This window comes from Ascidiella aspersa, chromosome 2, assembly GCF_963924565.1.
Source record: "Ascidiella aspersa chromosome 2, kaAscAspe10.2, whole genome shotgun sequence".
Taxonomy (NCBI): domain Eukaryota; kingdom Metazoa; phylum Chordata; class Ascidiacea; order Phlebobranchia; family Ascidiidae; genus Ascidiella; species Ascidiella aspersa.
The window spans coordinates 35,323,087-35,377,176 of NC_139448.1; the positions used below are offsets into that span (position 1 = coordinate 35,323,087).

The 54,090-nt window shown below is 36.9% G+C and overlaps 3 protein-coding genes and 1 long non-coding RNA gene across 4 annotated transcripts; all 4 read right to left on the reverse strand.

Annotated features, from left to right (window-relative positions):
• Positions 1-38,786: 38,786 nt before the first annotated feature.
• LOC146165510 (uncharacterized) lies at positions 38,787-42,296 on the reverse strand. Its single transcript, XM_083380943.1, has 3 exons — positions 42,216-42,296; positions 41,760-42,003; positions 38,787-39,514 (listed from the first exon to the last, which is right to left on the reverse strand). Exons 1-3 carry the CDS (start codon positions 42,294-42,296, stop codon positions 39,123-39,125), a joined length of 717 nt encoding a protein of 238 aa, XP_083237069.1. The 3' UTR covers positions 38,787-39,122.
• A 438-nt stretch (positions 42,297-42,734) lies between these two features.
• Positions 42,735-44,742, reverse strand: LOC146165511 (uncharacterized). Its single transcript, XR_014494616.1, has 3 exons — positions 44,598-44,742; positions 44,013-44,130; positions 42,735-42,836 (listed from the first exon to the last, which is right to left on the reverse strand). It is a non-coding gene; the product is annotated as an uncharacterized LOC146165511 (long non-coding RNA).
• Positions 44,743-44,874: 132 nt separating this feature from the next.
• On the reverse strand, positions 44,875-46,076 carry LOC146165512 (contactin-1-like). The gene is made up of 4 exons (XM_083380944.1): positions 45,937-46,076; positions 45,753-45,849; positions 45,171-45,452; positions 44,875-44,987 (listed from the first exon to the last, which is right to left on the reverse strand). Exons 1-4 carry the CDS (start codon positions 45,952-45,954, stop codon positions 44,875-44,877), a joined length of 510 nt encoding a protein of 169 aa, XP_083237070.1. The 5' UTR covers positions 45,955-46,076.
• Positions 46,077-48,224: 2,148 nt separating this feature from the next.
• Positions 48,225-52,496, reverse strand: LOC146165513 (contactin-2-like). The gene is made up of 8 exons (XM_083380945.1): positions 52,427-52,496; positions 51,755-51,898; positions 50,664-50,798; positions 49,974-50,069; positions 49,494-49,590; positions 49,012-49,190; positions 48,370-48,651; positions 48,225-48,289 (listed from the first exon to the last, which is right to left on the reverse strand). The coding sequence occupies exons 1-8, from the start codon at positions 52,494-52,496 to the stop codon at positions 48,225-48,227; spliced, it is 1,068 nt and encodes a 355-aa protein (XP_083237071.1).
• Positions 52,497-54,090: the final 1,594 nt, after the last annotated feature.

Consider the following 54,090-nt stretch of genomic DNA (forward strand, 5'->3'; position numbering starts at 1 on the left):
ACTCCTTCCAGGCCAGCAAAGTTACGTCCACCGGCATGATTTAACTGCGCGAGTGTTTCACTTGTCTGGTCACTAAGTGTCAAGTATTTGGGCTAGTAGAGTGTCATATGTATACTATAGAATGGCAAAAACGAGGTTTGCCGCATGCGGACATACTTTTATGGCTGACAAATGCCATCTGCGCTAATCCAGTTGATTCCATCATATCAGCGGAACTTTCGGATCCTGGCGTTGACAAGTATCTTTTCAACTGCGTTAAAACTCAAATGGTTCACGGCCCCTGTGGCAGGGTTAGTTTAACTATAACTAACATGACCCCTAACGCAACACAACAGTCACGTTTGGTCGAGTTCAATACACCTAATTATTATAAACCTAAAACCCATGTGGGATACAGTAGCTGGCCAATTCAAACTCAAGCAACGCCTAAAGTTCAATAAACTTTTCAATTAACTCCTAATCCATTTCAAACAACTTTAGGTTCCCCGGTTCATGCAAGGCCTTACCTTAAACCGAACGCTTTCATTTAACAATAACAGCCTCAAATAAACAAAATTGGACATGCTATTTTAAATCGTTCAACAGAAACACCTTACATTTCACTCAAAAAGGCTCCCCTAAAGCAATACCAAGACAATGACATTTGTCGGCTTGACAAACTTTTATAGGAAACTCTACTCGGAAGCTGCCGACCTTCCGAATTAATGAATAAAAGAAAACAATTATGGTGGCGAAACTAATTCAACAACCAGAAAAGGTCTTGCGCACGCCAGGACCCTACAGTCGACGTAAGAAGCGATACCCTTCAGTGCCGCCACCTTTTGATCGGCCGGGAGATAATGTTCAAATAATAGATTAAAGAATGGTCTCGTTTGACGTTGTCTCCCTGTTCACCAATGTCTCTGCTAACCTGGCAGTACAAGTAGCTAAATAACGTCTTAACAAAGGCGCCGTGAATACATTCAGATCGGACCACCTTTTACAGCACAAAATTAAAACTTTGTAGTAACCATAAGGACGAAGCCAACGAAATTAAACATGTTAAGGCCATGAGATTAAACAATAACCGCGAACGGTTGTTCAAACCGCAAAAAACAAAACTAACCATTTAAGAGCTAAACCAGAACCTAAAGGTCTGGCCATTATTCCTTACATTCTAGGTCTGGGAGAAAAACTAAAACGTATTTTGAAGGGCCACAACATTTCTACAGCTTTCAAACCGGCCAGAAAAACAGGAAACATTTTACCTTCGACTAAAGATCCAGTTAAACCAGAAAAACGTCTTGAAGATTCCCTGTGGAGGTTGTTTAGCAACATACATAGGGGAAACTAAACGTTCATTTTACACAAGGAAACTTAAACGTACTTGTGATGTCCGCCACGAAAGGGCATCCCGGTCAGCTCTGGCAGAGCTTGCGGTTGAACTTCGGCACGCCATTGATGGGGATAATTCTAAAATTGTAGACTGGGAACCGCACTATTACAAAAGACGGTTCATTGAATCATTCCGGATTGACAAATCTCCTAACACCATGAATAAAAAGGATTCATGGTATCCGGCAATCTACTCGTCGTTGTAGCTATAACGCAATAGCTGATAAACGCTCGTTGTCCGACGACGCAGTCGTGCACCGGATGACACATGCGCGCCACAGGTTATCGCATATTTCAGCGACGTCTACAATTATTATTTTAATCTACGTTTTTTCAATTTTTTACTTCTCAGTATATAAGATGGCTAAAGGATGTTAAAAAATCTCTTTTCATACCTCGATAGAGACTTTTTATGATTTGCTACCATAGTGGAACGCGCTTTAGCGGCCAATGATTTAAATAGCGGTTTTAACAAACGATAGAAGAGTTGCTAGACGTGGTACAAATGAAAAATGAAGGTATAAGGGAATTTGTATGTTGTTTACGGACTTTACTCCTGGAGAAATGTACTACAATTGTTCACCACAGTAGCGACCAGTCAATATTAATCAGACAGGAAACGACTGAAGAACAACTGGGAGGCAAATAACATGCCATTAAGTAACGCAACTAAGTTTACAAATAATCAATAGTAGTACTAGCAAAATTAAATGACAACTTTGCAGTTGTTGTGCAACAAGATACTTTAAGCAACTAGATATTTATACTTATTACTTGTGGTAAGACAAAAAAATCTTAATAAACGAGTTTCGATTTCTAGTTCCAAGTTGGGACCTTTGGTGAGGTAGGAACACTGCTCAAATCGCTAGTCAAGCACAGTAATAATTTCAGGAAAACTGATGAGAAGCAAGTCACTGCTTCAAAGGCGTTGAAAGAACTGTCAGCGATTTCGCGATGTCTTTCAAAATGGAGCGACATAAGTGAGGCAAATATTGACCAAATAGGTGCTTCATGGTTCCTAGTTGCAATCCACATAAAGTTTGCTAAAGCAGTATTGGAAAACTTAACAATTATTGCTGACCTTTCTAAAGACAACCCAAACCTCAAAAGTTTAAACAACAAAAGGAGATCTCTTCATATTCAGAAGAGACAATTGCAGGGATTTAATCGAAAGGTTCTAGAAAACGGTCTTAGCGAAAGATTTCTACACAAAGAAAACGAAGTAAATTGCAAGAAAGCAGCCAAGGGTTTATTTTCCACTAACAAACCGAAAATTCTAAAAAGAAACATTAGATAATCCAGGGTTTATTACATTCATTGTGTTGTGCTGTTCATAAAAAAACGATTAATATAAGAGTGCTTTTTTTATAGAATGCAGCAATTGTAAAGAATGGTTTCCAAAGGAATGAGTTAAGATACTGGTTCCTCAAGGAGCAATCGATTACAACGATGAATTATTGTTTTGGAAACTAAGTTAAAAAACAAAAGTTGTAAAAATCAATAACTAAAAGAACCAAATTTAAGAATGGTTTCGTATGTTAAGAAACACTCCCTAACCCGAATCGCGCATTTCAAAACCGTGGGATGCATTTTGGTTTATGCAACGCTTTTCAAATTAGGCCAATATAAGAAGTTTGAAATATACTATAGTTATCTAACAGGAAACAACCGAAGAACAAATGGGAGGGAAATAACATGCCATTAAGAAACGCAAGTAAGTTTACAGATCAAATAATCAATAGTAGTACTAGCAAAATTAAATGACAACTTTGCAGCTGTTGTGCAACAAGATGGTTTAAGCAACTAGATATTTATACTTACGTAATAGACCGGTTTCGGTGAGAACAGCATCCCAACAAGTCTATTGAATTGTTAGTAGGAAGAGAAGCCAAAAACATTCACATCGAAAGTGAACTAATTGTAAAATACAATGTAAGATATTCTACATGACAATTGACAACTTTTGTGATAAAATTAAGTACTTGTGTAACACACAAAAATCTTAACAGCATCAAGTAGGCGGTCATTACGGCGAATCTAGTGTTTGCCTCTAAATTGTGCTTCTTGGCAATATTCGGTTGTTTCTTATCACACTTCTAAACCAAGCAACAACATCTGAATGCTACACTTTAGGTATCAAGTAAATATAAATAAGTTTGCACTAGTTAAGTGAAAGGTAAGTGTAAGTGAAGGTCACAGGGAAGCATAAGCTTGAAGTACGGAACGCCACCAATAAGGTACAAGCTGAAACAAGCGTTGCCGATGAACGACAAATCACCACCCTGAATACTGGAAAACGCAATTGTCGGTGCATATGGATTTGACAATAACTGGTTCTGCCTAGTTTATATGGTGAAAATGTACTACTTTTGTTAATCTGTTGCTTCATCTCCGGGTTAAAAAAACCCGCAGCATTTGGGTTTAATAGAATGTAACAATTGTAAAGAATGGTGTTAAAAGGAATGTGTTCAAACACACAAGTTCCTCAAGGAGCAATCGAAAACAACGAAGAATTATGGTTTTAACTAAAAATTTAACAAATTAAGAATTCGCTAATCGCTTAAATAAACCGTAGCATTTGTGTTTCTTTTTTGCGCATGGGGAGAAGGTTCCAAAGGCTGCTTTTGAGTCTGCTGTGGCATTCTTTGTTGATATTTTGACGTGTGTGTGCGTGTGACTGCATGTGCGAACAATGAAATAAGAAAAAAATATAGCTGCGAATAAAGCTGCTTTACTTTGCGAATAAAGCTGCTTTACTTTTGTGGGCAGACAGTGATTCAAGCAGTTTATTTGATGATACTTCAGTTCAAGAACTTTCAGATGAAGAAGCTAGTCCCTTACAGGTAGAAGTACCTAACGCAAGCGAAGGTCAATAGTGACGATAAGTCGATAACATAGAATTCAAACAAGTAAGCTTTTAAGTAAGCAGTATTTAAATTAAATGTGTTTTATAGACTGATCAACCTGAAATGCTGCTTAGGCCTATTGTTTCATTCAATGCGTCCGCCACATTTAACTATCTTCTCTTTTACAGAATATTACGTTAGAAACTCAATTGATTTTGTTGAAATTACTAGTTTTCATATACAAGACAAAAAAGCATCGTCTCGTTTTGAATTTTACAACGCTTCTTATCACCCACCACAGGCTGGTCTTCCAAGGTATTTAGATAAGTAACACAATTAGAACGCTACTTAAATTTCAGATCGGACCACCCTCTTCAGCACAACAAACACTCGGTTGTGAACATCCTGCTATACCAAGCGAAATTTAACAAAAGAAAGGGACATTCTATCGAATCCTGATCCTAAATTAGGGCATCCCATCCCTGTTTTACCAGGATTGTTAAGTGAGCCATAAGATGATAGAAAAATGATTAAATTTCTGTCAAAATGAGAGATCAAAAGCAACACTGTCAAAAGCGTCTTATTTTATGTACTTTAAACGAAGCTTACCAATATTTAGTAAAACGTCCAGAATTGAAAGTTTATGATATTCACCACGTTGCAGTTGCTCTGCTATTAGAAACCGCAGCATTTGAAAAATGATATTGAAGATTATTTGGACAAAAACTTGATAATAATCCATTATATAAATCATGGCAATCAACTGAAGAACATTGAAAACAATTCTCCCCCTGGCCACAATACACCCCTCTTGTTGATTGTTACAGACTAGAAGTTTAGATGGTCTAATGCATTTTAACAGCATTAAGTAAATAGTTTAATTTTGAACCTTCATGCGGTGCTAGCTGGATGACTTTGTTAAAATTAAAGGCAAACAAACTGGAAAAGAAAGAAGTTAACCGTGAAGTTCGATCGCTTAAGCACTATTTTGCGTAACAGGCTCCTGGAGAGTGTATCAGTTGTTGAATGTGGGAAGACTAGTGGCTGTGTGTAGGGCGAGAAAGTTGTTGCAGTAGAAGTAGTACTTTGGGTGTTGAAATTAGTGAGGACGATTGTTGTGGCACTAGAAGTAGTACTTACTGGTGCTTCGGGTGTTGAAATTAGTGAGGACGATTGTTGTGGCACTAGAACTGGTGCTTCGGGTGTTGAAATTAGTGAGGACGATTGTTGTGGCACTAGGAAGTAGTACTTCGGGTGTTGAAATTAGTGAGGACGATTGTTGTGGCACTAGGAAGTAGTACTTCGGGTGTTGAAATTAGTGAGGACGATTGTTGTGGCACTAGGAAGTAGTACTTCGGGTGTTGAAATTAGTGAGGACGATTGTTGTGGCACTAGGAAGTAGTACTTCGGGTGTTGAAATTAGTGAGGACGATTGTTGTGGCACTAGGAAATGGTGCTTCGGGTGTTGAAATTAGTGAGGACGATTGTTGTGGAAGTAGAAGTAGTACTTCGGGTGTTGAAATTAGTGAGGACGAGAAAGTTGTGGCACTAGAAGTAGTACTTCGGGTGTTGAAATTAGTGAGGACGAGAAAGTTGTGGCACTAGAACTGGTGCTTCGGGTGTTGAAATTAGTGAGGACGATTGTTGTGGAGTAGTACTTCGGGTGTTGAAATTAGTGAGGACGATTGTTGTGGCACTAGAACTGGTGCTTCGGGTGTTGAAATTAGTGAGGACGATTGTTGTGGCACTAGGAAGTAGTACTTCGGGTGTTGAAATTAGTGAGGACGATTGTTGTGGCACTAGGAAATGGTGCTTCGGGTGTTGAAATTAGTGAGGACGATTGTTGTGGAAGTAAAGTAGTACTTCGGGTGTTGAAATTAGTGAGGACGAGAAAGTTGTGGCACTAGAACTGGTGCTTCGGGTGTTGAAATTAGTGAGGACGATTGTTGTGGAAGTAGAAGTAGTACTTCGGGTGTTGAAATTAGTGAGGACGAGAAAGTTGTGGCACTAGAACTGGTGCTTCGGGTGTTGAAATTAGTGAGGACGATTGTTGTGGAAGTAGAAGTAGTACTTCGGGTGTTGAAATTAGTGAGGACGATTGTTGTGGCACTAGAACTGGTTGCTTCGGGTGTTGAAATTAGTGAGGACGATTGTTGTGGAAGTAGCACTTCGGGTGTTGAAATTAGTGAGGACGATTGTTGTGGCACTAGAACTGGTGCTTCGGGTGTTGAAAGAAGTGAGGACAAGTGTTGTGCAAAGTACATGTTTTGTAAGAGATTAATTTCGCCGTTTGCTCTAGGAATATATTGAACAGGCGATGGAAGTTGGTGCCTCATTGTTCTTCATGGGAATCCACAAAAAAAATGCTAAAGCTGTACTTTGAAACTTGCCTACTACTTTTGCTGACCTATTGAAAGAAAACCCAAAACTCGAAAAGTTTAAACAAGAAAAGGACATCTCTTTATATCAAGAAGCTGGCCACAAAGACTTCAGCTACAGAATTACAGGGGTACAGGCCCAAGGTTCCACGAGACTATCTTTGAATCTTGAAATACAACGTTAAAGAAACTTACTTTAGGATGCGGGCATAGCTAATGAAAAATCAAAACAAAAACCAAAACACCGTAGCATTTTGGTAACCGTGGAGTAGCGGAAACTTTTTTTAAAGGTTTACACCAGTTTGGTTGACCTTGTTCGTGAATACAAGGACGGTTTTAGAGTTGGCATAAAACAGTAGAAGAACGACTCTATAGAACCCTACGAAGCAGTAGAAAAATGGGGAAAGCGATCCCAGATACGAGTATTGGGAAACACATGCAGGCAACTTCAAGCCAGCTGCGTAGCTGGAAAAAATTGGAGGGTTCTAAATAGGCTATGTTCAAAAAAGTTCCTGTAAAACGTCTAAAAATTGTTTAGTTACATCTAACATTTTATATCTTTTTAGAGGCAAGAGATTTACGACAATTTAACAAAGGTAAAGGCTTCAGAAGTTAAGCGGGTGTGAAGGGGAGGGGGGTGTTTCTTTTTCGCTAGTCGCACATACACTTATGGTCGCAATGCACAGGTAAGATCTGTAAATGTTTATTCCTGGTGTAGACAGTAAAAAACTTTCAAATCCCGCTTAAACACTCGGTTGTGAACACCCTAGCAATATGGATAAAGCATGAAGTCTTATTTTATGTCATACCAGGCAAGAGATCAAACATGGATTGCTGGAGCTAAAAGGCCATCCATGCCTTCCGTGTGTCGATGTGGATGTTCTGGCTTTTGGAACAAACGACGTTCTAAATAACCTCAGCCAAATGAAGACCGACCCCGAAAGTCTTGCAACAACAATCAACCTCCTAATTGGTCATCTTATTGACAAAACCCAAAATATATACTCCATTGCCAAGGTAACAGCACATGGTACAGAACAAAAATATGAGTCCATAGTTTATTTTGAACCTTCATGCGGTGCTACCTGGGAGACTTACTTAACTGTGGAGGTCAATCGCTTAAGCACTATTTTGCGCAACATGCTCATGTATAAAGGTGAGTGTATCAGTTGTTGAATGTGGAGTGGCTGTGTGTAGGGCGAGAAAGTTGTGGCAGTAGAAGTAGTGCTTCGGGTGCAGAGCACACGTTGTATGACAGTAATTCGCCGTTTATTAAACCTATAGTGACACGTGTTGCCGTATGATAAATACGATACCGCCGTTGTTTAAGACACTTTTGGTTTATAAATAAGCTGCGTTCACAGCTTACACTGCCAAATGTCACACGTCGATTTTTAAATTATGACAACTTTACAGTTGTTGTGTAACAAGATGGTTTCCTAGGATATGGCTAAAAATAGCAATAAAGTATTATAAAAACAAGGAAAACCCAGTTTTGTTTTGCTCACTGCAACAATAAGGATCATTTTAAATTAGAAACGTTATATGCGAAGGTTCTGTTTATTTTGTTAACCAGGTGGTCTGCTGTGGCATTCCCTACATTGATACCGCAAATGCAGTCCTCTACGAGCTATTAACGCGGCCATTTTAGCTGCCTCAGCCAGAAACGGAGCGAAATATTTTCACTTTAAGTCCCAAAAGTGTCATGTCTCTGGTATGATGAAATTTACCTCTCCGATGATTGCACACCTTGAGGAGCGCTTAAAGCCTTTTGCTTCCACGTGATAATACTTGGGCTAAGATGCAACGAAACGTCACAACAGCGTCTCAGTACTGGAATTATGCTGTATTCAATTATAATCCTGTGCATGACTACACTTCAGAGAGTGTTGTTTCGGCTGGAACGATGTCAAAGCAATGTGGCATATGTTGGGCTAAAAAGTGGAAAGATGAAACGGCTTCATTGTGTTGGAACAGTGGAAAAGTAAGTCTACCATTACTAGCTGATCCGCCAGAGCCTCTTTTTTACGGCGACAATGAGGAATACATGCATGGACAGACACAGGACGTTATGACATATGTTCGTCGTTCGGATCTTTTCATAACGTTTACTTGCAATCCCAAGAAATTCAGCAGGAACTCTTTCCAGGCCAGCAAAGTTACGTCCACCGGCATGATTTAACTGCGCGAGTGTTTCACTTAACTCATGTTGATGTGTCTGGTCACTAAGTGTCAAGTATTTGGGCTAGTAGAGTGTCATATGTATACTATAGAATGGCAAAAACGCGGACATACTTTTATGGCTGACAAATGCCATCTATGCTAATCCAGTTGATTCCATCATATCAGCGGAACTTTCGGATCCTGGCGTTGACAAGCATCTTTTCAACTGCGTTAAAACTCAAATGGTTCACGGCCCCTGTGGCAGGGTTAGTTTAACTATAACTAACATGAGCCCAACGCAACACAACAGTCACGTTTGGTCGAGTTCAATACACCTAATTATTATAAACCTAAAACCCATGTAGGATACAGTAGCTGGCCAATTCAAACTCAAGCAACGCCTAAAGTTCAATAAACTTTTCAATCAACTCCTAATCCATTTCAAACAACTTTAGGTTCCCCGGCTCATGCAAGGCCTTACCTTAAACCGAACGCTTTCATTTAACAATAACAGCCTCAAATAAACAAAATTGGACATGCTATTTTAAATCGTTCAACAGAAACGCATTACATTTCACTCAAAAAGGCTCCCCTATAGCAATACCAAGACAATGACATTCGTCGGCTTGACAAACTTTTACAGGAAACTCTACTCGGAAGCTGCTGACCTTCCGAATTAATGAATAAAAGAAAACAATTATGGTGGCGAAACTAATTCAACAACCAGAAAAGGTCTTGCGCACGCCATGACCCTACAGTCGACGTAAGGAGCGATACACGCATGTTATCCTTCAGTGCCGCTACCTTTTTATCGGCCGGGAGAATGTTCAAATAATAGATTAAAGCATGGTATCGTTTGACGTTGTCTCCCTGTTCACCAATGTCCCTGCTAACCTGGCAGTACAAGTAGCTAAATAACGTCTTAACAAAGGCGCCGTGAATACATTCAGATCAGACCACCTGTTACAGCTCAAACGCTCGGTTTGTAGTGACCATAAGGACGAAGCCAAGGAAATTAAACATGTTAAGGCCATGAGATTAAACAATAACCCCGAACGGTTGTTCAAACCGCAAAACAAAACTAACCATTTAAGAGCTAAACCAGAACCTAAAGGTCTGGCCATTATTCCTTACATTCCAGGTCTGGGAGAAAAACTAAAACTTATTTTGAAGGGAAATTATTATTTTAATCTACGTTTTTCAATTTTTTACTTCTCAGTATATAAGATGGCTAAAGGATGATAAAAAATTTCTTTACATGCCTCGATAGAGACTTTTTACGATTTGTTACCATAGTGGAACGCGCTTTAGCGGCCAATGATTTAAATAGCGGTTTTAACAAACGAGAAAGAGCAAAATTAAATGACAACTTTGCAGTTGTTGTGCAACAAGATCCTTTAAGCAACTAGATATTTATACTTATTACTACAATACACAATGCAACACCAGATGCCACTCTGCAAAACTATGGGAACTTTTACGATAATTGTGTTAAGAAAAAAAAATCTTAATATAATCGAGTTTCGATTTTTATTTGAATAAGATACTGATGAGAAAAGGAGTCTTATTTACGATTCTCACATAGACAACTACATTTATAATTGTCGCAATACACAAGTTACTACAAACAGCTATTTGAAACAGCAATGGGGTCAAATCGTTTCGATAACTGTGGCGAACTTGGTAATCGAGGAAATTGGGCAAATCGCCGTTTATTTAGTTCCAAGTTGGGACTCTTGGTGAGGTAGGAACACTGCTCAAATCGCTAGTCAAGCACAGTAATAATTTCAGGAAAACTGTTGAGAAGCAAGTCACTGCTTCAAAGGCGTTGAAAGAACTGTCAGCGATTTCGCGATGTCTTTCAAAATGGAGCGACATAAGTGAGGCATATATTGACCAAATAGGTGCTTCATGGTTCCTAATTGCAATCCACATAAAGTTTGCTAAAGCAGTATTGGAAAACTTGACAATAACAATTATTGCTGACCTTTTTGAAGACAACCCGAACCTCAAAAGTTTAAACAACAAAAGGAGATCTCTTCATATTGAGAAGAAACAATTACAGGGATTTAATGGAAAGGTTCTAGAAGGTCTTTGCGAGAAATTTCTACACAAAGAAAACGAAGTAAATTGCAAGAAAGCAGCCAAGGGTTTATTTTCCACTAACAAACCGAAAATTCTAAAAAGAAACATTAGCTAATCAAGGGTTTATTACATTCCTTGTGTTGTGCTGTTCGTTTTCGAAAAAAAAAAAAACGTTTAATATAAGAGTGCTTTTTTTATAGAATGCAGCAATTGTAAAGAATGGTTTCCAAAGGAATGAGTTCAGATACTGGTTCCTCAAGGAGCAATCGATTACAACGATGAATTATGGTTTTGGAAACTATGTTAAAAAACAAAAGTTATAAAAATCAATAACTAAAAGAACAAAATTTAAGAATGGTTTCGTATATTAAGAAACACTCCGTACCCCGAATCGCGCATTTCAAAACCGTGGGATGCATTTTGGTTTATGCAACGCTTTTCAAATTAGGCCAATATAAAGTTTCTGTTTAAGTAAAATAATGTTTGAAATATACTATAGTTATCTAACAGGAAACAACCGAAGAACAAATGGGAGGGAAATAACATGCCATTAAGTAACGCAAGTAAGTTTACAGATCAAATAATCAATAGTAGTACTAGCAAAATTAAATGACAACTTTGCAGCTGTTGTGCAACAAGATGGTTTAAGCAACTAGATATTTATACTTACGTAATAGACCGGTTTCGGTGAGAACAGCATCCCAACAAGTCTATTTAATTGTTAGTTGGAAGAGAAGCCAAAAACATTCACATCGAAAGTGAACTAATTGTAAAATACAATGTAAGATATTCTACATGACAATTGACAACTTTTGTGATAAAATTAAGTACTTGTGTAACACACAAAAATCTTAACAGCATCAAGTAGGCGGTCATTACGGCGAATCTAGTGTTTGCCTCTAAATTGTGCTTCTCGGCAATATTCGGTGTTTCTTATCACACTTCACTTTTTGGTAAACATCATTTCTGGCTGTGCAGTAATAAGGGAGAGACAACTACATTTATATTCGTCCAATACACAGAATTGTTTTCAGTAAAACACTTGCAATATATTGGAAGCGACCCTACTCCCAAAGGATAAGCCACCTTCAAAAAAATAAACCAAGCAACAACATCTGAATGCTACACTTTTAGGTATCAAGTAAATATAAATAAGTTTGCACTAGTTAAATGAAAGGTAAGTGAAGGTCACTGGGACTGCTGCATTCATCCGCACGGCCGTCCCACTGCTGGGAGCCAGCTTTTGGGGGAACTGATCTCGTCGAAAGATGCGTCTTAGCATCCTCAAAGCATATGCTTGAAGTACGGAACGCCACCAATAAGGTACAAGCTGAAACAAGCGTTGTCGATTGAAAGACAAATCACAACTTGGGAATCCTGGAAAACGCGATTGTCGTTGCATATGGATTTCACAATAACTGATTAATGCCTAGTTTGTCAGGTGAAAATCCGCTATACTTTTAAAAATATTAAGAAAAAAAATAATAAAAATGCTGACCGAAAGGTTTGTAAATTGTTGTATGCGAATTTTTCTTAAAACCATTTAAATGTGTCGAATTTCGCAAATGATGTATAGCCCCTATATTTTATGTTAGCTTGCCATGTACGCCCTTGCGCGCTGTAAGGCTTTTTGGTGCTGTTTTAGTGGAAAATTAATAGAAACTTATGCATGTAGTTTGCAAAACTTGCAAAAACACCCTAACCAAAACTTCCGGCAGTGCAAACCGTTTGCAGCACGAGGGCAGCTTTGTTTTAGTTGTGGTGTGGGAGAGTCACTATTTTACAAGCAAGCGAGCTAGCGTTTGCGCTAGCTGCTTTCGCTCAAAAAAAGAAAGAGCCCAACGACAGGCCGTTAAACCGGAACAAAACATGGCGTAGCATATTTAGCTGCTAAATAAAAAAAAACACAACCTTAAGATATGCGTAACACGCAACTTTGCTACCGACTTCCCGAATTAATGAACAAAATAAAACAATAATTAACCAACCTTCGACACAGCCGACTGCGTTCTAGCAATGACGCCTTAAAACGGTAGTTCACCGGAAAGAAAACATGACAGTCCCTTGGTGTGAAGGTAAGACTCGTGCACAAGAAATAATTTAATGTTTCTGGTTTGTCTTTGTACATTATTACATTAAATGCGATGCTCGACAAGACGGCCTGGACAATTAAACGCTTTGTGGATAAGGACACTGTAAACATTTATACCCGCACCTTTTGAGAAGTAATAATGTTACCATATTAGGATAGGAATTATTTCCAAATTCAAGAGAAGATTAGAAAAATACGCTAAGTTGCCTCGCCCTTATTGGCACCGTCGAGTGAGAAACGGAGCCCCAGACGCCACACTTCACATAGCTGCAGACGTTCTGGTCAAATACTTCGCAATCAACGACGAACGCCCGCGCTCTCGCATACCTTCTGTACAAGAAAGTCGTCTAGACGTTTTTTGCCAACAAGTCCCGCTCACAGGGACTACTGCATTCATCCTAACGGTTGCCTTGCAGCTATCGTGTTTGTTAAAAACGAATTGATCTCGTCGAAAGATACGTCAAGAGACGCTCAATGGCATCAGCAAAGCATTTGCTTGGAAGTACGGAACGCCACTTTAAAGTACAAGCTGAAACAAGCGTTGCCGATGAAAGAGAAATCACAACTGGGAATACAGGAAAACGCAATTGTCGGTGCATATGGATTTCACAATAACTGATTCTGCCTAGTTTATCAGGTGAAAATCTGCTATGCTTTGTCAATCTTTTGCTTCATCTCCGGGTTAAAAAATACCCGCAGCATTTGGCTTTAATAGAATGCAGCAATTGTAACACATAAAATTAACAAATTTAAGAACTCGCTAATCGCTTAAATTAACCGTAGCATTTGTGCAACTGTAGATTGAATAATTTTGACTGCTGCGACATACAATCGATGTTTTAGTGTAGGCAAATATATAGGACGTTTAACAAACCATTACTATGTGTTGTAGTCAAACTGGGAAAAACCTGTGGCCGACCAACGGAAAAGGAAAAAAAACATGCAGGTGATCGGTTTACAAGACACCGTTGCCATATTCGTTTTGTTCATTCTTGTATTTTAGCCAGTGTTCTGCCAAAGAGTGCAACGTTAAAGAGTCCGGATAACAACAGAGCAGCCAAAGTTCTAACTCGGAAAATGGGTTCCGCTGCTGGAAACTGCGAATCCGGGAATCGCATATGTGGACAAAAACTGGCAAGGAAGGCATGGATAAGTTATTTCCACTTGATAATAAACTGCAAAATATGTTGGCGGACGAGGACACTTAAACAAGTACATGCATCGGCTCAAGAAAGAAGAAAAGGTGAACAACCACGAATGGAACCTTCTTAAAAGTTCGGATCCAACTTCACCATAATTTTACGGGTTACCTAAAATACATAAACCGGAAATCCCGCTTAGGCCTATTGTTTCATTCAACGCGTCCGCCATATTTAACTATCGCCTCTTTACAGAATATTACGTTAGAAACTCGATTGATTTTTTTGAAATTACTAGTTTTCAAATACAAGATAAAGAATGCATTGTCTCGTTTTGAATTTTACAAGGGTTCTTAGTCACCCGCAACAGGCTGGCTTCCAAGGTATTTAGATAAGTAACACAATTACAACGCTAATTGAATTTCAGATCGGACCACCCTCTTCAGCACAAACACACGGTTGTGAACAACCTGCTATACCGAGCGAAATTAACAAAAAAAGGCACATTCTATCAAATTCTAATCGTAAATTAGGGCATCCCATTCCTGAGGAAGTCTTCAATCTTGTTAAGAGTTTTACTTAACGTAAGCCATAAGATGGTAGAAAAAATGTAATTTGTCTTATTTTATGTACTTTGAACGAAGCTTCCCAATATTTAGTCAAACATCCAGAAGTTAAAGTTGGATTTACGAAATTCACCACATTACAATTGATTAGACATCAAAAACTGCAGCATTTGAAAAATAATATTAAAGATTATTTGGACAAAAACTTTAAATAAATCATGGCAATTATCTGAAAAACATTAAAAACAATTCTCCCCCTGGCCACAATACACCCCCTCTTGTTGTTTATTACAGACTAGAAAGTTTAGATGGTCTAATGTATTTTAACAGCACTAAAGTAAATAGTTTAATTTTGAACATTCATGCGGTCCTAGCTGGATGACTTTGTTAACAAAAGGCAAACAAACTCGAAAAGAAAGAAGTTAACCGTGAACCGTGAAGTTCGATCGCTTAAGCACTATTTTGCGCAACATGCTCCTGCATAGAGGAGAGTGTATCAGTTTTTGAATGTGGTAAGACTAGTGGCTGACTGGCTGTGTGTAGGGCGAGAAAGTGGTGCTAGTAGAAGTAGTGCGGGTGTTGAAATTAGTGAGGACGAGTGTTGTGCAGAGGTCATGTTGTAAGAGTTTAATTCGCCGTTTGGTCTTTTGCGGAAGATGACCCACTGGCTTAAATCGCTGGTCAAACATAGTAATCTTTTCAGGAAAACTGATGAGAAGCAATTCACTTCTTTGAAATATTTCTTTGTCTGCGATTTCGCGATGTTTATTAAATATGAGCGAAACGAATGAGGCATATATTGACCAGGCGATGGAAGCTGGTGACTCATTGTTCTTAATGGGAATCCACATAAAGACTGCTAAAGCTGTACTTTAAGACTTCAGCTACAGAATTACAGGGGTACAGGCCCCCATCAGTTAAAATAGTCAAAAAGTATTTAAAATGGACTCGTGTCTAGTTGTCAAAGAGGTGGCGGGTCGTAAGTTGGCGACCCCTGCTTTAAATATACAAACATTTTTCTGCGTATAAAACTGTGAAACACAACAGCAACCAACAACTTTACACAAGAAAGCCAATTATTACGTAACAATGGTCGGAAAAACTAGTGTAAGTTTGCAGTACGAAAGTTGCTATTTAAGGTTAAAAGTTACCTACAGTCCTGTTTGTTACTATTTTTATGAAATTTAATTTATGTAACGCCCCCTTATGTGCATTCAGCGCCCCTCAAATTAGAAACAGTCCCAAAACGCCCCTTGTAACTCGCCAACGCCCACAAGGGGGCTGTACCGCCCACGTTGGGAACCTCTGATGTACATAATGAAACACTAGACACCATCCTGCAAAACGTCACAAACAGCATAAAATATGTGGTTAGCGCAGACTGCTTCATGGCAATATTCTGTGTTTCTTATTACACTTTACTTTTTTAAACACTGATGAAGACAATCAGTTCAATAATTATAAGAGGAAAAATGCAAGGCTTTGACTGAACCAAATATTTCATTGTAAATTTATTGCTTGTTAAAGCCATAAGAGCTTAATAGAAGAATAATAACAACTGACACAACTTGCAATTCATATTTATTCTGCTCGTGCTTGTTTCAGGAGTTTCCGATCTGTAATGTTGACTTAATAAATTTTAAAACGGTTCCCAACCTGATGAGAAAAATTGGAAATTTCAACAAATGAGAGCTATTACCTTCATATAATACAAAAATTGCTGTGCATAAAACCAAAAATACTAAGAACTATTCCGAATAAATCTTATTAATAGTCAAAATTAGAAATGCAATTGCAAACCAATTGTCACTATATCACAGCAAACATTAAATATTTCTTTCAAATGGATTTGCTATAATTGCTTCAGACATTTAAAGTAAGTTTCCATCACAAGCTTACCATAATTTCCTTTTACATACAAAAAATATTAACACACTAAGTATTCACACACTTTAAAATTTAGCGTTAAGAGTTAGTTAGGTTTCCAAAAAAGTTTCTATTGAGCAAACTTCACCTAAAAGTAAAAGCAGTTCATAGAGTTTAACCTGTCGTAACTAGAGAAATTTGCTATAAGGCTCCAACACACTGAACGGATTCAGCTGAGAATAAAACAAAACATTTGTTTAAAAGGAGCAACATATCATTGACCAGACAGCATCGTTGGCTGATGTAAAATGTCCACACTTAGCAAATATCCACATTTTTACAACACAGCATCATTTGGTTACTATGACAAAACTAGTGTTTACTGCTTGCTCTGTGAAGTATGCTGTTAGAAGAGGCTTGAAATTATATAGAGATTCAAAAAACACTAATTCTGGCAAATGGATTTGCTATACTTGCTCCAGATATTTAAAAAAACAAAAGTTTCACCACAGGCTTAAAATAATTGCCTGTAAAATAATATATACACTAAAAATATCCACAAACATTTTACCTTCGACTGAAGATCCAGTTAAACCAAAAAACGTCAAGGGGCTGTTTATGAGATTCCCTGTGGAGGTTGTTCAGCAACATACATAGGGGAAACTAAACCTTTCATACCAGAAAACTCTCCAACACATGCGTAATTCCGCCATGAAAGGGCATCCCGGTCAGCTCTGGCAGATCTTGCGGTTGAACTTCGGCACGCCATTGATGGGAATAATTCTAAAATTCTAGACTGGGAACCGCACAATTACAAAAGACGGTTCATTGAATCATTCCGGATTGACAAATCTCCTAACACCATGAATAAAAAGGATTCATGGTATCCGGCAATCTACTCGTCGTTGTAGGTATAACGCAATTAGCTGATAAACGCTCGTTGTCCGACGACGCAGTCCTGCACCGGATGACACATGTGCGCCACAGGTTATCGCATATTTCAGCGACGTCTAGAATTATTATTTTAATCTACGTTTTTTCATTTTTTTTCCTTTTCAGTATATAAGATGGCTAAAGGATGTTAAAAAATCTCTTTACATGCCTCGATAGAGACTTTTTACGATTTGCTACCATAGTGGAACGCGCTTTAGCGGCCAATGATTTAAATAGCGGTTTTAACAAACGAAGAAGAGTTGCTAGACATGGTACAAATGAAAAATGAAGGTATAAGGGAATTTGTATGTTGTTTACGGACTTTAATCCTGGAGAAATGTACTACAATTGTTCACCACAGTAGCGACCAGTCAATATAAATCAGACAGGAAACGACTGAAGAACAACTGGGAGGCAAATAACATGCCATTAAGTAACGCAACTAAGTTTACAGATCAAATAATCAATAGTAGTACTAGCAAAATTAAATGACAACTTTGCAGTTGTTGTGCAACAAGATCCTTTAAGCAACTAGATATTAATACTTACGTAATAGACCTGTTTCGGTGAGAACAGCAGCCCAACAAGTCTATTGAATTGTTAGTTGGAAGAGAAACCAAAAACATTCACATCGAAAGTGAACTAATTTGCAGGTGTTGTACAATTCACAATGCAACACCAGATGCCATTCTGCAAAACTATGGGAACTTTTACGATAATTGTGTTAAGAAAAAAAAATCTTAATATAATGGAGTTTCGATTTCTATTTGAATAAGACACTGATGAGAAAAGGCGTCTTATTTACGATTCGCACATAGACAACTATATTTATAATCGTCGCAATACACAAGTTACTACAAACAGCTATTTGAAACAGCAATGGGGTCCAAATCGTTTCGATAACTGTTGAGAACTTGGTAATTGAGGAAATTGGGCAAATCGCCGTTTATTTAGTTCCAAGTTGGGACTCTTGGTGAGGTAGGAACACTGCTCAAATCGCTAGTCAAGCACAGTAATAATTTCAGGAAAACTGTTGAGAAGCAAGTCACTGCTTCAAAGGCGTTGAAAGAACTGTCAGCGATTTCGCGATGTCTTTCAAAATGGAGCGACATAAGTGAGGCAAATATTGACCAAATAGGTGCTTCATGGTTCCTAATTGCAATCCACATAAAGTTTGCTAAAGCAGTATTGGAAAACTTAACCCCGAACCTCAAAAGTTTAAACAACAAAAGAAGATCTCTTCATATTCAGAAGAGACAATTGCAGGGATTTAATCGAAAGGTTCTAGAAAACGGTCTTTGCGAAAGATTTCTACACAAAGAAAACGGAAGTAAATTGCAAGAAAGCAGCCAAGGGTTTATTTTCCACTAACAAACCGAAAATTCTAAAAAGAAACATTAGATAATCAAGGGTTTATTACATTCATTGTGTTGTGCTGTTCATTTTCGAAAAAAAAAGTTTAATATAAGAGTGCTTTTTTTATAGACTGCAGCAATTGTAAAGAATGGTTTCCAAAGGAATGAGTTCAGATACTGGTTCCTCAAGGAGCAATCGATTACAACGATGAATTATGGTTTTGGAAACTATGTTAAAAAACAAAAGTTACAAAAATCAACAACTAAAAGAACCAAATTTAAGAATGGTTTCGTATATTAAGAAACACTCCCTAACCCGAATCGCGCATTTCAAAACCGTGGGATGCATTTTGGTTTATGCAACGCTTTTCAAATTAGGCCAATATAAGAAGTTTGAAATATACTATAGTTATCTAACAGGAAACAACCGAAGAACAAATGGGAGGGAAATAACATGCCATTAAGAAACGCAAGTAAGTTTACAGATCAAATAATCAATAGTAGTACTAGCAAAATTAAATGACAACTTTGCAGCTGTTGTGCAACAAGATGGTTTAAGCAACTAGATATTTATACTTACGTAATAGACCGGTTTCGGTGAGAACAGCATCCCAACAAGTCTATTGAATTGTTAGTTGGAAGAGAAGCCAAAAACATTCACATCGAAAGTGAACTAATTGTAAAATACAATGTAAGATATTCTACATGACAATTGACAACTTTTGTGATAAAATTAAGTACTTGTGTAACACACAAAAATCTTAACAGCATCAAGTAGGCGGTCATTACGGCGAATCTAGTGTTTGCCTCTAAATTGTGCTTCTTGGCAATATTCGGTGTTTCTTATCACACTTCACTTTTTGGTAAGGGAGAGACAACTACATTTATATTCGTCCCAATACACAGAATTGTTTTCAGTAAAACACTTGCAACGACCCTACTCCCCAAAGGATAAGCCACCTTCAAAAAATAAACCAAGCAACAACATCTGAAAGCATAAGCTTGAAGTACGGAACGCCACCAATAAGGTACAAGCTGAAACAAGCGTTGCCGATGAACGACAAATCACCACCCTGAATACTGGAAAACGCAATTGTCGGTGCATATGGATTTCACAATAACTGATTCTGCCTAGTTTATAAGGTGAAAATGTACTACTTTTGTTAATCTGTTGCTTCATCTCCGGGTTAAAAAAACCCGCAGCATTTGGGTTTAATAGAATGTAACAATTGTAAAGAATGGTGTTAAAAGGAATGTGTTCAAACACACAAGTTCCTCAAGGAGCAATCGAAAACAACGAAGAATTATGGTTTTAACTAAAAATTTAACAAATTAAGAATTCGCTAATCGCTCGAATAAACCGTAGCATGTGTTTCTCTTTTGCGCATGGGGAGAAGTTTCCAAAGGCTGCTTTTGAGTCTGCTGTGGCTTTCTTTATTACGTTAGAAACTCAATTGATTTTGTTAAAATTACTAGTTTTCATATACAAGACAAAAAAGCATCGTCTCGTTTTGAATTTTACAACGGTTCTTATCACCCACAACAGGCTGGTCTTCCAAGGTATTTAGATAAGTAACACAATTAGAACGCTACTTAAATTTCAGATCGGACCACCCTCTTCAGCACAACCAACACTCGGTTGTGAACATCCTGCTATACCAAGCGAAATTTAACAAAAGAAAGGGACATTCTATCGAATCCTGATCCTAAATTAGGGCATCCCATCCCTGTTTTACCAGGATTGTTAAGTGAGCCATAAGATGATAGAAAAATGATTAAATTTCTGTCAAAATGAGAGATCAAAAGCAACACTGTCAAAAGCGTCTTATTTTATGTACTTTAAACGAAGCTTACCAATATTTAGTAAAACGTCCAGAATTTAAAGTTTATGATATTCACCACGCTGCAGTTGCTCTGCTATTAGAAACCGCAGCATTTGAAAAATGATATTGAAGATTATTCGGACAAAAACTTGATAATAATCCATTATATAAATCATGGCAATCAACTGAAGAACATTGAAAACAATTTTCCCCCTGGCCACAATACACCCCTCTTGTTGATTGTTACAGACTAGAAGTTTAGATGGTCTAATGCATTTTAACAGCATTAAGTAAATAGTTTAACTTTGAACCTTCATGCGGTGCTAGCTGGATGACTTTGTTAAAATTAAAGGCAAACAAACTGGAAAAGAAAGAAGTTAACCGTGAAGTTCGATCGCTTAAGCACTATTTTGCGTAACAGGCTCCTGGAGAGTGTATCAGTTGTTGAATGTGGGAAGACTAGTGGCTGTGTGTAGGGCGAGAAAGTTGTTGCAGTAGAACTGGTGCTTCGGGTGTTGAAATTAGTGAGGACGATTGTTGTGGCACTAGAAGTAGTACTTCGGGTGTTGAAATTAGTGAGGACGATTGTTGTGGAAGTAGAAGTAGTACTTCGGGTGTTGAAATTAGTGAGGACGAGTGTTGTGGCACTAGAAGAAGTACTTCGGGTGTTGAAATTAGTGAGGACGATTGTTGTGGCACTAGAAGTAGTACTTCGGGTGTTGAAATTAGTGAGGACGATTGTTGTGGAAGTAGAAGTAGTACTTCGGGTGTTGAAATTAGTGAGGACGAGTGTTGTGGCACTAGAACTGGTGCTTCGGGTATGGAAATTAGTGAGGACGAGTGTTGTGTCAATAGAACTGGTGCTTCGGGTGTTGAAATTAGTGATGACGAGTGTTGTGGCAATTACAGGGGTACAGGCCCAAGGTTCCACAAGACTATCTTTGAATCTTGAAATACAACGTTAAATTAAAAAGGTTTAAAAAAATCCAGAGAAACTTACTTTAGGATCCGGGCATAGCTAATGAAAAATCAAAACAAAAAACCAAAACACCGTAGCATTTTGGTAACCGTGGAGTAGCGGAAACATTTTGCTAACAATCGACCATCCGAGATTTTAGCTTCTGCGTCTTGAGTCTAAAAATCTGGTTTGATAATTGGCCGATCAAAGTAAGAACCATCTTGGCCAGTACACTTGTGACCACAAGACTGAAACTATTTTTTCAGTAAGTGCTTGAAGCCCTAGTTCACGCCTGTCAGTGCTGGTCCTTCTTTAGTGTCGTCGCAAATGTTAATATATCACGTTTCGAAATTAGTTTCGGTCAACAGTTATCGAATGACACAAATGCCTTGCGTTCTTCTGATTTGCAAAAACAGACTTTTCATTCGAATTCTGATACAAGTGGTTCTAATTTTCGAAAAAAAAAACGAGAGTTCAGCAGACCATTCAGCCCGACCTTTAAAATTCTTCTAAACGCTATAGCTATGGTCGTGATAATACAGTGTTTTGGTCAACAGATGGTCGTGATAATACATGTTTTGGTCAACAGAGTATCTCACAAAATTCAAGGGGATTGTGTTGGAACCGGAACCCCGCTAAATCAATCACTGTCCACGATACGTTTTTGAATCTAATATTTCTTGTGCAAACTGGATCCGAAGTTTCGATCATTCCGAAGTGGTTTGCGCAAAATTAGTTTCTAGAAAAAACTTGGCAATCTGCGTGGTGTCACAAATCACCCCTTACGTTAAATATAAACATCGCCTAAGCTGGTGAAGGTGGATGTCATATGAAGTTCAAGCCAATGAAATTAGTTAACAGCTGATTACGCTACTCAAACAGACTTGCTGTTGTTTTTTATGCTTACGCCATTAACTCCCTAGTACGCATAAAGGAGCTGTGCGCCACCCCACCAAGGAAAAAAAACCAATAACCTGCTATACAGAGCTTCAAAACTTTACTCTAAGAGTAAGGACAAAGCTACCGAAATTAAACATGTTAAAATGACCATGAGAAAAAAAAAAGGAAAATCCTGACTGGCTGTTCAAACCGCAAAACAAAACTAACCATCCAAGAGCTAAAACGGAACCTAAAGGTCTGGCCATTATTCCTTACATTCCAGGTGTGGGAGAAAAACTAAAACGTATTTTGAAAAGCCACGACATTTCTACAGATTTTAAACCGGCCAGGAAAATTGGAAACATTTTACCTTCACCTAAACGGTATTACGAGACACCGTTGCCATTATTGTAGTTCAGACCGTGGGTGTCACGTTTGTGAGTCCGGATAACAATCGAGCAGCCAAAGGCTAAATCGGAAAATACCTAAAACTCCCGGTACCAAGAATGGCAGATGTGGGCCAAAACCAGCAAGGAAAGTATGGAAGGTATGTATTAATTACGGAAATCAATCGGGAAAATCTCTATCAAAAGAATAGAACAGGACAACGAAAAAATATAAGCTAAAAATAGGTCCTAGAAATTGACCTATTAATCAAGGTAATGCTAAGAATTGGGTCACAGATTTGTCAAACGCACAGCTAACTCCTACTCAAACAAACGTCCTCTTGGTTTAAAGTTTACTGTAGGACCGCCAAGGTACTGACTCAACAACTGGCAAAGAGGTTTAAATTATTTCAGGTTTAAAATCCGATAAAACAAGCGAGCGAACCCACCCTCTCCTTGGAAAGAGCTCAAAAACAGCAGGTTTGGTAACTCAACGGGCGGACAAAGTAATGTAACACTTGTCATGGACAAAACTGATGGACACTTATTGTCCTGTGACGGTTGGCTAAAGAAGAAGACAAGGTGAACAACTATGAATGAAACTCCCCCCCTCACCCCCAACATACAAAGCTGCAACCCCGCTTAGGCCTTGCTATTGCTCCATTTTGCGCTTTTGCGCGCGCATAACGGCCCGACGCATCGCATAGGCAAAATTGTTTAATTAGGCGCGGTAGTATAGGCCCAATTTTTTCCTATATAAACTCTCGTTTTTCGGTGCATGGTGCAGTCGGCACCAGCATTACCACGAAGACACTATACACGCCAGACATCAAACTTTGGTATGTGTAATGAAGTATTGTGCGCTAAACATTTCATTTTTCGTCTTACCGAAAACCTGCACCATTTCTAAACTGATTTTGCTTTCTACTGTGCGCAATTGCTATTGAATTCGCAAGGAACAATAGAAAGAAGTGCCGAGTATTGAAAAGCTTTATTTCTACAGGCCTATTGTTTCGTTCATTGGATCCCCCACATCTAACTTAGCTAAACGTATTTCTAAGTTGAAATTAACAAGTCTTCAAATACAAGAAGATGAAAGCATGGTCTCATTTAACGTTGGCTCCTTATTTACTAAAGTCTCTGCCAACCTGGCTATACGAGTAGCCAAAGAACGTCTTGAGCAAGACGGACTAAGTTTAAAAATGGTTCACTATGTGACTAGGTTCCAGATACCTTAAATTCAGACCTACAAGAATATATTTGGAACAGCAATGGGATCACCGGTTTTGGTAACTGTGGCTAACTTGGTAGTGGAGGACATGAAGCAACGCAAAATTTGGCAAAGATAGGTTGATGACACATTTGTTATAATAAAAACCAACCTGATACAGCAGTTTCTTGACCTCTTTAAACAAAGGCTCAATTTCATTTCTGGACTCCTTACACCTGTAACAAGTCGGGTAAACTATCTTCCAACGTATTTAGAAAAGTAACGCATTCAGATAACTACTTAAATTTGAGATTGGACCACCCTCTTCAGCACAAACGCTTTGTTGTAAACACCCTACTATACAAGAGCCGCAAAACCAAACTAACCATGTAACAACTAAAATAGAACCTAAAAAGGTCCGGGTATTATTCTTTTTATTCCAGGTCTGGGAAAAAAACGCCATGATAGAAACCGTTCAGGAAATTGGAAACCTGTTACCATTAGCTAAAGACCCAGGTCAAACTTGCCATTGAATGGATTAGGATATTTGTAAATTTCTATAGACTGGAAACTGCATTATTATGACGGTTCTTTGCCCCATGTTCAAGCATTTGGCAAATTAGAAGGATTACAAAGCATACATTTAAATCAGAAAAAGTATTTTTTTAATAGGGCAAGCTTCCTGAATGCAAACAGAAGGGACACAAACCCGAGGAATAAGTTTTGAAATGCACCCATCTACAGTCTACAAAGTAGTATATGTGGATGCAAACATAAAGTGCAGACATCGCAAAATTAAATAAACACACCTTTGTTATATGGAAACATTGATGTACATAATGAAACACTAGACGTCATCCTGCAAAACGTCACAAACAGCATAAAATATCTGGTTAGCGCAGACTGCTTTATGGCAATATTCTGTGTTTCTTATTGCACTTTACTTTCTTAAACACCGCTGAAGACAATCAGTTCAATAATTATAAGAGGAAAAATGCAAGGCTTTGACTGAACCAAATATTTCATTGTAAATTTATTGCTTGTTAAAGCCATAAGAGCCTTAATAGAAGAATAACAACTAACACAACTTTGCAATTCATATTTATTCTGCTTGTGCTTGTTTCAGGAGTTTACGATCTGTAATGTTGACTTTATAAATTTTAAAACGGTTCCCAATCCGATGAGAAAAATTGGAAATTTCAACAAATCAGAGCTATTACCTTCATATAATACAAAAATTGCTGTGCATAACACCAAAAATACTAAGAACTATTCCGAAGAAATCTCATTAATAGTCAAAATTATAAATGCAATTGCAAACCAATCGTCACTATATCACAGCAAACATAAAATATTTCTTTCAAATGGATTTGCTATAATTGCGCCAGACATTTAAAGTAAGTTTCCATCACAAGCTTACCATAATTTCCTTTTACATACAAAAATTATTAACACACCAAGCATTCACACACTTTAAATTTAGCGTTAAGAGTTAGTTAGGTTTCCCAAAAAGATTCTATTGAGCAAACTTCACCTAAAACTAGAGAAATGAGGCTCCAACACACCAAACGGATTCAAGTTTCACCACAGGCTTAAAATAAAGGTAATATATACACTAAAAATATCCACACTTAGCATCCACATATTTGAAATTTGTTTTACAACACAGCATCATTTGGTTACTATGGCAAAACTAGTGTTTAATGCTTGGTCTGTGAATACTGCTTCATGGCAATATTTTTGACAGTAAAACACTTGATTAGCTAAAACGCAAGGGTAAAAATATCAGCCAAAACATAAATATATTTACAATTATGTATCAGTGACTCCATTGCTTTCTATGGTGGAGAAACAGGTTCTGGTATTCATTCACCTTGTGTGAGAAATAGGCCACCAAGCAAAGTACATGGGTGCCAGACTGCTAGGATCTTTCCGATGAGTATTTATGCAAAAGCACAGTTGTCAGACAAGCTTAGGCAACAATAGAGAAACACATGTGACAATTAAGTTTGTGGTAACATTTATTTGGACTTCCCTGAACAACCATTTTGTTTTGGGGACAAATATACAGTTAATAATTCTTAAGCTTTAAAATTATGGATATCATAAAATTATAAATCAGTGTCAAGCGGGTAAAAGTGTGACCAAAAATGACAAAAAGGCGACCACGTCAACACCTTATTTTGATCAAAATTAAAATGACAGATGAAAAACTGGAGGTACCTAAAATACATCGCACATGCACTGAGTGAAACCGAGGACCACATTTCAATCACTATTTGTGCTTTTGATTTTATGATAGTAGCAGTGCTTAAACCCACTAGTAGTAGAATGAATTGCAATTTCACAACCGCTTGCTTGGGTGTTGACAAGTGAAAACAAAAAATACCTATAGGGCAATGTAGTGAAGTAACATTAAGGAAATTACACTGCTGCTACCAGGCACCGGTACTTAAATTTTGATTTTTGCCAACCAAGTATAGCAAGAAAAATCATCTTAAACTAACTCTTTGAGGTGCTTTTAAATAAAAACCTATATATTTTGGTTGGGAGATTATCACGATTTACATGCAGACTACAGTCCCAACTACACAAAAAAATTAAATAGGACAAATTGTGACTGATAAAACCTAGAGAAGTGGTTTTTAACCTACGGGTAATTACCCACATCAAAGCAGGTGGGTAATGTCACATCTGTAAGTGGTGGGTTACAAATGCCAAAATAAAGCTGCTTCTTTAAATACAATTTTATATCAAAATTTGAATTGTTTTTTGTATAAAGTAAGGTATATGATGTTAATGTAATAGAAAATGTGTTCAAACGTGGGAGGAGAGGGCGCCAAAAGCTCGCCCCCAGGCACAAAATATCATGGCTATGCAAAAATCGCACCCAATATTGCATCAAATGTATTCAAAAAAAAAAGAGCGAATATCCCACTAACCCTAGTGATGTCGTTCTTCGCATTAAATGTTGTTTATGTTGAATACAGCTGTTTTATATTTTTAGTAAGGCATAACAAAATAGATGAAATTAGATTTTGGGTAAACAGACTTTGATCTGGACAGAAATGGGTAGTAAGGGAACAAAAGTTAAGATGGTGACACTTACCTACGTATGTATAAATATATATAGATATAATGGTTAAATTAGTTTTGTTTGGCAATAAAACTGGCAAATGATTGGTATTTAATTTCTATTTAGTGTTAAAGGAAACAATAATAACTGTTCCTGTTTGTTGACCATCGATTTAAAACAACTAAGTGATTGGAACACATCAAAAAACATAAAGGCAATAAATGATAAACAATTATTATATATAAGCAATGGGTTCAAGGAAAAGGCTATTATCCATTCAGCACAAAGATAAATTCAGGTTGTCAAACCGATGTTACATTATAAAGACAGAAAAACATTATAAAGACACAATGAGCCAAGCAAGCAATAAACTTAACTTTCTATGTCCTTCTCCAGTCTTCAGAAGTTGCAGTAGTGTATTCCAGATGCTCATCTTTTTAACTTTGTTTGTTTAGAAGATTGACAGCCACTTTAAAAACTAAGGTCGATCTCAAGAAAGGTCTGTAACAGTTGGTGGGTGCCCGTGGGTATTTTGACTGTTTGTCAGCAGTAAAATTCCTGCAATATTTATAGTTTGGAAATAGCAGCATTGCAGCTCAATATTTTAATTTAAATAGTAGAAAATTAGGCGCTGGTTTAGAATCCTACCACTGGGTTGAAACAATTATTAAAGCAACGCACAATATTTTGGTTAGGGTGTTTGTTAGGCTTGCTTAAACTACCCAAACCCGCACCCTAACCTTATTAATAATGTTAGTTGTGGTAGGATTCTAGACCAGCACAAAAATAAAGTATTAAAACAAATAGGGGGTTACCAGTAAAGCAATGCTGGATTTTCTCAGAAGATGATGGATTAGGTGGACAATCTTCCAGATATGCAGCTACTACAGATTCACGGATCCGAAAAAAAAGTTTACTATATTAGAAAGACAAATTGGAGGTAAAATGAAAGATTAAAACATTTAATTACCATCTCTTAATTTCAAAAGTTCTCCGCCAGGTTCAATTCCATTTGAAATTATTTCTTGCTTTGAAACTAGAATGCAATATAATTTCCGTTTTTCGTCGGCCATTTTCTGCAAGTGAAAGAATCATCATAGAAAATTCGGCGCTGGTCTAGAATCCTACCACAACGAAACACCATTTGGGTTAGGGTGCGGGTTAGCGTTTGGGTTAAGGTGGGTCAAGTATTATTATTAAACAAAGAATATAATAATACTTGACCCACCCACACCCGAACGCTAACCCGCACCCTAACTCAAATTTTGTGCGTTGATTTTAGAACTGTGGTAGGATTCTAGACCAGCGCCGAAAATTCTATTGAGTTTGAAGTTATGCAAAAAATAAAATACCTGTTCTTGTTTTATCTTGACTTCTTCAAATATATACTGGCGAAAATTCGTTTATATTTCTGGTAAACAACCATACGTTGACTTGAACACGGGAGATTAAAATCGCTTCTTATTTCAAATATTGATTATTGCAAATGGATTAGCTTTTTCAATCCAATTAATAAAGACCAAGAATGTCGTCATAAAAAAACAGGAATTAAGATATTTACCGCCAATAAATGACAACAGCAACAGCAAGGACCTGGACATAAAATGGCGAAAAATTAAACTTTTGTTAGCGACTAGTGACCCCTTTCGCTATTTTTGTAGAATAAATACTCAATATAATTAAAAAACTACACTAGCAAGATTTTTTTATAAATATATATATAGTTGAATTTTCTATAAATAAATGATTGGGAAATATGAAAATGTAAAGCCCACCTTTAGTCCACAATTGCAGTCTCCTCTATGTTTTCCAACACTACTACCAATTTTTTTTGTAATGCTTTTGCCAAATTATGTCGTAATACACACATAGGTCACGTAGGTCACCCTAAACTACGCATTTTTCCCACAGTTTTTGCCAGCAACAGCCACTTTGCTGTTTCACATTCTAAAAGCTTGTCAACAGCAGTCAGCGTTTTTAAACAGCAAAGAATTCGGATTGTGTTGATTTAGTTTCCCGCTTGCCCGCAACTTAATTGCAGTAGAGGCGTGCTCGCACACACAAACGCGTAGTAAGAGTATCACTCTTCCAGCAAGGTTTGCAGACATGCGCTCGTAACAACATGGCTTTGATAAGCAGGTGTCAAAACTGCTTTAGTGATGAAACAATCCTGCCTTTAGCAATGTAAAAATGTAACAAAGTATTTGCGATGATAATCAGTTAATCGAATGCTGATAGAACAAGTTTCTACTAAAACAACTGAACACCAGAGATTAGTTTGATATGTGTGTGTACGTACACAAAAGTACTTTAGGATCCAGAGTTTTTTCGACTCAGTTTATAGTTGTAATAGCAAACAGCAGGCAACGAAAACTGCTACTGATTTTAACAAACACAAATCTGATATGGCTTTATACCAGTGGTTCACGTTTTTTACGACGAACAATAAAACTCAAAACAATCATTACCAAACAATAAAACTTACTAAACTACTTGGCAAAGCTATATATAAATACTATAGTTTTACCATCTAAATAAGGAGCCACCAAACTATGGTGCTTAGACCAGATCCGGTTTCAAACCTATTCAAATCTTTCGGTCCTCGGCATGTATTTCATTTAATTTTTAAATGCCCTTATTAATACTTTACCAGGCCAGCATCTCAAATCTTTACACTTATCCGGCACGTTTAGCAAAAAAAACACAAAAGTACATTTTTTGCATTGTAGAAGCCATTTTGTCATATTGTGTTTACACAGAGAATTTTTGTTTTAATCGATGTGTCGTAACGGAAAATTTTCAGTAAAAATCTATGGCCTAAATTCTTTGTAACCATATGTAATGTTTACGTCACTCCTTGCAGCCAATGTGCAAACGATAAGCGGAAAGTTTTCGGTAAAATTCCGTTACGTAGATTTCTTGCAACGAATGCCTTGTTACACCAATTTTTATGCGTCAGAGCTGAATGTGATGTTACGTATATCCGTTTAATGTGAGCGCTTTGTTTTGAAATTCGCCTTATTGTCAACAATCCATTATTTTAGAATCGAACGCCAGTTACGTCACAATGTAGATCGAAGCGCTTTTGTTCAAGCCATATTTGGACAAAAATATTATTTCCGTCTATAAGAGTCGAGAGAAAAAGGTTTAGACCACGCCTTGTTGTCACGTGATTTATTATTGAAAATTGTAAGAATATCTACGTCAATATTTCCTGTGCATTTTAGAAATATTTTCGCCAATAAGTATAGTGACACAATCGAATAAAAAATAGTATCAACCAGTATCAACTAGTATCACCCAGTACTGCCTAGTGCGGAGAGGCTTTTACAGCTTTTACTAAGAGAGCAAAATTGACTGTTCATGTATCTGAACTAAAGGAAAGAATTGGACCTGAATGGCCTCACGAAGACAGGCCATCTCAAAATCTTGTAGGAGTGTGGTCGATTCATCTTGGCAATTATATAAATGAAGACTCATTAATCGGACCCACCCCCCACAAAATTGGCGCGACCCGAGTGAGGATCGAAGAACCCATTAATCCTGACCCGCACCCCCACAGCATAATTTGACAGCTTAGCACCCTCTTTGCACTGTCTGCGCACTGTTCATATTTGTTATGACAACCCTTCCCAAGTAATGCCGAAAATAGAAATAAAAATAACTATCAGTGAACGCATATCGGCATTTTAAGGATGTATTTTAGAATTTTAAAAACAAAATCTTTCCACATTTCTAAAAAAGCGGATATTGTAATCAGGGGCGCATTCAGGATTTTGATACTTTTGGGGGGCATGCAAATGTCAAGAGATGACGTGACAACGTGACGTCATAAATAACTAACCTTGAACATACCTGAGCACTGTTCTCTAGCGAGCTCGTCACAAATATGTTAGTGAATAATAAACTAACCGCTGAATAAATGTGTTTAGTTGGTTTGAATTGCATAATTTAAGTTTATAAACGAGACGTGAGGCATTCGAGACTTCAAAAGCTTTTGCATATAGTTTTATGTATAGCTTCAGATAACATATCCGACAACCTAACACTCAATAATTGAAGTCAGAATGTTGGCATAGAAAAAATGCTTTGTTTTTTTGGCTGAGCGGTCTGTTACCGCCACATCGTACAGAGAGAATAAAAGTTGAACACAATGGTTAATGGTGTAGCAAGGTATTCTAAATAAATTTGAATATTCCCGCGATCGTGAAACCGCCGTTGTGCCTTTTTTTCCTTTCTCATCTACGGTACGTAATAATATTAATTGTATTTCTTCCTTCTCTCTCTTGTGTATCGCAGACTAATTAAAATATGAACAATTAAAAATAAGTTAGCTGCGCTAAGAGGTGCGGCCTTTAGGTGCTAATAAGCCGGCCTGATAATTCAATTAATGTTGGGTCGATTTTAGCAATCTCTGATAGAAATCCAATACAAGGAGTCTCAGGGAGATTATAATAGTCCCCCTTAACATAAAGAATCACCCTAACCCAGAATGAAACCATTCGAATTAAGAGACTGATGATGCCGTGATTGGCGAAATATAGTTCTCTTTTATAAACTAGAACCTATAGTGACTGATTTAAACTGAGACAAGAAAGTCTATACTGTTTTTAACCCAGTGTTCTGAGCCTTTTATGGCTAGCGGCACCCCTCAGAAAAATAAATAGATTGCCGCACCCTACAGGATTTTTCCGAAGGTAAATCACTAGAATGTCACAATAAACGGAACTGTCACAACAAACATCAACTCTGCACAACGTAAAAAGCTATAGGCCTACTTGGATTTATTATTTTATCTTACCCAAAAAGTAAGAGTTGAGCACAAATCAGATTCTTACAGATTCTCAAATATCTCTCGGAAACCTTAAGCAGTAGAAGTAGAAGGGTTTGTGGAATGGGGGTGGCTAATTGCTACATTGGTCTTCCTTTACCGTTTATTTTTTGCCATTTTATTGTATATTTTAAAGAAAATTACTTTCTTAAATACCCTTTGCTTCAAAAATAAAAATCAGCCTAACATCTGTGGGGCAACACATCACTGTTCATCTTCCGTTCAAAAATAAAACAAATACGTTTTCTTCCATGCTTCCATAAAGATATGTGTTTTTCCAAAATAGATTTTTTTTTTTTTTTTTTTTTTTTGTTTCTGACAGCATAGGCGTAGCCAGGTTCCACAGGCGCCTTGCCTACAAGTGTTGTACTCATAATAATTTGTTTTGTAGCATTTATGATCACTGAGCAGTGACAGTGTCACAACAGTCGGTCACAGGCATGCCACACCTTCAATTGTTTTGCACTGTTACGTCACAAACGATGTGGTTATTATTACGTTTGCTATAGTTGCTAATATAGGTATACTACTACTCATTTTTTCTCTGTCATTTTATTTTTGTTCTGTTCTATTTTCACGTTCACGTTATACCAACGTTGTTGTTTACTTGCCTAGTGAGCCTACGCATCAACAGCCCGACATAACAGTGGTTTGGAATTGGCTTTGTTTCCTCAATTGCTATGTTTGCCGTTCATTTACTAAATAAGGTTAACAAGTAAGCTGTGCTGTACCTTGCTATGTCACTAATTGTTGACATTTCCGTTTAGCGTAACTTAGACAAATAAGCATACTGTAAAAGTGAATGTAAATTGGATAGACCTACGTCGCAAAAATAATACGTAAGTTTAATTTACTTTGATTTACTCACAGTATGGTAAGTTTAATTTACTTACAATTACTACCCTTTTTGTGAGACTTAGCCTGCAGCTCAGCCGTTCTGAGTTCTACAGCTCTTTAAATGTTTTTTTAATATATTTGCGTTAAAACTCAGTTAGTTGCTGCTCGAAACGGTTTGCTAGCATTTTATTTGTGATTGATACGATAGTTAATACAATGGCAATGGTTAAACAATAAAGTATACATTTATTTGCTAAGTTAATTCTTACTAGTTCACGTCCAATTTTGGCCCCTCCCCCAAATTTTTCGGCTGGCTACGCCACTGCCTGCCAGCGTTATTTTTAATAAAGACTATTTCTGGGCTTGCAAAAAACTGGTAAAATAAGGTTGAGAGAACTTACCCAATAAAAGATATGTTGGTTTCGTCAAATGCTTAGAATTAGAAACAATAAAAACACTAATTTAGTTACTGAAGCGGCATTGTGAGTTTATTTATTAAACAGACAGTTAAATAATTAAACCAGTGGTTCCCAACCTTTTTGTCCTGTCTAATTCCCCCCTACAAATTTAGTTTTCCAAAATATATTTTTAAATTTACCGGTAACTCTTTTAAAAATTTATCTAAATGAAATTAAATTAATCTAAATCACATGATATCACACAAACCAAACGACGTCACAACAGCTGAATCAAGTGACCTAGACTTGCACAATATTTCGTAAACAACTGCAAAGCTCTGTATAATTTTTCTTTTTTTTAATTTCTTCGTACATTTACTTTTTGTATTGCTGTCCTTATTCGAATATACGAGAACCTAATTTTCTTACCTCCTATTTGGCAAATTCAGCAATAACACATAGCAAAGACAGCCATTAAGAGGTTTATATTGTGACACAAATTCCACTGAACTATAAACAATAGCCATAAGTAAATGGCTCTCATTTGATTTCTGTGTTTAAAACTTTAAATCGGCCACTTTTACATTAAACTCATTGTTTTTTACCTTAATTTAAAGTTTAACTTTGATTCCAGTGCCCAAAGACCTATGATTTTCCAACAGAGTTTAATTTCCTGGCATTTTGGAGTGTAATGAAAATCATGTTTAATTGTTCCTTACATGAGTATTCAAGACGGCCCTTGTACGGGCATTTAAAGCGTTTGCCTACGACGAAAATGTTCTGCAATTTTTTTTGTATTGTTCTCAATTTTAATGGCTGAGAAAGTGTTAAGAGAAAATACCACACCAGTTTAAATAGCATAAAGCGGTTTATTGAAATGAATTTAGCTTTACAAAACTGTCACTTTTTAAACTTTTACTTGCTATAAAACAGTTAAAGCAAAGAGAAGTAAACTTTTCGTATTTGGAGTTACACAAAAAACACAGAAAAATACATTAACGCATATACTTATTTGGAAGTTAAATTTGGTTCATAGCAATATCTACATCATCATCATTTCTTTGAGAGACAAAAGTTTTACATTTTTTATAACGAAAACAGCATTTCTCTATTAGGGTGGAGTAAAGCAAGGGGTTCATAGCACTGTTAATGGGAAGCAAAATACCAGCACTGATAATATAAACATCATTGGGAAGTGGAACTCCAGAAACAGCCAAGTAAGCAAGCACACACATTGGGATCCAGCAACAGAAGTCAGTAATAAGCAAGCGGGAAATACGTTTTTGTATATTGGTGTCAGAACCTCTGTTTCTTGCATGAGCCATTTTGTTACTTTTTATGTAAATAATTATGTAAGCCACCAGCATGAAAATAAAGAGCAGGAAGTTAAGTGTGATAAGAAATATTGAATAGTGCCAAGAAGCGTCAATTGTAGAAGCAAACAGTCTGGGCATACAAACACTAGTTTCACCATAATAACCGAATATTCCTTTAATCGGTTGATTCGGGAAGGTTTTAGCAATAAGTAGGGTGACGTCATGCCAAGAAAGTGACGTCATGTTATACGGCTTTATATTATTGGCCAAAAGCTCTATGCCTTGCTTCTTAACTTGGTTAGTTTTAAAAAATCTGTTTGGAAACCAAACATGAGAAACAAAATATCCTGAACTGTAATCAAACAAAGGCAGAACTGCAAAAATAAATGAAAGCAACCATATACATGCACATGAAAAGTAAATCCATTTTAACTTCATTATTCTGGCTATATATGGTTTATACACTGTTGCAAGTCTAAACGCCGTCATGACAGCCATAGTACCCGAAGATGCCATGGCAGCTACAACACACATTACCCCAAGAATTTTGCAGGTGCTACTTGTGCGCCACAGTGCGTCAAATGAGCAATAATTCCCCGAAAACTGTAAACCGTTTATACTTATTGCAATTAGATAAATACCCATTAAAAAGTCAGCACATGATAAACTTAGTAAAAATATGTAGTTACTTTTTGCAAATTTATCGTCATTTTTGTTAATTAAAACGTCTTTTAGGGTTATGACAAAAACAACAAAATTACCAATAGCAGATAATAAACCCATTAACCAGAAGAAGGCTTTGTAAACGGGGTTACCTATCATTTCCTTTTGATCTGAGAAAGTGAAACTTCGCTTACTTTTGGGTGGGCATTCGTCACTTCCGTCTGAACATTGAGGAATTCCATCTTCAACCAATTTGATGTCGACCGACAGGGGCTTTCCATTGCGACAGTAAAACCTCGTTTCGTTGCATTGCGTCGTATCCTCGTCGGATCCGTCGTCGCAGTCTATTATTCCATCACAGAGGTTGTTGACATCGATGCTGGTGAGCGTTCCACTTGCGCAATCGTGACGCTTGGGGCACAATCCGCGTTCGTCGCACAATGTCCCATTTGCTCCTTGGCACGCTATTCCATTGCTAGCCATACCTTGCATACAAGCCACCTGGCAGAACTTGGGTCGTGCCTTACAACCTTCGCATTCATCTTTCATTTCCACACACTCAGGTCTTCCATCGCATTTTGTGGCGATTATTGGAACTGAATCGAAGTAGCTGTCAGGGGAACATAATATCTGATAACCTTTAGAGTCACCCTGAGCTAGTCTGCAGTATTTCGTGTTAAGTTTTCCCACACAACTTACTTCTTGGTTGCACAGTGTTTTGTCTATGTCCACGCAGTCCGTTGCATTGCGGCAAAGCATTTGGTTGGGAGGGCAAGTGTGTCGAGCGTCGCCCAAGATTGACTGGCAAACTGTTCGGTTGTCGCACAAACATTCATCGGAAAGATCGAAGCAGTCTGGAACCCCGTTGCAAACCTGGTCTTGTGAAATAACCAGTCGTTTGTCCAAACACAAGAAGCATTTAAATTGCCCATCAACGAAGCAAACATCTGATTTATCCGCGCATTGAGGTTCATCGTCGTAGATGTTTATCTGCGGCAAAACGCAAATCCCTTTTCGGCTTGTCCCCATACATTTTAATCCCAGGCCAGTTTTAGTTTCGTCATCATCGCATTGTAGTCGTTGGGCATTATCACAGTATTTGTGGGATGAAATGAAGTTACCGTTACTGCATCGCGACAAACTGGTTTGCGTTCCCTCCTCACAAAGCCACTGTCCACTTCCACAAACCCTGTCTCTCCGCCCTTCACACGGCCCCATAAGTTGGCGGCAAGTCGTTTTCTTGTGGATCGCTTCAAACTTGATTTTGTCTATGTCGTTTGTACAATGCGCCACCTTAACCCATTTACCGTCAACCCAGACACGTCTATCATCGCAAGGCTCCTTTCGTCCGACGCACTGGATCCTGCCGTCAGCCACTTGTTGCTGGCAATCTCTGCAATACCATTCGTCGCTACCGTCTAAGCACCCTGCTGCCTCATTACATACTGTCACTTCTCGAACACACTGAAGTCCGTCATTGCACCACACTGCTCCACTTTGACATTTAGAGACACTGCTATTTTTCCAATCGCACTTTGGCGATACGTTTGTGTATTTTGCGTCTGTGCCAATACACAGAGCAAAAAAGGCCAAGGCAAAAATGACTTTGAATAACATCTTAAACGCCTAATTTTTCTATGCTGAAAGGACTAATAATTTTAAGGTTTAATAAAACTAAAATCACATCCCTGCCTTATGTTATTTATTCGGCTTCGCTGAAGACATTTAGACGGTGCTTTACATGCAATATAAACTGCTACTCTTTTGAGTTATGCAATATGTTTGTAAACGACAAAAGTGCAAAAAAATTCTCGTAAACTCTTACTGGCGTGCGGCCTCCAGGTAAATAAAATCCGCAACCTCACTGCCCTACAGAAGAACTTCGTATTCGATGTTCGGCTTGGTGCTGTTGCTATTTTCCGACCAAGATTTGCATAAAGGAAATGGCAAATTAGATTTGCCCTTGTGCTGTATTGTAGTTTCAGTACAGTGGTGTGGCAATTGACTAGGTGTTGCAACATAGCTTCTCAATCTATACAGGCCACAGGGATGTTTAAAATTTAAATATTAACATCATACGTAGGCCTATAGTGTCTATTTAAGTTAATGTATCGTGACAATGTTAGACTTGGTCCATTATAGCTTTAAAGTATTTGCAGTAGTACATGTTGTGCTGCATTGCAGTAGTACATGTGTGTGTAACCATTTCTCAAACCAAATTATAATTCGTACGATTGGGTAGGAATACTTGCAATTTGGACACAACAACGTATACATAAAGGTACAATACAATGTCCCGTCCATTTTAACGTTTCAAGCCTTACAAAAATACCAAACAACAAAACAAAAGTACATGGACAAAATATTTTTTTCTATTAAATAAATCTACATAGCTTTTAATTATAAACCTACATTTTCAACTAAGTATTCCAAAATGCAGAATTAAAATTTTAAAGTGGAAATTCTGCTGAAGAAAAAACAGCGTTTTATGACAAGCTTCAGATCATTGCCACGCTTCATTTTCTTATGTGATTAACATTCTGGATCGTTGAAACGTTTTATTGCTTAAATAAACTATGCACGTCTCACTTTGCTAGACAGGTGCGTTATCACGTTTTTAGATAAATTAGGTCCATGCGGTAAATTGGTTAAGAAACACGGCTAAACGCTGAAATTACTAAAAAAAATTAAAAATATATGTTACTTATCTGAATAATGAATTAACCACTTTAAACAGAGGTTTTCAGAAAATATGTATTAAGATACAAAAGTTCCTGAAAATTGTACAAAAAGCATAGATTTGCTATTGCAATTTCAGAGTGCTTCGAATTAAACAGCTGATTTTGCAAAAAACAACGAGCCGCGAACAAGCCAACGATCTATACAAATACCTATAATTTGCATAGAACCATGATACAAAGAAGAGTATTAACGCCAGAAGCTTATAAACACCATTTTTGAACTCAATTTATTAAGTTTGACACATTTACAGATCTTCTTTAAATATTTGAGGTCCCCATGTACACTATTTTTTGTATAACCTAGTATGTCTGTTTTTTATCATAAAAGTAGGTTGCTAATTTCTCTATTTGATGCCATTTATCCCATTTAACGCCTGTTTATTGAGAAACTGTTATTTCCATTCTTATACCTAAGCACAATAGTGCTTCAACAGTGTTGCTTAAAACATTATCATTCAAGATTTACCCATCTTATAAACAAGTTTTGTGTGTTCCTATTGGTCTACTCGTATAAATCTACTGTTTAATTTTATTGTTAGTACAGCAAAATGTTGTTTACATACGGTCACGAACCCAAATAATATTATTTTGAGAAATACTTCGACGTTTTTAGTCTAAACACCCAAAAGTGTTAACTTTCAGTAAGCTCTCTGCTTGGATTTTCATTTGCCATCAAAACACACGTGTTTTAACTGCCACGTTTAATGTGGAATGACCAGTTTTAAGTTTTTCAACCGGTAAACATCACGCCACTTTTGGGGCTTTTAACACGAAGGCTAGTCATAAACAAAATAACAAGAACACTTAAGGAAATAATATTTTTTACATACACACTCGTTAAATACTAATTTGTGACACATACTGACAGCGATACACAATCATTTGTTTCAGTCGTGAAATGTAAAACACTCTATGACGTGTCTTGATGCAAATAAACGAGAAGCGGCGCGCGCGCGATATCGCTTGTGACAACAAATGTGCAAACATTGGACCGTGAGAAATATTTGTCTTTATCTAAACCAGTGGTTATCAACATTTATTACCCCGTGGCATAGTTCGATTCGGGGGCAAGGTTATGCCCCACTAAAACTATATTATAATAGGCTTACTATTTTTTTAACTTTTAATACGCAAATGCAAAAATGCTCGAACTTTCTGTTTTAGGCTTGTTTTTGTTCGTTTTACACACGCCCCTTAAAGATTGCCTTCACGTGATATTTATTGTGGTGAAACTGACATCTCCATAGAAGTTTTTTCCTGGTGCGGTTGTGGCTGTTTTCAGGTTTTCTTTATTGTACGACAAGGTAACAGCAACATGACCAGGTGAAATAACAGTGTTCTCCCTATCCGAACCGTCCACTTCGTATTTTTTTGTAGGTGTACAGTCGCCTGCTGGTGGCCACAGTCCCATTTTATAGTCAGGTTGTGTTGTTTGACCCTCATCAACTGTTGTGAGAATTTTACGAGAATCATGGTCATATTCGGTTGAGGACTTTGCCCTATCCTCAAACGGGGTGGCTCCGGTAGGTGAAGGTAGTGGTGGCAGAAGTGTATCTTCCTCGCGTGTTTGACATCCGTCTTCTTCAAACTGTTTCTCTTCTGTGCTCAACCAAAATAAGTGTTAATGTTAAAATAAACTACTAATTATGTTTAAGGTAGCTTAGATAAATAATTTAGAAGGCGAAAGTAAGTTTTATAAGATTAAGTTTAACTTAGCTTTTATTAAAACTCGTATTTTTTGTAAGGTAGCTAATTTATAACTAAACTGTAAACGTCTGATGCATTAACCCAGCGTTTCTCAACCGGTGCGCCGCGAAAGGTTGCCGGGTGCGCCGCGAGAAAATGGGAAAAAAATGTTACAAAAATTCTGTATTATTTTAGAATTTGCGACTAAAAGTGGATTCCAGAAATAAGACCAAAATTAGAATAACATCAACATCGGAATAAAACACAGTTCGGAATAATATCAAAAAAGGACCAATAGATAACATACCCAAACCCCTATCGGACCAACAGTCCAGCGTCAAAACAGCGTCTACAAACACAGCCGTTTAAAAAAGATGGCCCTCATAAGGCGGTGGCGGGGTCTAATCGTTTTATATCCATTTCCTGCGGATGAGGATGTTATTTAGGCCACTTGGATCTTATACCGAAAATGTATTGGGTTATATTATGGCGTTGGTCAATTCTGGAATTCAAAGTTAAAAATTTAAATGACGTATTCCAACATTTGAATAGTTTAAAATTGTCAATGCAGAATCAAATTGAAAACACTCATCCACAGATAAAATTAAAGCTTTTCTTAAAAAATAGGGATTTGGAGAGGGAAAGTTAAATTAAGCTGTTTGGAGATTATTCTTTAATTAAAGATGACCATTCAGATTTATCTTTTTTAACAAAGGACTATGTTTGTAAATAAACTCTAGTCACTATTTTCTGTGAATAAACACTGAGCAATATGACTGGATTCGTAGCCCCTATTGAAGTTCCAATGGTTGATGTTGGCTTTTCGCTAACAAAGAAAGAGGAACTATTGCAACATGTATCTTAGCGGGTCTTTCGCCATAAGACCGCAATTAAAACAACATCAACTTCGGCATAAAAAACAGTTCGGAATAAGACCAAAATAGGACTAATACCTAATACTCGTAATAACGTTTAAATCAAAATAAGACCTAAATTCGTCCGAATAAGGCCTTTATAACCTTTTACTTAACCCCAAACTCCACCCATAACTTCAACTCTAACTCCCTTAATAATTTGAACCAAAAACCAAATTCTTATTCTACCCATTACTGCAGTATCAAAACAGCGGCGCCCTAACGGCATTTTAAACTAGGGCACCCAAACGTCGACACCAAAACGGCCGATGCCAAGAAGATGTCCCTTAACCGTCCCAGGCCATAACCTGTTTTTACTGTTGTGGGCAATATTTTGTCCATTTAGGTCTTATTCCGTTCAATTTTGGATTTATTCCGAGTTAGATGTTGTTGCTTTGGGGGCTTATTCTGTGTTTCCATCTAACTCTAACTAACATACCGTGTGTTTTTATAATTCACAACATATAAGGTCTATTTTAATTTTTTTCTTTTTATTTAGGCTTGTCTTATTAAGCACATCGTATTTTAAAGCAGGGCTTTGGAGTCAGAGTCAGATTTGGGACTCTACGTACCGTAGTCGATTTGTTTTTCTAAAGTCGGACTGCCTGAGTCCCGAGTCCCGAGTCCGACGTGCGCAGTAACAATTTTAAAACTGATAATGCCGCCAACTGCAAATTGAAAAGGCGGAATAGCATATGGTGGATTTTCCAGCAATGGTTTGTGGGTGGATGAGATATATGACACCCCTATGAGGGGATAGTTGAAAATCCACTTTAATTTAGTTGCGTACATGGGTGAAATAAAGGCTGTAGAGTGGCAGCCGGACTCAGAATTTGACGATATTGCACATTTGGTCGGAGTCGAACTTGGGAGTTGGAGTCGGGTTATTTTTAACCGACTCCGGAGGCTTCTTTATAGATAATAAAGTTAGGAGCCTGATGTAATAAAAACTGCCAGCAAAAAACAAAATATCCAAACAAAGTTAGCAGTCGACTCGCTCGTCAAGTGCGCCGCCGCGTTTTGAAAGGTTTACGAGTGCGCCCTGGGGTGAAAAAGGTTAAGAAACACTGCATTAACCTATTAAAAAATTATCACTTTACTGGTATCTATATTACCGAAATTCAACGAACATATTATATACGAGCTTAACTGTATCGATCTATTTAAGTTGATGCCGTTAATTCAGCAAGGTTGGGGAAAGGTGGTGGGTCGTAAAAATGTTATTATCTGTACACATGATGTACCTGTTACTTTTGTGTCCTGTCGCGAGGTTTTATTACTGGAGGAATCTTTGGTCAACAATGGACAAAGTTTCGGTGGTGGTGTTTGACCCGCATCAGCTGTTGTGAGAATTTCACGAGAATCATGGTCATATTCGGTTGAGAAACCTGCCTTATATTCTAATGCGGTGGCTCCGGTAGGTGAAGGAGTTTTTAGGGGGAGTTTATCTTCTTTGTGTAAACATGATGTACCTGTCAATTTTGTGTTCTGTTGCGAGGCTTTATTACTGGAGGAATCTTTGCTTGTCAATGGATAAAGTTTCGGTGACGGTGTTTGACCCGTCTCAACTGTTGTGGGAATTGTATGAGAGTCAAGTTCATTTTCAGTTAAGAAACCTGTCTTATATTTTAATGCGGTGCCTCCGTTAGGTGAAGGAGTTATTAGGGAGATTTGACCTTCGTCGGGTACACATGATGTACCTGTCCCCTCTGTGTCCTGTTGCGAGGTTTTACTACTGGAAGGCGATTGACAAAGTTCATATTTTGATCCTCGTTCTTCATCTTTACGTGAAAATGCTCTTTCTGTACGACAAGATTAATAACCAATGACTTAATCAGGCATGTTCAAGAAAACAACAGGCCACAAGAAACCCCGAATAACTTATTCTTAAGAATAGGGGGGGGGGGGGGGGGGGAGTTATCTGATTTTAAGCCCTAATTTCGAATGGGATGAAACAAATTTACCCGGCAACACTTACGACACTAAAAAAATATTTTCACAGTAATTGTAAGACAGGGTTTAGATAATCTAGTTATTAGATTCTAGTAATTGAGTAAACATCGATGTGTACGGAATATAGTTTAATCAAGTTGTCAAACAGTTTATTTTAACCAGGTTAATTAAAAAAAAATAATCATCAATAAAATCGACATCTAATAGGTTCATTAAGACTTTTGTTATTCATTGCCATGTACAGTATTAATAGAAAATAATCTTACTTTTTAAACAATGTTTTCGGACGAAGCACATCACTAGCCCCACTAAAACGATAAGTAGTAAAATGACGATGAGCCATATAAACCATGAAATTCTGTGTTCATCTATGAATAAAACAAAAACGTTTTAACAGAGTGCATTAAATGTTTTTACAATGCCTAATACACTTTTTAAAACTTCTAATTATACTATGAAGTGTATGTAAACGAGAAAGTTTTACCTACCAAATTGGTAAAAAGGCCACCTTTTGGGCTTGGAGTCAATGGCCCTCAAAATATGTTTGTCAAAATCAGTTTTATAAATGCCATTTTAAAGAGTATACCAATTGTTATGTTTTTAATGCGTGTTTTTTTTTAAATTGAAGTTTTGCCAATTTGAACAAAAAATGCAATTAGTTTCAACTTTAGTACTTTCGTGTGGTTTCACTGATGTGTAATCGGCTAATACCGATTTGTTTTTGTATAATGCTTACCGATATTTGTTAATTGAGAGGACTCAAGCACAGGACAATTCCCGAAGGACAGAAAGCTTAAGAACCACTGGTTTACCATACAAACATTTAGTTTCCCTAACAAATTACCTTCTATTATACGGTCAATTTTCTAATATAACCCAATTTATAATTTGCAATTAGCTTAAACAGATGTCGTGTGCCAAACGTGCGTTTTAACAATTTTCACATCATTTTTATTTCATCCGAATTTTAGTTCCAGGTCACAAATTAAACCATTGAATTTGAGTGTTTCATAAATAGTTCACTTCATGGCTTAAGTATATCAGAAGATGCTTGGGTCGCAAAATTTGGCCTTTATTAAGTCGTGTTAAAAAAGGTTGCGAATCATTAGTCTATGGTAATATATGGTTTTGGTAAAATTCTATTCTTTATAGTTTAAAACTATTTGGCAAACGCGAGCATGTTGATAGTTTTTATTCCGTTTTCTTGTATTAAATTTCAATAATACAGTGCTTTCTCGGTAGTTCACTATATTTAACCGCAAACCTGGAGGTAAGGCTTTAGTTGAGACAAAAGTTCTTCCGGGAATTAAACGTATGGTGAGGCAAGTAGTAAAAAATAAACCCGCGAGTTATAAAATAAATTTTCATACAAATGTCATTGTAATGCATTTTGTGTAGAGGCTTGGTTTGCATAGATATTACATAGAACTTAAATTTTAACTATTCCTTTTTTAATTAATTTAACTACAATCAGAAGGTAGCTTGCGACTGAAAACGCTCTGAGTTGTGACACTATTTACAGTACAGAATCTCTGTCTACAAACCTTGTGTTGCTTCAATTGTAATGTCAAATAATTCACTAAAGGAACTTTGTCCAAACTCGTTGCCAACTGCAACTGCAACTTTAAATTCGCACAAAGCTGGCTTTTTGATTTTCGAGATCTGTAAAATATGTTTAGTTGGAAATTTAGAGCAGAGTAAAAATCAGATATTAGTATTACCAAAAAGTGACCAAAGTTTGGTAGATTAAAATTAATTATGCTTCTTATTTTTTAATAGAAATTACGCGTTTCTACTAGAAGCAGGTAAGTGATAATCACCCCTAAAAGGCGATCTAGTTAGAGGTCGATAATACTAAATTGTTATCACGAAATTAGAGTTTGTATATAAATATAATAACATTACAAATATATTTATCCAAAAGGCATGAAAAACCAGGATAAAACATGGGGCAAGAAAGAAAAACAATGCGTTGGTGTGTAAATAACCCAGCAACTAAGCATCGTTGGATATACCAGAGCTCTTCTTTTAAGGGCACTTAGAATGTGGCATATATATATGTTATCAGACATTTTCTTAGATACAATTTGAACATTATATTTGTTTTGATAAAATAATTGATTTTTTACATTAATTAAGGTTGATGTTGCAGACGAATTGGTCTCGTTGTGTTCAAACCACTCGGAACAAACTTTTCCGTCATCCGCCGTTGCATTGTCCCAAAACCGATACTTGACAATATAAAACACTTTGGCTGATCCATAGTATTTGGCTGGGTAGGTCTGAAATGGTTAAGAAATATTGAAGTTTGCTCATCTTTGTCAACCTTTATAGGACGAAAGCTTGTGTATTTTTATATATTTATTATATAAACCAGCATGAAGTTAATATGAGCGATATTTGTTTTTAAAATTGTATGCTAACCATCTCTATAAAAAAGAAAATACTTACATTCCAATCAACCGATATATTTCCATCTTTCAACGTTGCATTAACACCAGATGGTGCCAAAGAAGGAGCTACAACAACAAAAAGCATTAATTAACTATCAGTTGCATTTGCCACACTTAGCATCGTCGTTATATTTGTTTTAAACTGTTGAACTGTGTCTCAACATCAAAACTAAAAAGTAACAAATAATTTGCCTTAATCCAGTTTAGGTTCGGTTAGCCAAATAGCTGATAAGTTGGCTTACAACCTACCTCCTCCCAATGTCTTTCGTGGTTTACTTATTTCACTCGCATTGCTCGTTCCATATTTATTGATGGAATATACTCGGTAAACGTATTCGTTGTAAGGAAGCAAGTTTGAAGAATAACAAGGTTTGTTGACGTCACAATCGAAAGCAAACCAATCATCGTCTTGCTTTATTCGTCGTTCAACTTTATATTTAATGACGTCCGTTGATTGTTTATTGAATTCCAGGCGTTGTGACGTAGCAGTAGATTTGGTGACGAACACGTGAGTTGGGGGCTTGGGCAGATCTACATATTATAATAAAGTTATCCAAATCAACTGAATTGTTTTTTCAAATAATACCCAATCGCATAAATATGCAAACATGACTTACATCTTAAAAAAATACTTGCAAAGTTTGCTATGTTGAACTTTTTAAAGCCAACTAAGATCACCAAAATTGAAAAATCGTTTCTAGTCGCTGTATTATTATTAATTAACGAATTGGAACGAGCTACAGACCAAATTGCCGTAAAGTAGTTCAAATAAAAAAATATAGTGAAAAGCTGTATTTCAAACTACTTATTTACAAATAACATTTTTCTCACCGGCTATAGATATATGTATTGTAGCACAGCTCTGATCAATATTTGTGGAAGCGCAACATTTGTAAGAACCAGCTTGCTTATCCCCTACATCTTTCAACTGTAAAAAATACCACATTTTTGTAAAATTGACACTTAAAAAGTGAGTTGGTCGGCTTGGTCCTATATCAAAAATTGTTTATCTTGCCTGCAGAGTATCATTCATATAATCTACAACATCAGTATTAATTCCGCCAACAACATGAATCCAACTCCATTTTGTCTTAAGACGTTCATCGTGTGTTTCTTTGCATTGTAAAGTTTGATTTTTTCCTCGTAATACTTCAACTGTGTCTTTAACTGCTGCAGCAACAGTGGGTTCTAAATAAACGATAAAATAAATAAGAAATCGGAAACGATGTAATTTTACTCAAGACAGAATAGTGCAGTGGTTCTCAACCTTTCATGCCTCGTGCACCCCTTCAAAAGACCTTTTATCCTCTTGGCCCCCTCGATTATAAATGTGTTTGACGTGTTTTAACCTATTTTAATTCGCCACGTTAATAAAAAACACTTCGATTGAACGAAAGCCAACGAATAAGTACACTTTACATCCAAAATCAGGTAACATCGCTTCCTGGTCAAATCGTATTCCTTTGACAGAAATAACATCGGCGGCATCATTCTTTCTTCGGGGATGCTTTTATCCCCATGATTTTTAAGTTGTTAGGGTCGTAATGACGCATTTAACATCAACACCGAGCAATGCAGACACTGCGCACAATTATGGCCGTCTCGCCTAACTTTTGTCAAGCCCAAAGAGGCATAACTCTCGCACCATTTGCGAATTTTCGACATTTCATAACACAAAACCTTGTTTTAAGCTTTGTGTAAAAACGTATTTACAATACTAAACTTCTAGTATGTGCAATTGAAGTATCCTTCGTTCTGTTAAGCTTGCTTTGACCACTCAACACAGGGGTGGACAACCGTTTTCTAGTCGCGAGCCAAAACCAAACTCAGAAAGGCCTCTGCGCCGTTAAATTTAAACTGTGTAGCCTAGTGTACGACGCATTTTATAATAACAACCGCAATGACTGTAAATAAGGGATACCACAGTAAGGTATGCTATTTCGCAATTAAAGGGGGTCTAAAATACATGCAACATTCGATGCAGGAACAAGATTTGCACACATCGCCAAAAAATTGCTTTCACTTAGTTGGAAAAGCCGAAAATAATGAGCATTAGTTTTGCTATCATTCTAACTTGCGGTTTACAAACTAACTAAATTACTGGTTAAACGTTACAAAGAAAAACTGAGTAAACTAGAAAAACAGAAGTGTTGGTTGTAAGTGACGTAACAATGTTTGGCGATTAGGCAATCAGATAAATAATTGCAAGCTTGACGTCGACTGTTGCAAAACTTCTCACGAATAGCCAGTAGTAACGTGTAAGAAATAATGCGTTACAACAGGTCAAAGAAGATTTAACACTACAAGTTTGAGTCTAAGTAAAAAAAAAGAAAAATAGTGACACGGGTTTTGCGATACTACGACATTTCTACAGATGCTTGTGGCCCCCCCAATGACAGGTCCGTTGCCCCCCAGGGGGGTCGAGTGCCACGGTTGAGAAACCCTGGAATAGTGGTTAAAAATAAAACGTTACCATAGGGTTCCATTTCGTTTTTTTTACCGTAAACAATAAATTGTCGGGTTTGAGTTATTGTTCCTTTATTGTTAGTTGCTATACAACTATAATTTCCTCCATCAGAATCAGAAGTACTTTGAATCAACAATGATCCCTCTGTTAATGATCCATTATTTGAAATTCTGTAATTTAAAATTTATTGATTTTATTTATAAACAGGTATAACACTGATCAAAATATTTTTAAGTCCATGTTGTTTTTTCATATTTCAAGTAAATAAGCCGAATAAAGATTTTGTTCGTTTTTTTATTGTTTGTATAAGAACACACACTTACCTAATGTTGTTTGTAATATTAGCGCCATGCTTCATCCAATCAATACGACGGGGTCTTGGGTATCCTTCAACTGTACATTTTAAAACAATGGCCCTAAAATAAAAAAAACAAAATTTAAGTTTTGAGTAAACTTAAAAGCCTTAAACCATTTCTAATTGACTTGGTTGTTTGACCTGTTACGCAAATTAAGTTTTTAGATAGATCAATTTCCAGTGTTGTAAACAAGTCATTTTGAAATGACTTAAGTCCCAGTCAAGTTATTCGTAAAATAACTTAAGTCCAAGTCAAGTATTTTCGATTAAATAATAAGTCAAGTCCCAGTCAAGTCATAATTAGAGCAATTCATTTTTAAGTCTTGTCCATGTTTAAAAAATAAAAAGTTAAACTATTATTCTTAAACTCGTACGATTATGAGCAATAACTGAACTGAACGTTTTGGACTTGTTATGCTATTTAACATTTGAATAAAATGTCATATATTTAGTCTTAGTTGCCGGGTGCCAAACTCTTAGCTTACTTGTTTATCGTCGATTTTACGACTCTTTTATCGACGCCGGTCACAAAACGAGGCGCCAGCTCTGTGAATAAAAAGCAACACAATATTTGACGTTGTCAACACATTTCAATGAATGAGTAATTTTTTCACAAAAACCTTTACCCTTAATTCCAAGCACGGCATTTGAAGTCAAACTTCCAAGTGAATTTTCAGCCACACATTGATATATTGCCACGTCATCTTCACCAACTTCCGTGATCGTCATCACACTTCCGCCTTCCGTTCCCGCGCTCACACTCACACGTGACGTCATATTTAGTGGCTCGCCATTTTTCAGCCACCTATAAGTTGGCGGAGGAATACCTGAAGCTTCGCAGCGGAATGTTGCAGTTTCGTGAAAATCAACGTTTTGAGAAAATATTCTTCGTTTTAGAAACAGGGGTTCTGAAAATATTTGAAAACAGCCTTAAATTTTGGTAAATTTAATTCATACGGATGCACTAAGAACTTATGGGGACTGGGTCGGGACTTTTGCATCTATAACAGATTAGGGCTAAAGTAACAGCCTTGTTAGGTTGTCATGTTACGCGGTGATAAATGTGGATTGTTGATTAAATGTTTGGCCTACCTCCATGGCAATAGTTTAGTCAGTGCTTAATGCCCATGTGTATTAAATACCAGTAGTGAGCAAATCTTTTGCAAAACGAAACAATTTTCGAAACTTAAATATAGTTATTCTTCGCGTTACGCGGCATTTACTGTTGTTGTAAACCCAACTGTATTTTTAAACGACTGATAGGATACCTGAAGCGACTATCTTCCCTTGTGTTGTTATAGAATCCTGTTCATTACTGGCCGTACATCGGTAGGTACCACTGACGTCACGTGTGACGTTATGAATTTCAAGTTGTCCTGCATCAGTGATCACGTGATTAGAGGGAAGGGATCCGTTGATTTTTGTCCACTTGAGGGCTGGAGTTGGACTGAAAAGTGTTTTTTTGTAAAAGTCGTTATAGTTTAATCTTAGGCAAGATCGGACAGAAAAACTCAGTTTAAATCGGTATTTTGTTATCTAGAATAGGTTTAAAAGCGAAACCCATAAATTAAGTTTTGGTACTATAGTTTATTCTTACTTCTAATAATTTTGAAATACTTTAGGCGTTGCTTGGTTTAAAAATGGGACCAATTTTCTAATTAAATTCTTTTACAATTTCGTGAAAACTAAACGCAGGTACTATAGTGATTTTTTTGATGTGATTTTAAGTTTAACAAGAAAGTCAACTTACTTTCCACCAGCGAAGCACTCAAGCATGACAGTTGAACCCACTTTAGCATACGTCACATTCTTGGGGTGAAGGAGAATTGTTAGAGGATAAAATTTGTCTAAGTTGATAAAAATACGACAAACATAAACAACAATAAGGTCAGGACCTGTTAACTGCAGCATTTACACTTACTGGACTTCGTTACTTTTAAATGTATATCTCTCGATGACTTTTCGATTCGACGACCACTCGGCAAATTCCACTTATCACGAATGAAACAGAAATACGCATCAGTTAGGTCTGTCGTTGGGTTTGCAAAGTAGAGGGTTCCATCTTGTGAAACGTAATAATCAGCACTTCCGGGTTTCCCATAGATAATAAAATGATCAATAGATTCCCAGAAAAAGTACACCGAGTTTTCTATAAAATAAATGTGGCTGTTATGTTCGCTAAATTATGAAACGAGATTTAATAAACTGTAATTCGTATAATGTAACTTACCAGGCGCAAAGTTTGCCCCTTTACATGGAATAGCGATTCCTTTTCCAGCTTCTGTTGCGTATGAAGTTTTATTTCGAGGTCCAAAATCACTTATAACTGGAAATATATTGGGATATTGTTAATGTTTTTGTTTGCCATTTACTTCGATTTTGTTTATTTCGGGTAACAGTGGTTTGATACAAAGAATTCGAAAAACACTTAAGTTACTTCAACAACGAGATTCATTCCTTATCGACAAACGGATTTTCGGTTCATTATGTTTTTTGCTTAATTTAATCTTTTTATAAATAGATAATTTTTTTCGCAAACTGTAGAGGTTGGTTCACAATGGACGTGTTTTTCTTCTGGCATTAGGGCCTGGTGGCGCAAAACGCTAGCGTCGTCCAATTCACACATGACGCGCTGCCAGCGTTGATGTCAAGTTTCCCCGCTTCTAGTCGAAAGCGACAAAGTTGAAATATTTCGGCTTTCCGCAACTTAAGAGTTTACGCACAACGCGTCTAGTGTGACCAAACCTTGGCGTTAAAAAGAAAATATTTTAGGAAAAATTATTTACATTTGTCTGAAGTTTTGTTTCCGTTAAAATTAGCTGTGCTAAATAACATCAAAAAGGCTATTTACCTTAGAATATTCCCAAAGCGGTATGAACATTTTCCAACCGTATCTACAGAAGCTTTGTTCTATACTTACAAGTGATCTGAAGTTTTCCTGGATTGCTTAAAGCTGTTCCTTCATCACTAGTTGCCAGGCAGCGGTAATTTCCCGCATCTGATACTCGCAGTGGATTTATCGTCAAAGTCCCGTTTTCGCTGAACTTGTACCGGTCTGTATTTTTAAAACAGTGCGTTATCAACACCACATAATATAAAAACCATTTTATGCCTCCGGAGAGGGTTACCGAAATCAGTCAGTTTTATCAGGATTGTACTTCAAGCAAGGCAGGCTAGAACGACTAGCCTACGGTGAAGTTTGAACTAAGGATTTCCCCGAAGGCGTTTTGCTTACTATATATGGGTGCCGTAATCGTTGGCCAGTAAGACTTCAGAACGTTTTTTTATCACAGAGTATGCATATTGTCCCAGTTCAAGAAAGACAGGCTAGAGCGCTAAACAACCAGCCTGCAGTGAGGTTCGAACTCAGGACCTCTACTCAGGCATATGATGTGTACTATAAAATGTGTGCGGGTTTCGTTAGCCAGTACGACTCCAAGCTGGCTTGATCACAGAATACATATCGTTTATATGCATGTTTTACTTAATAAAACAATAAAAAGCTATTAAGCGTAATTTAATCTAGAGTTTTGTCCGTGAGAACGTAACTCAAGACCTAATCCGTCTTACATCCAAAATCAGAAATACCTTAACGAGTAATGAGAATATCAAAGTCAATACAGAAATAGATCTAATTTTGAACGTTTCAAACAACTCATAATTTAGTCTAAACATCAGTTCTGTATGTCCTATACCATTATGCTCCAAAACCGTAACAGTAGTAGATAAATTTTCAACATTTTCAGTTTCCTGTTTGTTATTTAATGCCAAATATTGATATTTTCCTTGGTCAGGAACATTACCTTTTAAATTATCAAACTGCCATTTTTGTCCACCGTAAACCTGTTCTATATACAAAAGCAATTAAGACAAAATTCTTCCCTTAGATTCAAATACACATGTGCAATATAAACAAGTTGCTACCAAGATGCTTTAAAATACTTTTAGTGCAAACTCACAAAAATTAAGGATAGTATATATTAAGACCTACAAATTAAGTCAAATTGTTACCTCCAGCTAAAATAACTTCTCCATCCTTCTTCCAGTGATATATAGCATTGGTCAAGTTTGCCTTACATCTCAATGTGACGTCATCGACCACAGTTCCCTCCAAAACAACATTGACGTCCTTTGGCTCCAGAATGAAGATGTCGGCTGAAAAAGTAAACAAAAGTCTTTGTATCTAACAATGGCATGACTTGATAGTAAGAATATTATAGAAAAAGCCAACTTCAGCCGCACACTTTCAATGACCTTGTCCACGTGACGGAAAACTCGGGCCGCTTAGTTATGACGTCATTGCATAAAGAGTCAAGAGGTATAGGTAATAGGAAGTTTATTATAAAAGATTAGTTGTTTGATGTAGCATCTAACCCTTTGACTTTTAATTTTTTTCATCGATCAGTTGAAATACACTCTCTCTTTTGACAAGATGCTTGAGGCGTACGGCTTTTTAAACTATTTAGTCTAGAAGAGACTTTATAAAATGAGTAAAATAAATCTTTTGTAAAATTGCTGTAGTATTAATTATTGTGCGATTTTGGTTTGCTAGTAACTGAAAAAAAAAACAATTGTATTTTTTAATACGGCTTGTTTTTAAAGCATATGTTTTTAAAATGAGAAAAGGAGGATAGGTAAAAACAGTCAATTAGTTAAAATATTCCAGTAAATAAATAGTAATACCTTTAGCAAATGTTAGAAGCACACAAAACACTACACCTTGCATAATCGTCGAAAGATCAGCTAACTGCATTTTAACGCTTATCTTGGCACACAAATACCACAAAAAAGAGTAAATATTGTTAAAATTCAGGTTTTTAAGATAAAACTAATGAAATAAACAAAGAAATACGTGATAATGTTATACAAAGGCGTTAATACAACAGATTGTTTTAGGGCAAATGATGATCAATCGCATTTTAAACTTGGTTAAACCATTAAAGGACATTAATGTTTGAAAAAAAAGTTCTCAAAGCGGTTACCAACTCGCTACTCTTAGAAGCTTTGAGTTAAAGCGTAAATCCAAATGCACTTTAATGTAAATCAGCTTAGAAATAGAGGGGACACGAGAAAATGTTAGGACATAAGATTCGTCAAAACGTGACGTAATAAAGAAGTAACCTTAGTAACACCACACATCAGTTTGACATTTCAAGTTTTAGCTTGGAGATTTGTTACTTTCAATACAAAAGCTATAAATAATAAAAATGTTATTGATTCGCGTAAAACGAAAAAAACGCAGATATTTTGTTTAAGTGGCAAAAACTCAAAAAAGAGGCTTAGACATATCAGTAACACATGATAATAAAGGGATGAAATGTCCAGTTTGGGGTAGGGGTAGGGGCATGGCCCGGTGCCCCCATGGATTTGCAAACGGTATTGGTTTAAGGGTTTCTCAAATTGTGGTACGCGTGAATAAGCTTGGGGATTACGCGGCCAAGTTATTTTTACAGGCACTGCGACGATTTTTCGTTGATTGTGAAAGAAATCGTTGCTAAAGTTTATGCGAGAAAACGGTTAAGCTTACTAAGTTCAGCGTATGAGCAAAACAACAATGCCTGCTTCACATCAATAAAACACTGTTATCGGAATGCTTATAAATTTATAAATTGCTAACTTTTCACTCTTTCCACCGTAATCAAATTTTTGTAACTATTTTTTCGCCCTTGGCAATCATTATTGTCTGTTTCGTAACCAAATATTTTTACATTCCTTTGCGACATCACTGGCCACAACTACAGTACTTTTTTTTGAATTTCAGTTTATCCACTGGAGTGCTGATGATTTATGTGATAAAGGGTTTGTAGGGAAAATTCGACACACGCTATTAGGCCGAAAATCTAGTTTGGCTTAAGTTTATACTATTATTTCACAAATAATATACAAGAAAGTGAATCGAAAGGGTACATAACAAAAAAGTTTAAGAACTCTTGGTCTAGTCCATAAACTAATCTCGAAATCCTTTAACCATATATTTTCACACCAACATGGCAATGTTTTTAATCAGACTTTGTATGTTTAAATTATACGGAATCAAATTCGCAGCGACTCTAATGTTACCACCACTAACTTAAGTTCTTCTGCGCGAAGAAAACACGTAAAATCGTTTCAGCAAACTGTTACTTTACACCAGGGTTGTCAAAAGTTCAGTCTAACTGAGCGTCGGATGACATAATTTGACCATGTTAGCGGGCCACACCAACACAACTGAATTAGAACAATAGTCTTGAAAAGCAGTAAATTCGACATTATTTTAAATGTCTGTAGTTTGTGCCGTAGGCGAAAATAAAATCAGAAGTTTAATAAAAAGGCAAAAAATGAAAGAATTATTATAGAGGCCAAATAAA

Bases quoted from the DNA above. Each gene is read 5' to 3' on its own strand.
- LOC146165513 (XM_083380945.1), bottom strand. From the start codon at position 52,496: ATGCAGTTAGCTGATCTTTCGACGATTATGCAAGGTGTAGTGTTTTGT. The intron at 51,899-52,426 runs GTATTACTATTT...TTACTTTTTCAG, and splicing joins GCTTCTAACATTTGCTAAAG to CCGACATCTTCATTCTGGAG. The intron at 50,799-51,754 runs GTAACAATTTGA...TTAAAAATACAG, and splicing joins AGAAGTTATTTTAGCTGGAG to ACCGGTACAAGTTCAGCGAA.
- LOC146165510 (XM_083380943.1), bottom strand. From the start codon at position 42,296: ATGAAGAACGAGGATCAAAATATGAACTTTGTCAATCGCCTTCCAGTA. The intron at 42,004-42,215 runs GTACATCATGTG...GCCTCGCAACAG, and splicing joins ACAGGACACAGAGGGGACAG to AACACAAAATTGACAGGTAC. The intron at 39,515-41,759 runs GTACATCATGTG...GGTTGAGCACAG, and splicing joins ACAGGACACAAAAGTAACAG to AAGAGAAACAGTTTGAAGAA.
- LOC146165512 (XM_083380944.1), bottom strand. The intron at 45,453-45,752 runs GTGAGAAAAATG...TATAATATGTAG, and splicing joins AATACATATATCTATAGCCG to ATCTGCCCAAGCCCCCAACT. The intron at 44,988-45,170 runs GTAGGTTGTAAG...TTGTTGTTGTAG, and splicing joins ACGAAAGACATTGGGAGGAG to CTCCTTCTTTGGCACCATCT.